We start from the raw sequence: 72,089 nt of genomic DNA on the forward strand, positions 1-72,089 counted from the left end.
TACAGCGGTAAGGCATGCAGTTGAAACTGGTACTATCTCTGACAACCCTGAGCATTGCCAGCAATAATCCCTGAGCACAGAGCCAGATGTGGCTACCCTCTACTACCCCCAAATAAATGTTTTGTCATCTTCCTTTACGAATCTCTATCGGATAGGTTTCGCTGGACTAGGATATGTAGGGTTGTGTAATTTATCAAATGAATATGGAGCCCACGGCTCTCTATCGTTGCTGTGTTTGGTTGGCTCATGCCGCTTCCCCACCCAGGTGGTTTGTTCTTTCTACCTTGTCACAGGGAGCTTAGGTTTATTAGGTTACTCCCATCACAGTGCTCCCATTCCTCTGTGTTTATTTGCAACCTCTTTCTTTGTGCTCTGCTTCCTCAGTCACCTTTATCTCCTAATCAGACTCTGTTAACTTGTAAAATTGCTTTACTCTTCTCATTAAGTCCTTTGCATAGTTAATTCAGAGTAATGTCCTTTTTGTATAGACACAGGAAGACAGTTAATGCTATGCTTTTGTAACTTGAGATTTAATTGACTCAGAATGATATTCATTCCTGGGCATCTGTTTTCTCTATTTAAGCCTCAGTTGGCCTTACTTCCTAGCACCCAAAAGCAGAGTCCCAATGAAGGACTGGATGGATCCAGGGCAAGCTGTAAGCTACCCTGGCATCGAAATGGGTCAGGCCAAAGCTCCATACTACTTAACTATAAGTTAAGAGCAAGGTCATGGACAAATTCTGTCATGATCCCAAAAGTGACAACTACATTTTTTTTTCTTCTTTTTGGGTCACACCCGGCGATGCACAGGGGTTACTCCTGGTTCTACACTCAGGAAATACCCTGGCGGTGCTCAGGGGGCCATATGGGATGCTGGGATCCGAACCTGGGTCTGCCGAGTGCAAGGCAAATGCCCTACCCGCTGTGCTATCGCTCCAGCCCCTGAAAAAGTAACAACTAGATTAGGACCCTGCTAGGGTTAGGAAAGATTAATCTTGCCTGAGCACTGTAGTCTGGGATCTATAGTGAGATGTCCCCAGGAGAACCACCCTACAAGCCTACTGTATCCATACAAAATAATTAATATTAAGAAGAATTAAAATGTTAATTAAGATGTTAATTAAGTTATAGGACTAAAGAAAGGAGAAAAAAACCGCCTAGGTGGTATTTCACCCTTGAGACCGAGCTCCTGGCTGCAGGTGATCAGGAAGGGCTTTGATATGTTGATTGTGCTACCCAACCTAGGTTGGTTGCTACTTCCAATGCTGGGGAGTTGTAGAGAGGAGCCAGGGAGATAAGAATGGAATAAATGGCAACTGATCACCAACCAGCCTGGGCCTCATTTCCTCCTTCATCTGCCCATGGCATCAACCTCCCGGGTGGGGAAGCGGTGCACAAAGAAAGAGGTTACCAATAAACACATAGGAATGGGGGTACCTCAGGAGGACTGTGGTAGTATTAACCCAATAAACCTAAGATTCCTGTGGCAAGGTGGAAAGGAAAACCAGTGTTATCCTACATAGGGTGAAAGTTTCAAGTGCAAAGCATACCATAGTTTTTTTCAATGTATAAGTGTGCTGTGTATTGGCATTTGTATATCATGTATATTCTATGGACTGGAGTGATAGCACAGCAGGTAGGGCATTTGCCTTGCATTCAGTTGACCCGGGTTTGATTCCTCTGCTCCACTCAGAGAGCCTGGAAAGCTACCAAGAGTATCCTGCCCGCAACGGCAGAGCCTGGCAAGCTCCCTGTGGCGAGTTCACTATGCCAAAAACAGTAACAACACGTCTCACAATGGAGACGTTACTGGTGTCCACTGGAGCAAATTGATGAACAACGAGACAACAGTATATTCTATAATTAAAACAGCACATTTCTATGTCTATAAGGTAGATTATATAAAATTTGAATACACAGTGCAAACACTCAAATATGACAACTATTGCTAGCTACTACTCTCTCTTGAATTGCTCTCACTCTAACTCTCCTAAGATAAACTAACAATGTTCAATAAGAAAGCTAAGGAGGTAAGTTCAAAGGCATTTTCCTCTGTTTTTTTAACTGAATGTTCTACAATGTTTAATTAATTTATATAAAAGAGGACATATTTATTTTCAGAGAAAGACAATAAAGCAAAAGCATTAAAAAACATTTGATAAAAACTCCCCAGGTTGAAGCTGAGGTGTGGAAGTGGATTAATACCTTCATGGCTCTTGCCTTTTGTTGCCATTCTGCAAAAGGTTCCCTGGATTTATATGCCCCTTCCTTTCATTGATCTCACTACTCTCTAAGTACTGTCTTTTGGCTTTTCCTTTTATTTAATAGCTATCAGATCGGATCTGATAAAGATCAGATATATTATTTTTCTCTTTTCCTTTCCCTCCCTCTTAACAACTCGTATTCTTTCTCTGCTTCTACAGTGGGTTTTATGTTACTTGACATAAAATGTCATCAACTGACTGTCAGTTCTGAAATAATGAGTTTTACACCTAGGTATTTTTAAATTATGACATGAGGTAATTGAACGTTACAATATATCCCTTGAGAAGAATTCAGAATTGAAGTGGGATAGACATTGGTGTTAGTAGAAAGCTGAGACTCTAACATCCATCAGGGAGAAGGATTTGTTCTTAGATTTGACCACGAAAAGAAACAGAGTTAAATCTTGATTACATTTAGACATATGTGTTTATGTGTGTTAATATGTCAAACTCACAGACTTAGACAAGTAAAACTGGCATTTGTAATATTTCTTTTTTTTTTTTTTTTGCTTTTTTGGGTCACACCCAGCGATGCTCAGGGGTTACTCCTGGCTTTGCGCTCAGGAATTACTCCTGGCGGTGCTTGGGGGACCATATGGGATGCCGGGGATCGAACCCGGGTCGGCCGCGTGCAAGGCAAACGCCCTACCCGCTGTGCTATCGCTCCGGCCCCTGCATTTGTAATATTTCTATCAGGTGTTTACCCCTAAGCAGACAAATCTTGATTTTGATAGGTATGATGTTCTACTAAAATATATATTGGGTGTGGGTGGGAAGGGTTTGGGCCATGTACCCTAAAGGGATCAGGGGTTACTCTGGGAATGAGTTTAGGAGTAACAGCTGGCAGTACTCAGGGACCATATGTAGTGCTGGGAATATAACTTGGATCAACTGCTTGCAAGGCAAGTATTTTAGTATTCTCTCTGACTGCATTTAAAAAATCCTTATTAATATCACTTATAAAGCTTCTACTCTAATGAAACACCCTCAGGATTGAACTAGTGATGACTTTAATGTTCATATTTAAGTACAGAAATACAAATTATTTAATCATGTGAAAATTTAAACCAATGCACTCTTTTCCTCCTAGAATCCTATGTGCTTGTTTATTATAGGAACACATTTGGCAAACAATACCCATCATTTTAATACTTTTAGTGAATTTTCTACCTGTCAGATTTCTCACTTTCAAACAATACTGGCTTTACCTAGTGGTTAGAGTAGAGAAGACAGGGAATTTCTTCAAATTCCTAATGATCTTAGTCATTTTTTAAAAAGGCCTCGATTTTATCATGAATTTATAATATTGATATTGTGTCAAGTAAAGTGTTCATTTAAATAATTTCCCTGGATAAACATTTTTGAAAGAGAAGAAAAGGAAAAATCTGAAGTAATGGAGTTTAATGTTTCTGCCACTGTAGTTAAGCAATCTCTTTCTCAAAGCATGTTAAGAAAAGATGACTGGTTAAAGAAACGTTGGTATATCTACACTATGGAATATTGTGCAGCTGTTAGAAAAGATGAAGTCATGAAATTTGCGTATAAGTGGATCAACATGGAAAGTATCATGTTAAGTGAAATGAGTCAGAAAGAGAGGGACAGGCATAGACAGATTGCACTCATCGTGGAATATAAAGTAACAGAATGGGAGACTAACACCCAAGAGTAGTAGAGATAAGAACCAGGAGGTTGGCTCCATGGCTTGGAAACTGGCCTCACATGCTGGAGGAAAAGGCAGCTCAGATAGAGAAGGGAACACCAAGTAAAGGATGTTGGGAGGACCCATTCGGGTTGAAAGATGTGTGACAAAAGTAGACTGTAGACCGAACATCATGGCTGCTCAATACCTCTAGTGCAAACCACAACACCTAAAAGGAGGAGGGAGCAAAAGGGAATGCCCCGCCACAGAGGCAGGGGGAGCATTGGGGTGGAAAATGGGCACTGGTGGAGGGCTGGGCACCTGATCATTGTATGACAAACACAAGCACGAAAGTTTGTAAGCCTGTAACTGTACCTTATGGTGATTCACTAATAAAAAATAAATAAAAATTAAAAAGAAAGTAATATTAAAAGAAAAAGAATTGTTTTTCTTTAAGCAATAGACTCTGTAGCTCATATGTGAATATAAAGAAGCAAAGCAAGGGGCTAGACATTCTTCAATGGCAGCAATGTTGAGATAGAGATAATAAAAGGGATAGAGATAGTAGAAGTTTGTGTGAGAGGGACCTTGGGACAGTGGTGGATGGAGCTTGGCACTCTGGGGGTGGCATGATGCGGCAGTACCATATGATAAAACATTGGTGCTTTTTATAAAAATGAAGATCAAATAAAAGTAAGAAAGCGATGTCTTTTTAAGAAGACCCGGTTGGATCAAAATGGACAGCAAGGAGAAAATAATATACACCTAAGATAAAACAAAAAACAAAAGGGAAAAGTCTCATTCAAGGAAATTTTTAGAACAGTGAGAAGAATGAGGTAGAGGAAATGTATGCTCCTGTTTCTTTCTTTGCTCTCACATACGTCCTTAATATATGTCAGAGAACCCTATGGAAACATTGTTGTTGTTGTTGTTGTTTTGCTTTTTGGGTCACACCTGTCGATGCACAGGGATTACTCCTGGCTCATGCACTCAGGAATTACTCCTGGCCGTGCTCAGGGGACCATATGGGATGCTGGGAATCGAACCCAAGTTGGCCACATGCAAGGCAAACACTCTATCCACTGTGCTACCGCTCCAGCCCTGGAAACATAGTTTTGCCGAAGTTAGGAAGATGGTATGTACTAGCAGTAGAGAACCAGTCAGGGGGATCTACATACTCTTTCTCTCAACAACACAGACACACAAGCACAAAAACACAGAGTTCTGTAAGTTTCACACTATAGCCATTCAATTTGGAGTCCACAGTTTTATCCAAAAATAGGATAAAAACATAATCCTCATTTGATATCATTGCAATACCAAGATAACAAAAAATAAGCTTGAAAATGTTTTAAATGAAATCACTACTTAACATCAAATGAAAAGATGTGCCTTTTTAATAGACACACAATTTTAGTTACTTAGAAAATACCAGCAAATCTAGTGTTAAAGTAGACAAGGGCTCTCAAGAGTTACATGAACTTGATAAAAAACAGAAATTTCATTTTCTTTTAGATATTATGTATTCTTGTTATAATTAGTAAGACTACATTGTAATACAAGATCTATAATAAAACATTCTCCAAGTATTAAAATAATTCTCCCAAAGCCTATACAAAGTTTGGTAAATTTCAGGCAAGTTATTGTGTTTGAAACTTCCCACGATCTACCCACTTGTGAGTAACGTGTTGCTATGAAAGCTTTTTGGATGGGGAAAAAGAGAAAGAAGTTACGGTATTGAAATATTTGATTTGCTGGGCCTGGGCTCCTTTCTCCTGGCTGTTTCCTCTCACTAAACATTCAAAACGAGACTTTACTATGAGGATCAAATCTTACTCCATCCTTGGAAGTGTAGCCTCTGTCAACAGGAGGGAAGGAGACCCTCCTTAATTGTTATGGTAAGTAGTTGGCTCTGAATTCAATGAATGTTGAAAACTCTTGGATTTGCAGTACTGTTGAATTTGGCTGGATACCCTGTGCTTGTAAGATTTGAAACCTTTGAGAGTGCATAGGTTTTTAAACAGTGATATGCTTTTTTTTTTTTCTGAAAAAATTTTCCCCCTTGACTAGCATTTTGTTACTGCCCTCACTGTCGACTTCAAATGTTATGCAGTTTACTCTTCTTGCAGCATATGGTGGCTGCCTCCAAGCACTTTCTGTGCCTTGGCCCACAGCCATGTGCTTACTGCACTGAAGAATGATTTCCTGGATAAGGGGTAGGGAATCTTGCGTTTATCCATTTTTCTATTTGAGTCCAACTTTTAAGGGGAGGGAAAGCTAGATTATTTCTTTCCCTTTCTCTCCTCTTGATTCTTCTTTCCCTCCCACCCCTCCTTTCCTTCCTTCCCATTTCATTTCTGCAGTCTCCTTCTACCTGTGATAAAGACGTTCATGCTGTTAATATTATTAGAGCTTCTTGACAGGCAATGGTAATATCATTCATAATAAGCATGTAGACAGCTCCAGTGGTTTCTAGCTTTGCCTTCTCCCGAATCCTCCCCTGTTTTTCAAATCTTCATGATAGGGGCCCATTTGTCCTTTGCATTGTACTTCTGGCTGAAGAGAATTCCTCAACACAGAAAATGCGTTGGCTTGTAAGCCTCATCATTAATACTGAGACCCTGTATGCATTCCTGCTCAGGGGAAATAATCGCCTTTACTAAGAAAGAATTGAGACACGGTTTCCTTGTGGCAAAACAGGGTGTTGGGAGGAAGGAACAGATGATTTCAGGGACAGTGGCAACAGGGTGGGGGTGGGGGGTAGTAGAGGACTCTGGATAGGATGGTAGATATAGAGAGGGAACCAAGGTAAGAATTCTGTCTTAAAAATCCCTGTGGCCCAGAGGCAGGAGATTGGAGAATAGCTTCTTCTTAGCCTGAGGACTCCCAGCTTTTCCATGGCCTGCTTCTCTTCCCCTTTGCTCCCTCCTTTAACAGTCCCTCCCTTCTAGGCAGCCAGGATGGGCTGTGCCACCACATGAGAACCAATGAACTGTATGGCAACAACTGATGGACATAGGAGAAGCAGCTGGAAGTGACAACAATTTGCAATCGTGACCTCCCTCCCCATTCCCCTCTCCTCCTCTCCCCCAACACACACACTGCTCTGTTGAGGGCAGTTTGTGCCCATCTTTGTGTCTAGATTCTCTGTGTAGACTTTGCAATCTAACTCACAGGCTCTTCTGCTATTTGATCGGTTAGTCTATTGATCTACCACTGCACTACTTATTTTTGCCCAATGCTAAGTGGCTTAAATACTTCTGATCTGGCACTGAGCCTACGCAGTCTCAAGTGTGAATTAGATTAGAGGATCCTGAGCATCTAAATACTTTGATATCAGAAACCCAAAAGGTCTGGAGAAGCAAAATGCACCAGCCCCAAACAGGCTGCTCTGCCTTGTATGATGCGTTGGGTGGAAATCAATTAGGACCTCGAAGATTCAGGGAGGCATTTCTTTACCTCTCTTTTGATAACGGAAAAATTTTTGATCAAGATGTGTGTAGCAGGAAGAGTTTTCAGTAGAGCTAACTACAAAGAATAGGAGCTCAGTATCCTAGACTAGAGGGACAGTAACAAGGCCTGTTTGTTCTAAGTCTTCTCTGTACCCCTTTGTCTCTGTGTGTATGACAAATATTTGCTATGCAAACATTTGCTTTCCCATCATTCTTTAAATTTTCTCCTTCCCTTTCGTAGTTTCAGAACTCTGGAACCTTCTCCTTATCTCCGGAGGGCCCCAAAGCCTTATTTGCTTGACTCTTAAGGAGCCTCATATCTTTCTAGGCTCCCAGACCAGTATAATTCAATGTATTTTCACTCTGTATTTTGACATTTAATTACTCTACTATCCAGAAGAACTTAAAAGAAAAAAATGTTTCTTCCCTTCAAATAGGCAAAATAATGGTGAATTAATATGTTCATGCATGTATATAAAATCACATGTGTACAAACATATAAATATATTGTTATATATAAAGTTACCTGTCCACACACATGTACTTATCTGTACAGTAGTTTTTATTTATCTGTGTGTGTATGGGGGGGTACATTCCAAGACCTCCAGAGGATCCCTAAAACTATAGATTATATTGAATCCTTTCTATACTATAATTTTTCAATACATTTTTTATGATAAAGTTTTAATTTATAAGTTGGGCACAGCAAGAGATTTATAGTGAATAAGGAATTATAACAATATACTATGATCAAGGTAAAATGGATATGATCTTTCAAATATATTGTGTGTGTTATTTTCAGAATGTGGTTGTAAAGAGTTAACGAAAAGTGCAGAAAACTAAGCCATTGATGAGCCAATATGCACACAGCCATGCATATGCATGTATTGCTTGTGCATATAGAGTTTGAATGGAGCCTGGATATCTATTACTTATTCTATAACTTATTTAAACTACACATAAAAATAAATAAATCAGCACATTCGCAGTACTGATATATTAACTGGACATCTTCAAACACCTTATCTTTCTGTTCCTTAAGAAAATTAATTAGGTACTGTCTTAATGGCAAGTTAATATAAATTTGCTATTTGTGTTTTGTTGCCGCTTGAAAAAAATGACGTTATCAACCAGTGTTAAGTAGAAAAGCGCCAAACCGGTTATAAATGGAGAACAAAGAGCACAGGCTGAATGTGCTCTGCATAACATTCAAAAAACGTTGTGAGACCCTAATTCTCTTGGATTAAACAAGTCTAGCTCTAAACACCTCTTCAGAAGACAATTTGTTAATTCCGACCAAGCAGAGCCAGGAAGCACAGCCGTGGCGTTTAGTCTACTCCTTCCAGATTGGTATCTGCCCCTTGGGGTGGTTGGGGCCCTGCGGGAGACCCTGCTGGCACCCCTTTTGCCACTGCCATGGAGGGGGGCTGCGTACTGGGCTCACACCCTGGCACCCCGGCAGGAGCTTGCTCAGCCCCTGGTGGTACTGGAGCAGGAACATTTGCCTCCACGTCCAGTGTGGACGCCTCTGTTGGGGCGTGACCGCAAGTGGAAGCTACAGCCTCTGGCACTGGGGGCTGGGGATAGGCATGTGGTCCAGCAGGAAGACCCTCACCTTGGGCCTCCGCTGGCAACGCCCCAGGAGAATTAGGGACTTTGGGGGGAGGTTCTGCTTTGTTGCCAACTGAGGCCGAAACTGCAGCAGTTGGGGTAGACTGGGGGTTTTCTGAACGGCAGGATGGCATCAGGGGGGGCTGTTCTTCGAGGGCGATGTCTCCGCCCCCTTGAGGACTCCCCAGTTCTGGTTGAAGTTCTTTGGACTGGTCGAGGGTGGACGCTGGACAATGCATTATCAGGAAGGCGGAGGCCAAATTTTTCACAGCGTTGTGAACATCAACAGCTTCCTCTGCACCGATCTCTGCCCCCGGTGACACGGTTGACTCCGGCTCTTCATCGTCGGAGAGGTGCTGGCTTTGGTCATCCTTCTCAGGCATCTTTGCTTCTCTGATTTTTTGGTAGAGTTCATTTCTCTCTTGCTGCAAAGCTCGGCAGAGATTCTCTAGCCTCCCGATTTTCATCACGAAGCACTCGTATTCTTTAGCTCTCAGGGCTTTCTGTGGTTTGAAAATACACACACACACACACACACACACAAACACACACACACACATGCACACAGAGTCATGAGAAGCAGACTTGCTAGGAATACTCTCTCTAGACAAGTGAGAACTTTTTTGTTCAGGAATTTGTCTACTAGGTTCTGGGATCTGGCCACAATTTTATGTATCAGATTGCAGAATAGTTCAGATTTTTCTTTTTTTTTTCTTTTTTTTTGCTTTTTGGGTCACACCTGGCGATGCACAGGGGTTACTCCTGGCTCTGCACTCAGGAATCACCCCTGGCCGTGCTCAGGGGACCATATGGGATGCTGGGATTCGAACCCGGGTCGGCCGCGTGCAAGGCAAACGCCCTACCTGCTGTGCTATCGCTCCAGCCCCAGTTCAGATTTTTCTTAAAGATAATCATTTGTACATTCAGTTTTGGTTCCTAGATAAGGATAAGCATTTTGACTTGACTGGACATGCCTGGTCAGTGACATAGCTTCTTTCTCTGCATTGTAAGCTAACCTCAGTGGAACTGAGAAGAAAGAAAGCAGAATTTCCTCTACTTCAGCCCAGAATCTCTACAGCCTTAAAGTGAATGAATTTTTGCTTCCATGTCTTAGAAGGAATGAGGCAAATCTTGTGGCAAAAAAAAAAAAAAACTAGAAAGGAAAGTGAGATAGATTGAGTATTGGACAAGAGCAGTGCCTTATCTGTTTCATAGAGGAACTGCTCTGTGCGAATCCAGAAATTGTTTGATTTATGCTGATGAATAACAAATAAGTACATCTCTTTGGAATTTGCTACAATGTGGGATGAATTGTTAGTACAGTAATTATAACCAGAAATGCTCATCATACACGAAATTAGGATGTTGGTGGTTCAAATTATTCTTTCTTTCTCTCTCTCGATGTTGGCATGTTTGTGCATGAACACATTCCTAATTATCTAGCCTTTACCACTGTGACCTTTAAGGCACTTTCCAATTTGTTTACATAGAACAAGGCCTGCTCACTTTTTTGCCTGTCAGGTTGCCTGTCAGGTTGGGGGCTATGAATCTTTGCTTCTAGAATCAATCTCAAAACCTAGCGTGAGTTTGACATACTGTTAGTATTTAAATACCCGTTGGCACAATTAAACATCACATCTTCATATCTGCCTCAGATTTACCATGGACTCTGGGTTCCTGGGCTTCTGTCCTCTCAAATGATATATGTTCAGATCAACTTATTTTGTGCCTGTTATAAGTACCCACATGGGAAAGCCTCGCAAACTCCCCATGGCGTATTCATATGCCCAAACTAGTAACAATGATGGGTCTCATTCGCCTGACCCTGAAAGAGCCTCCAATGCAGCACCATTGGGAAGGCCGAGGAAAGAGAGGCTTCTAAAATCTCAGGGCTAGGACGAACACAGACATTACTGAGATCTCTCTAGAAATTCAACGATCAATGGGATGGTGATGATGATGATGATGATGATACCAGGTACCAGGGTATTCAAAGATAAAGTAGACTCACATCTCGCCTTTAAGGCATCTATAGTTGGGCAGATATAATGTACTATTGAGGACAATTTTAGAATCAAAGGCATTTGACTTTGGTCACAAATTCTCAAAATTGGCCACAAATTCAAGTCCAAATTGAGTTTGGACATGATTGTAAATTAATTTTGCTCAAATTATTCTATTTTTGCTTTGGGGTCACATTGGGCTGTGCTCAGGGCTTTTTCCTGGCTCTCTGCTCCGGGATCACTCCTGGTGTGGCTCAGGGGACCGTATCTGGTGATAGAGATCACTATTAGGGGTTAGACACATGCAAAGTAAATGCCTTACTCTTGTACTATGTTTCTGGTCCGCTCTTTGTTAATATCACAATTTTATGTAGCAGATTCCAGAACAGTTCAGATTTTTCTTAAAGATAATCATTTGTATATTCAGTTATGGTTCCTAGATAAGGATGAGCATTTTGACTAGACTGGGGGGGAAATGTGAAGAGAAAAGCTTCGTCACCTCTTCAATCATATCCAGGAGAGCTTTGTTACAGTTCTCAAAGCGGGCTTTCCAGGTGGCCGTGTCCTTTTCCAGCTTCTTCATTTTCTTTGTTGTCTACAGAAATTAGAGTGCTTTCATGTTAATCCCGAAGAGTTAAAAATATCAAAGAAGCTATTAGCTTCCTATATGACATTAAGAAAAGTCCTTTGATTACCAGCTGCTGAAGCGAACACAAATTCCATGTCAAGGAGTGACGACTGAGTGAGGAAAGGAGTCATGATTTATTTCTGGATCACTTAGATCAGTGCTAAACAAACTCACTTGCACTGGAGCCAATTCAGAAAAAAGGAAAGTACTTTAGGACCAGGCTGTTTTGTCTTTGCCTTATCTTTTTTAAAAAATGTTTTTTATATCCCAGGAATAAGCTTGCAATTGAGATTCTATATGTTATTGAATAGAAAGCAAACCAACCTGGCTTTTAAGGCATTAATGTTGGTGATATTTGGGCATATCTGAGAAGGCACCACACAAAGACAGCATGCTATTTTCTTGGCATTTTGGAAAGTAGGATTCATGGAACATGACTGTATACATTATTCATTTAACCCTTGCCACAGTCCTGGAAGTAAAGTTCTCTATTTACCTCTACTTTAAAAATGGGGCTGTTGAGACTCAGAGAGGTGGAGGAATAGCTGAGCTGGGAGTAGGGTTGGACTTACTTGATTCTATTGCAACATGTGCGGAATCTGCTTGCTGCATACATAGTGGGCGAGGTTTGGCTATGTTTCCATTCCAGTATAAATAACTAATTTAAATTGCTAAGGCTTGACTTGTTTTTTCTTTCAAGGATATTCATGTACTAGGAGGGAACCCCCCCCCCCCCACACTCTTATTTAGAGTCAAACGTAGCAAGGTGGGTTTTTATTTTGGACCATTCCAAAGAGTAATTCACCATATACTCACCATTAAAAATGCAGCCACAATCTCCTTTACACCTATAAATGTTTCATTACCTCATGACATGCACTGAAATATCTTAGCGAGAGAAAAATGACCCCCAAAGAGAATTGCCTGTCAAAATAGAAAATGTCACTAATTCGTGAGGGAAAAGCAATACTCACTTTATCCATTTCCTGTTTGAAAGTGGCAAACACCTCATTGCTTTTTGTCAGCGTGTTCTGGAATTCTTCAAACCTTCCAGAGTAAAGAGTAAGCTGTAAACAGGGGAAAGAGTGGATCTATTTTAGGGCTGCTTCCAGAACAAAACAACATGTCATTGTTCATTATTTGAAGAAGAAATGACTTAAGAGAAAGTTCAATACAATGTTAGGAATATATTCAGTTCTTTTATTTACTCTGGGATCACCATAGATCAGGGAATATGATTGAGTCCTTTAAAGAAAAACAAAATAATCTCATTTGTCATCTCCAGTGCATTAGATCATAATGTTTACCCAAACACTATTGAGCCCTGATTGTATGCATGGGTTCTATGTCCAAAGGTATTTAACACATCACTAGGGACCTGTGCTCTAGAGGAAAGGGCAATTCCAAGGACAGCTTGATACAATACAGTGAATACAGAGTGCCGAGTCAGTGCTGAACAGAATAAAAGGTGAGTATGGCAGATGAAAATGAGAATCGTGTTATGGAAGGAAGGGTAACTTTGACTTGGACTTGAAGGAAGCAATAATGTTACACAAATGAAACAATAAAGAAAATGTGGGCCAGATAAAGACTAGGGCCACTGTGTTTCTATAGTTTGTGTTGTTGTAAGCAATTGACACCTTCAGTTTAGACCTTGTGCTTTTATATATTTATGACTACAGTGTTCTAGCCTATAGCAGTTAAATGCCTTTATAAAATCAAAGTCAGGGGGCTGGAGCAATAGTAAGTACAGTGGGCAGGATGCTTGCCTTGCATGAAGCTAACCCAGGTTCAATTCTTGGGATCCCTTATGGTCCCCTGAGTCTGCCAGAAGTGATTCCTGAGTTGTAGAGCCAGGAGGTCTGACCCCTGAGCATTGCTGGGTCCATACCCCAAACCAAACCAAAAATAAATGAAAAACTATTTAAAAAACCCAGTTTATTAAACCAATATGTTCTGCAGATTAAAATAACAGGCCTAAGGAATAAATTTTAAATAATTTCACCCTGTACCTCCCCCAAACAAAAAGTATGGATCAACATTGATAAATGCATGACTCACCATGGGAATAGAGAGAAATGATTTATTATTTTAGCATCCTAATTTATAATGGCTTGTATTTGATGGAGGAGAAGGGTGGGGCAAGAAATGAAAATGGGTGGAACCCGGGGCCTTTCACATGCTAAGTATGTGCACTAACTCTTTGAGCTCTCTCCACACTCCCCCCTGAAAGCAGAGAATGATGAGCACACCAGCTACAAGCCAGTGGAGTGGAGTTTCTGGCATTGCTGTGAGAATTACAGGGAGTTTGTGTATCAAACAACTCTGGAACCTGGAACACTTGCTTATTTAGCTTATTATCTGGCTTATTCTCAAATGACCCTGAACAGCAGAGGTATTACTGCAATAAATAAGAATGACAAACTGATATCAGGAACGACCACTGACCATGCTTTTAAAAACACTCATTAGCGTTGGATGCCCATGGTTGAGAGTGGGCTAACTCTGGAGCCTAGAGCATCCTTACTGTGACTCTTAGGAATACAAATGAAGGAAGATCAGATAAAAGGACATCAAGGAATTCATGGCCAGGAAATTACCCAGGGTTTTACACACACACTCTCTCTCTCTCTCTCTCTCTCTCTCTCTCTCTCTCTCTCTCTCTCTAATACTTCATGAGCAATGTAAGCACCAGCATTTACAATTCTGTTTATTTTTTCAAAGTACTGGCTGGCATGCATTGAACTGATTTCAAGATCCTGATTCAAGGGATCTCAAGGACTGACTCAAAGGATTTGAATAAGTCGAACTTTTGATTTGAGAAGCTTGACTGCTCAAATTTACGGTGAGCTCTAAACAACACATGATTTAGTCTCCTAGTGTCATAAGAACTACCCTCAGTAAGTCCCTTTTCTTCGAGCATCACTTCTATTCTTTTTGGTTTTTGCAACTACTCTTATTAGCTTTATCTTCATACGCTTTCTCCTACTTTTTAGTGATCCTAGTGTATACACAGGGATGGATGATCATTAGTATAGCTCCCAGGGTTGGTCACTCCGGATTGTCTCTAGCAGTCCTGTAGTGGCTACAGCAGGAGGAGACAGAACTGAGTATCATGAGTATGTGGCTCCCAGCCCCCAGCAGTATCAGTGGGAGAAACCACACCCACCCCATGAGGCCTCTCCATCTTATTTGGGCAAAATGTTGTTTATGGTGCATCGGTCAGGCAGACTAAGTTTCCTCTCTGCATGTTTTCTTGTGGCACAAAGAGGATAGACACAACAATTGTGGCCTTTCCCCCCTGATGATTGTTCTGTTTGTTTTCTCAAATTAAAGTCTTAAATAGTGGTGAAATTTTCCATAAATTTTATCATTACCATTAGCCATCTCTATGTGTGTGGTTCAATATTAAATTATATTCATATGTCATTCAACTTATCTCTAGAACTTTCCATCTTACAAAAACAAAACTCTCTACCCTTTAAACAACTCCTTGTTTCCCTATTCTGATCATCTTTTTTTGTTTTGCTTTTGGGGACACCCAGTTCTTGGGGCTTACTCTTGGCTCTGCACTCAGGGATCACTCCTGATAGTGCCTGGGAAATCATATGTAGCGCAAGGTATAAAACTGGTGTTGGCAAGTAGGGCAAGAACCTTAATCTCTATACTATCTCTCTGGCCCTGGTGATCATTTTTGTTTTTTTTTTATTTTATTTTTTAGTGATCATTTTTAATACTTGGATTTTATCTCTTTTCAACTCATGGTCATAGGTGGTAAAACCTGGGTAAGTTAAAATTTTCTTGGGTAACTGATTCTAGTAGTTTCTATCATACTACTGAAAAGTTGATGCTCATACTTATGGATTTTTTTCTACTATGTTCCCCTCTCTCTTATCCTGATATGATACATGCTTGGTTGGGTGAGTCATCACCCTACTCTCATTCTGGAGGGAGAAGAAATAGCCAGGGGTAATCCATGGTGCTCATTTTGCCAGAGGCTGAAAGAAAATGAAGCTGTTCTAAGTAATACCCAATATTTGCCTCAACATTTCCCTTTTTGGGGCCTCACCTCATGATGCTCAGGGGTTACTCGTCAGTCTGTACTCAGGAATCATTGTTAGTGGTGCTTCGGGGACCATCTGAGATGTTTGAGATCAAACCTGGGTTGGCTGTGTACAAGGAAAGCACCCTACCTGCTGTGCTATCTCTCCCCCCAATATTTTATTTTTAATCATTTTTTAAGAATAATTATTTTATTTTATATTGTCATTTTGGGGCCATACCTGGTCCTGCAAAGGGGGTACTTCTGACTCTGCCTTCAGAAACCACCCCAGGTGGGGTCTGGAGAACCATATGGGATGCCAGGAATCAAACCTGGGTCAGTTGCATGCAAGGCAAGCACTCTACCCACTTTACTATTTCTCTGGCCCCTAATAAAAATTTTTTAAAAACTGACCTGTCTATTATTTTAACTAAGAACCAAGTTTTAATTAAAAACATTCATAGTGTTTAGGAAACAACCCTGTCCAGCTTAGCAAACTTGTAAGATTTAGTTTGAGAGTGATTCTGATTACAATGGTCATTGCAAAAAGCTCTCATCTCCTCCTATATGAATATGGTGATAACCTCTGATTTAAAGATGATAAATGCCCATCTTTAACAATTTATTCCCTATATTTCCTTTTGGGCCATGTTTTATGTCTACATTGTCAGATACTGCTGACTTTTCATGTCTATTACCATCTTCATCCTTATTGATCCAATGAACACTCTATTTGTAATGACAATTGTATCCCATTGATCATCTCTGACATTTACTCCATTGCCTTGTTTTGTATAATTGAAAATCAGACATCTCTTCCCTAGGTGAGAATCACGCTCTCGTGTTCCAAACAAGCAAGCTGTTGTCGGATGACTAAAAAATGACCTGAATCTAGAGGAAAAAAAGAATCTGTTTTTGATCTTTTCCTTGCTCAGACCACAGAAATGGGGACTAAGACCTCCTCCCCTTCCACCATTTCACCCTTTTAAAGACATTGAAAACCAAAGGAAGTGTTTGTGTGATGTGCAAAAGAACCTGTGATAGACTTTATCTTTCAACGTTTAAGAGTTTAAAAAATATGCTTTTTGTTTATTTGTTTTTGGTGGTGGTATTGGGAGTGTTGGGCTACACAGGGAAAGCTCAGGGCTTACTCCTAGCTATACACCCACAAATTACCCCTGCAGGTGCTCAGGGAGCCATATGGGATGCCTGGGATTGATCTGGGCTCAGCTACGTGCAAGGCAAATACCCTGCCTGTTGTGGTATTGCTCCGGTCCCCAAAATCTGATGCTTTTAAAAAGAGAACTTATTTAAATATTATCACAGAGGAATTCAGGGACCTTATTTTCCTTTTTCTTTTTCTACTTTGGTTTGGGCCACATCCAGCTGTGCTCATGGGCTTACTATTGCTATCTTTGGTCCTGGACCCTTTTATTTTTTAAATTTTTTATTAGTGAACCACATGAGATACAGTTACAGACTTACAAACTTTCGTGCTTGCACTTCAGTCATACAATGGTCAAGTACCCATCCCTCCACCAGTGCCCATTTCCCACCACCAATGGTCCCAACATCCCTCCCACCACCCTCACCCTATCCCCCCACCCTACCCTGCCCCTGTGGCAGGGAATTTCCTTTTTTTCTCTCTTTCCTTTTGGGTGTTGTGGTTTGAAGTAGAGGTATTAAGTGGCCATCATGTTCGGTCTATAGTCTACATGCAGCCTGCCTCTCCCATCCCGAACAGGCCTTCCTAGCACCCTTTACTTGGTCCTGAACCATTTTTTGATTATGATTTAATAATTATATGAGTTTTTGGGAACAACATAAAGACAAAAGAGATAGACAAAGGAGGGTCCTTGCGGAAAGGTTCATGTGCTAAGGAAACCGGGACAATGGATAATGCAGCGGTCACCCAATTTACAGCCCTGTTTCCTCAGCTCTGGAAGTGTCTCCCACAGGAAGAGCTGCACGGGATCTTTTTAAAATGATGCTTAAACTCCTTTGCAACTCTAGATTCCTTTGTTTCCTAGTTCCCTGTAGTGCTGTGCACCCGCTAAAGTAATGATCTTTCTTGACTGACACTGAATTATGTCTTTATAAACCCATCATAGACAGAAAATACATTCAGTTAAATGCACCTACCTTACTGAACATCAGAACTTAATTGTACTAACCAAAAATACACTCACAATTCTTATGGCAGCCTATAGTTGGGTGAACTCATCTAACACAAAGTCCATTTTACAGCAAAGCAATGAATATCTCAGGTAATTTATTGACTCTACTGCAAGTGAGGAACAGGTTGATTGGACTGCAAGTGAGAAACAGGTTGACCATATGGGACCATATCAATCCACTTTATTATTAGACCTATAGAATGTTTGAAGCTTTGAACTAAAATCAATTGCTGAATGATGGGAAAGTTACTGTGGCAGGGTCACCAGTGTCTCTCCTGATTAGGCTCGAGAGTAACTGATAGAAGGTTATTTAATCATCATTTCAGGGCCAACTTGAAGCCATGGCTCACTGCAGCTTTCCAGCATCCCAAGGCACTCCCATGCTCCTTACTGCACATTATTAGTCCAGAAAAATATGGAAATTCAAAGGATAGTGTCTACTGTGTGTATCTCAACTTTACACCGTGGTTAAGCTGAAAATTGATTAAGTCAAGGACATCTGTGCCAGTATTAGCTTAAACACTAATTAGCTGTTAGCCTTTTTGTTAACATTGTTGTCACTACACTAGAAGTTCAATTAAACAGGGATTTTGTCTTTTATTAATTATAAGGCCTGCAACTCCCAGAACTATGCCTAGCACTTAGTAGGTACTCAATAAATAATGGCTCTATTAATTGTGCTTATTATGGGCCAGGCACTGTTTGCATAGTTCGAAAAAAGTAAATGATGTATATGATGTATATTACACATACATTTTCTTTTAAAAACTTAAAGAGGAATAATTGAAATAACAGGTGCTGAGTGCAAGAGCAGTTGTCATATCAAAAGTAAACTACTAGGGCTGGAGCTATAGTACAGCGGGTAGGGCGTTTGCCTTGCATGCGGCCGACCTGGGTTTGATCCCCGGCATCCCATATGGTCCCCCAAGCACCCTCAGGAGTAATTCCTGAGTGCAGAGCCAGAAGTAACCTCTGAGCATGGCAGGGTGTGACCCACAAAGAAAAGAAAAATAAAGTGAGCTACTATGTAGTGAGTAGTTGTTGCCTTAAGTGTGCTCCTGTTTTGGCAAGTGGTGGACTTCCTCCATGTGGAGGACTTCAGTTTGGGGTCGTTAGTTGATGCATTCCAGCACCCCTGTCTTACAGACTGGAAATTTAGGTCTAAAGGTTAAGATAGGGTCTGGCAGCTTCTTAACAGAGGACCAGGATTCAGCCCCTGGTATCTAGACTCAGTCCAGAGTTGCGGGATAAAGGACAAACTTCAGTGAGTGTAGAACTCCCGATAGATGCTTTACTCAGGTGTGTGGAGAGTAAAGGGGGGAACTTATATCGAACTTGAATGGCTTTTGTTTTCTGAGGTGACCATACAATGGGTCTACTCCTGGCGATTCTCAACCAACTGAGCTGCTCCATGAAGAGCAGGGCTGAGAGTGCAGTATTACCAGGACTCTGTGGTTGGAATCACTGTAGTTTGCAACGCTTGTGGGCTTCCAGACTATTCCTGGTGATGCTGAGAGACCATATGGTACCAGGGAGCAAACCTGGGTGGGAACTTCTCTGTTCCATCCCCCCAGCCCACTTTTATTTAATTACCGTGATCTATAAAGTGGTTGATAACTGTTTTCCCGCACTCAGGTCTAGGTTCTGCTACTAATGGAATAAATTACTTATTATTGGACTCTAAGGTCTAGAGTCTTAATGATTCTTATCTAATCTTCCCAAGCTCATTATCTCCATTTATCTCGGAGGAGTAGAGATTAGTTAAGGATGTGAACAACAATGAGTTTCAGGTATTGGCTACTGTACCTCTCAAGGCTCTGTAGATGCAGAACTGGGAAGTTCTGGCTTGATTTTCTGAACTTCCCAATCCAGAAGTCAAGTCACATAGTCTCTTCCTGGTGGCACAGGGTATGTCACTGTCCCAGGGTGACAGGGCGAAGTTGAGGGTTTTTTTTTCCTTTTGCTCAGCTATTTTTTTTTCTTTTTTGGCCTTTTACTTAGCATTGCTCAGGGGTTACTCCTGGCTCTGTACTCAGGAATTACTCCTGGAGATGTTTAGGGGACCATATGGGATGCCAGGGATTGAATCTGAGTTGGCCATGTGCAAGGCAAACACTCTACCCGCTGTTCTATTGCTCTGGCCCCATATTGTGTTTTTATTTTATTTATTTATTTTGCTTTTTGGGTCACACCCGGCGATGCACAGGGGTTACTCCTGGTTTTACACTCAGGAATTACTCCTGGTGGTGCTCAGGGGACCATATGGGATGCTGGGATTCGAACCCGGGTCGACCGTGTGCAAGGCAAACGCCCTACCCGCTGTGCTATCACTCCAGCCCCCCATATTGTGTTTTTAACTCTGCAGTTCAGCCTTTTAATGCTGGGCCCTTTGATTCCACTCATAGTCCAAACTATTATGGTTCAAATTTCTACATAACTGGTGTTTTAAAACATCTTAGTATATTACTGGAGCTCGGGGGTGGAGAGAGAAACAATTCAACATTACCTTTAGTATAGACATCAAAAAATATACTTTAAGAGCATTTGGTTTTGAAATACTGTATGTGTTTTCATGTCTGCTGAAGTCTGATTTGTGATTTTAATTTTTCCATTTTTCTTATTTACTTTCCTTTAACGAAAGAACAAGTACCTAGCAGTTTGCACATATGCTCTTCGAAGTGAACTTCCTGCGTTCAGAATTTGGAGTGAAGACTGCCCAACTTGGCACGCTTCTGCTGCCCTGGCCTGTGTGAATTTGCTCCATGTGATTTCACACCTGTGTTCAAGAGCAGGCATTTCTCTCAGCAGGGGAGCTGGAGACCCTCTGCGGTCCATGGCAAGATGGCTGTCCGAGAACCCGATAGATCATCTGCCAGGAGGAACAGAGTCCTAGAGGCACAAGAAAGATGCCCAGCTCTGATTTTCCTCCAGAATCAGTCATGGCTTGAGTCTGAAATATGAATTCCTGCAGGCCAATCCAAACACATGACAAGATGAGGCCAAGTCAAAATGGTTCCTGACTCGTCTGCTGTTCCTGGCCATGTACCACAGACCAGGCCAACATCTCTGAAGGTTTGATGGCACAAAACTTGAGTACCGGTTCTATCTTTGGAATTTCATTTTGTTGTAAATAATGTCAAGCAAGAGAGGAAATTTTCACTATAAATGAAGAGCATTTTGTGCTTAATAAATTTTTTTTTCAGAGGAGAAGGGCCTCTCAAGTGGTGCCCTGGAGGTCCAGGGGTGCCCACAGTGATACGTGGCCAACCCAGCTGGAGGTCAGTGCAAGGACTTGCTCAGGCTTTGTGGTACCAGGGATTACCCTGGGGTGCTCACCTCCAGGGCTGCAACCAGAGATGCTCAGGGGACCATGTGGTACTAGTTAAAGAAACTTCATTGGACACATGCTAGGCATGTTCCCTAATCGCTGTGCTGTCTCCTGGTATATGCCTTTTACTCTTAGTAGGGTATAAGCTGAGAAGAGAGCACAGCCTTAGGAACAAAGAGGCAGAGATTGGACACAGGATTACTCAAACGAAAGCATTTTGTGTATGTCAACAAACCTTTTGACTAGATGTTATCAATGTTGAGCACTTTTTTTTGTGACTATAAATTGGGCTTCAATTCTTAAGAGGAATAAATATGAAATTATAATTGTGAGTCCTCTTGTGTAGCTCCTGTCCTCTCTTCCTTTGCTATGTGGAAGGCCCTTGGCTGATGATTTTGACTCACAGCCTCTTACTTGGGGACAGCAAAGAGAGCACCCCATGTCCATTGTGTTCCCCTCCCAACTTCACCTGAGTCTGCAGGACTGTCTCCTGTTCCTTCAGCACCTGGGCCTGGAGCTTCCATTCTGCCGCCTGGTTCATCAGCTGAGAAAAGAAAGAACACATGGAAAGTCTATCATCTTGTGCGTCATTATTCGGTAGTATTTTCCATACACAATTTCATCACTTGCTATTAACTTTCTTGAGTCATATTTTGAACTTGGTAAAGAAACTAAGAGAGCTAAGAAAACTAGTCTAAAAAGTTGGACTCCCAGATTGAAGAGATAGTACAGTGAGTAAGGTGCTTGCTTGCGTTGCATGCAGCTGACCTGGGTTCCATTCCTGGCACCTTAAGTGGTCCCCTGAGCACTGCTAGGAGTGATTCCTGAGTACAGAGCCAGGAGTAAGTCCAGCACACAGCCAAATATGGTCCCAAAACAGGCAAGTTGGGTTTAAGTATACTTTTCTCCTGGGGGACAGTTTTCATCGGCTCACTTAATATAAGTCCCTTCCTGTCCCGTTTCAGCTCCTTCTGTGCCTCATCACCCTTCTTAAGATCTGAAATGACTTTTATTTTGATCGTTGAGAGCCTGATGCTCCCCAGTCACACTCTGGTCTCCAGGCTGGCCTGTTTTCTTGGTGTTGTCACTGCTAAGTCCCACAGCCCATCTTGAGTGGCATTTTGATAGGCACTTGTTAAATGAATGAACAACTGGGTTTTTTTAAAAAGAGATATAGTATGGGGGGGGGCATAGAGAATAGTACAGCAGGTAGGGTGTTTGCCTTGCATACTGTCAACCCTGATTTAATTCCTGGCACATCATGTGGTCTTCCAAGCTCCTAGAGAACCATTGGGTATGACCCCCAAACAAACAAATACAAACAACACAAAACAGGTAATAGCTCCTCCTCCCCCTCTTCTCATCCCCCACCTCCTCCTCCTCCTCTCCCTCACCCTCTCCTCCATTTCTGTTTCATAGCATGGGGAAGATTTCTTGGAATGGTCTTAGATATTTCATTTTAATTTTTTTTAATTGGATCACTGTGAGATAGACCCCCACAAAGCTGTTCATGATCAGGTTTCAGTCATACAGTGTTCCAACACTCATTCTCCACCAGTGTACACTTCCCAGCACCAGTGTCCCCAGAAAATAGCACCTCCTTCTGAGCCGGCTGATTCTGGTCTCCAGGAGAGAGAAGGCTCTTTCTAAGCTAGTGCTAATGATCAAAACAACTTTCCCAGGGGCTCTGTGTTCCCAGGCAGACAGACGAGACACAGACTCAAGTGATAAATACATATTCCTTTTCGCGGGCGTGTCGCTCCTCTGATTCTTTCATCAGTTCTTGTGCCTGCTCTAGTTTGGCGTCTACCAGCTTCTGCTGCAGTTCTCTGTGCTTAAATATTTTGTCCAGATGCTAGGAAGAGAGGAAAGCACACACATCAAGTTTGACTTATATTGGTGCTTAAAAGAGGAAAATAAAGCATAATAGACACAGACACACACAGCCAGTGGGCCTTAGGGTTTAAAAGAAACAAAGAAACAAATGCATTGGCGCCACACAGAACATAAGTAAGGGATGTCTGATATATGCACTTTTTATAGACAATAAATACTTAGAAGGATTTTAAAATCTGTGAATTGGTGATGTCTCTGCATTTTGTATGACACAAGATGGTGGAAGTGCCTGAGATCAGTAACTAGTTTTCTCAGCTGCAGGATATTCAGTAGGATGCTGATTATTATGTGGGCACCATGAAGTAAACTGTAAGGGCTAGAACACTAACTTGATATTTTTGGTCTTTCTATCATCCAATGATCCACTTCCCCCTTTCCCTTTGTAGTTGTGATGTCTGGGTCACACTCATAGTTTGGGTTACGTAAAGCTTTTTTTTCTTTTGGAGGGGTTTGGTTCACTCAGGTACTTAGGTGCTCAGGGCTTACTCCTGTCTTTGTGCTCAGGTACCATTCTTGGTGCTGTTTGAGGGGCCATATAGAGTGCTGGGTATTGGACTGGGTCAGTTGCAAGCCCCGAAAGCCCTGTGCAATCTCTCTGACTCTATTAAGTCACATTTAACTATGACACAGACACAATATGTCATGGTCAGTTCTCTGCATTGTTGCCTCAAGGGTTGAGTGTCAGCATGTGGGCTGGGCTCAGGATTAGGTAGAAGCTATGTCTCTGATCTCTTAGTATCTCAGATGGTCAAGACAAAGCCCAAGATCACAGATCAGTTGATGCACAAGTCTGCTACTGCTTTCACCACATTTTCTTCTTTAATTGTTGTAAGGGCCACTGCTAAGTATTTGGGGGCCACCTGAGCCATAACAAGCATTATTGGGGGCCACGTATTGTCAGAGATGGAAACTAAGACCTCACAAATGCTTGGTATTCTACCACCTGAACCACATCCTAGGCTCCATTTTTATATTTTTGACCCCTCAACTATTGGTGAACAGAAGCAGCCAATTCTGCCTCAGTTTGTTGATCATTTGGAGATGAGATTCCTTCCCAAGATCAACTGTGGAATTCTGTTTTGGAATTCAGAAATACACAAATGAGTATTCTAGATCATTCCCATCTGAAGTACCTGAATGATAATGATTCTCTTTTTTTTTTTTTGTTTTGAATGATTGTCCCATATTGAAGTTTATTGTTTTGTTTTTCTTTGCTTACCATTATGAAAAATGTTGTAACTGGCATACTTGTACATGTATCATTATTTTATTACTTATTGTTTTATTTCTTTGGGAAAGTGAGCCAGGAGTAGTAATATAAGAGAGAAAAATACTCTTAAAATCTTAATATATATTCCAAGATTGCTTTCCAAAAGGCAATAACAATTAACAAGTACAGCAGTAATGAATAAAAAGCACACTTTTTCTTGCATTTTTATGCTGAAGCATAGTTTCATTTATATTTAAATTTTTGACAAGCCAATAGGTATAGAGTGATATCTCACTGTAATTTTAATTTTATTTCTATATTAATTTGAGCATTTAAGAAGTCTAACAATAACTTTGAGTTTGGATGAATTATCTATTCTTCTAGATTATTTTGCCTCTTATGCATTATTTACCTTTTCTTTCAATTTGCAACTGTTCTTTGTATATTTTGTTTCCAATCCAGTGTCATTAGTATTAGTAACTTGATATAAATATTATTTGGCTCTCGAATTCGGTTTGGTAGCATTTTTCTTTTATTTTGATTCATTTCTTTTTACATTGTGTTTAGTTACTGTGGAGGATTGTAAATGTTTCTATTTATGAAAGAAATGACATTCTCTTTTAATGTATTCTCTTTCATTTTCACCTGAACCTCTACTGTCAATGACATTAACCTCTAACAAGACAAAATAGTAGCTGGCATTTGAGGTTTCTTCATGTATCCAACAGCCGCTACCATGTACTCTTGCTCAGATTTTTCTTGATAAAAAATCTTGCCATATCACCAGCAGAGCCATTCAGACTGTGCTATGTTACATTTTTAGGCAAATACTTAAAATTTGGGCATTGGAGAATAGAATATGATGTGTTAAAATCCTAAGTAAGCATCTGGAGTCTTAAAAACACTAAATATTAAAATATGATCTTGAAATAATAAAAGATCCTTTAGAATATTTAATGTAAACTATTGAAAGCAAACCTCTTCTTTTTCCAAATGACAGTGGGTAGGTGATTTAACCTCAGTGTCTATGCTTTCCATCTATACAATGTGGACAATGTTATTTTCAAGTGTGCTATATTGCTGAGACAATTCCCCCATTCCCCAAATAAAATTAGACTTAGAAATATTTTTGAGGATTGAATGCACCTAGCGTCTACTATTCACTGCCTTCGCTCTGTCATGGACCCAGTTTTGAAGAAATCCCCTGTGACTATCAGCCAGATATTTTTGGTTTGCAATAGTGTTTGTTTTTATTTTGCTCAAAGAAACCTAAACCCAACTCATAGTCAATGGAGCAGCAGGCCATACATAACTCTTCATAACCGAGCTCCTGGCTCACAGCTCCGATCACCATCTGTGGACAGCCAGGCCTGTAAGTTGTTAGGTGTGACTCTTACCTCCTCCCTAAGCTCGTACTGATCAATGATGCTCTTGAGTTTCTCGGCGAGCTCTGTGTTCTCCTGACACAGCCTCATGTTCCGCTCACTCTGCTGCTCGATCTGAGCCTGGATGTCAGTCAGCGTACTCTGGAAATGATTTGTGATATCCTTTCTTTTCTCTTCTTCCTCTCGAGCTCGCTGAAGGGTTTCCTCCTGTGGGCGAAAAGAGAACTATCATTGTTATGCTGGCTTCCAGGCACCCGGGGCGTCCAGGACTCAGAGTTAGGCCAAGGAAATAAGGTGGGCGCGTGGGGTGAGTAAGATTTTTTAGCCCCCTCAGTTCTCCTGAGATAATGCTGCAAAGCACCCCTCAAGAAATGTATGAACAAAAGTTCTTTTTAAACTATAAAATAGAACATCTAATTTCCTTCTTTTGCGGAAATTTCCCCCTTTGTTGGTATCATTAACTGGAAATTAATTTGTATACCATTTCAGTTCTCTTTTCTTCTAAATCAAAACTTCCCTGTCATTACTAACATGGTGCCAAAGTTTCCTCCATATCTATATTGAGAATTGTTTTCTTTGTAGCTATTTCTCTCATTCTTTTAGGATAAAATGTTTTCATATTCTTACATCATCCCATGGATAGAGACACTCCTGACAGTGAAACAGACATTTTAGGATTCTCTTCAGTTCTGATTGCTATTATGAAAGCTTGTTCACTGTTGACATGTGAAATACTGCATTTAGTTGTCTGCGATAATAGTAGTGAGATTTTATTTTTAATAAGATTTTATAAAAGAGTGAGTTATAAAGTAATTGTGAAAGTCTGTATTATGATTAAAAATATGATCAAAATAGAAACTGGTTCTGAAAATATATGCTCTAGGAATATGTGAATCATCAGCAATACTCATTTTTAATAATATTTATAATATTAACATATTTCCTAACGGTAGTATAATTCCTGATATCAGAATCATTACTTGTGGTATAAAATTTAGTAAGCAACAACTTCTTAGAGATATTATAATGATATTTACACTTCCTAATCTGAATAAATTAGTTATTGGAAGCTTTAGTCCTGGATTTTGTAGGCTAAACACTTACTGTATGTAATTCACTGACAAATGCTTAAGGCTATTTGTAGAGTAACGGACCATTCCCATGGTTGTTGGTAATCTTCCTTGGTGTTTCAGATCTCTTAGAAAGAACATGTTCCTAGTTACAGTACTACACTTCATGATCTGAATGATATTTGCCTTTTATAACTATCCCATACATCAATGAAAGATGAAAGAACCATCCTATGCCACTTGTCAAAACAAACAGAATGGTGAGTTTTTCACTGGCAATTGGTTACAGATTTAGATGTTAGGATGGCATTAGACACATGTCAAAACAGCAGGTTGTATTTTTTTTCTTGTATTGTTGAGGTGGGGACCCACACCTGGTAGGATTTATTTCTGGCTCTGCACTCAAGTGTCATTGCTGATTGGCTTGGGGAACCATATGTGATGTTGAGGATTGAACCTGCATTGACTGTGTGCAAGGCAAGTACCTTACATGCTGTACTGTCTCTCTAACCCCTTGTTTCGCATTAAAAAACCCCATTCAGTGGTAGTTGGGGCATGGCCCCAGCTCTGTGCTCAGAATCTCCCCGCAATGCTGAGAGTGGAACCTGGACCACCTGCATGTATGTGCTGAACCCTTTGAGCTCTCTCCATCTTTCCAGCCCTACATCACCTTTCAATGAGAAAAGAACTTGATCAAAATCTCAGTAGGTTTGAGTTCACTGTTAGAAAATGTAGAATCATTTGAACAGTGATGAAATTAAAATTCTCTTTATTAAGCACATTATTCGTGATTAATCATGCTCATGTTATTCAGGAACCATGTCTGATTTATCTATAAAAACAAATTTTAGAGGTCAAAGTGATAGCACAGTGGGTCAGGTTCTTGCCTTATATGAAATCAACCTGAGTTTGATCCCTGGCATCCTATACGGTCCCTCAATCCTCAGCAGTGATTCCTGAGAGCAGAACCAGGAGTTAGCCATAGTGCACCACCTGGTACTACTTCCCCAACAGAACTCCCCCAAAAACAAAAATAATTTATAAGCATCAATGTTCACCTTAGAAATGTGGCTAGAAGGCTGCAGATAGGGATTAAGGCTCTTGCACATGGCTGACCTATAGGATAACATGGGGTTTGTCCTTTTAGCCTTGCCTTAGGGAACATAGTTTACCTTAAAGCAATGTCCTTTCTGTATGGACACAGGAAGACAATATTGTGCTTGTAACTTGGGAGTTGATTGACTCCAATAATATTTACTCCTGAGCATCTGCTTTCTCAACTCAGTTGCCCTTAATTCCTAACACCCCCCAAACAGGGTCCTGACAAGGGACAGGATGGATCCAGGGCAAGCGGTGAGTTATGTGCTACCCTGGCATCGAAATGGGCCAGGCCAAAGCACCATAATATTCAACTATAAGTTGAGGGCATGATCATGGACAATGCTGTCATGATCCAAAAGTAACGATCAGATTAGGATCCTGTTGGGATTAGGAAGATTAACCTGGCCTGAGGACTGTGGTCTGGAGATGTCCTTAGAAAAAACCAAACTTTATATCTCTTACTGTGCTCATACAGAATAACATTGTTAGAAATATTAGAAGTAGATTTACTATAACTATTTAAGTAGATTACTAGCTCACACCCTGACACACCCTTGTTTGGACTCCCACCCTTGAGCGGATCTTCTTAGATGAGATTTCCTTAGATGAGATTTTGTTAATCTCCTCAAGAAATGGTCTTACCCTTCCTTGTTGATTTGTTGATGTTAAACCCACCTTTGTGATACTGCCTTATGTAATTTGCTATATAAACTGAGACTGTGCGGCAGAGGAGGGACAGAAGAAGACGACAGGGGGGAGAGAAGAAGGAGATAGAAGAAGATCCAGAGAGAGTGCCCAGACTCAGAAGAAGCAGAGAGAGAGAATGAAATAAACTGATCGAGCAACCAGTTTGGCCTTCTTCCTTTCGTCGCCTGCCTTTGAGCGACAGCACACGCAGTGGTTCTGGGGCACCGAACGTGGGCGGTGAGACAGAGCCGCCTGGAGTGCACGCGCCCCTCAGGCGTGTGCTTTAGTTTTTTACACTGACCCTTGTTCCATCCCTGGCACTGCATACCATCCCCTGAGCACTGCTAAGAATGATCCCCAAGTGCAAAAGCACAGAGCCAGGAGTCCTGCTGGGTGTAGCCTATAAAAGTTATCCATACACAAAAATACATGCAATTTAGTATAAAATTCCAGGAAATGATGATCCTTAATTTTACCGCCATCACTATAGACCTGGCTGAGGTGTGCGGGTCAATCTTCTGGCTTTCCTGCTGCTTCCATTATTATCCCTGAATGCTCTCCAGAGAGAGAAATCCACAGCATTTCACTCTTTAAACCTCCTTGTTGATAAAGAGACCTACTTTATTTTATTTATTTTTATCTACTTGCTGTACAACACCTCTGAAAGTCAGGAGATTTCTGTAAGCAGAGCAGTATTACTTGGACACATACCTTGTATTGAGGATGATTTAACCTGGGATTCTGATGATCCCAAGTGCAATGGTGAGAGCTATCCCAGAGGCTCAGATCACCCCAGATCATCCCAGTCATCCCAGATGTCCTACAGCCCATATTTGAGAGTTCTAGTTCACTGGATCCCCATTTTTTTCAGATATGGAAATACAAACAAAACAAGATGTAATATGAAGAGCCATTATTCTCATCAACACCCCTGCACCTTAACTCCATGGACGAGCTCAGCAATGATGCTAATCTGTTGCTTTAAGTATTTTTCACCGTAAAGGGGATCATAGATAAAAGCAATATTACCTTGGAAAGGTCAGTATCTTGCTTTATTGAATGCAGCTAGTGTCTATGTGTAATTAAATCAACCACATTACTAGCAGCTTATGCGGTAATGAATAAAACTCTTGCAGTCTGAATGAAGTGATCGGTCTATGATTTTTAGATTGAATAATTAAGTCAGAAGAGCTTAAGTGTTGCTTAGAGTAGCTTCTTTTTTTCCAGGTGATTATTGACATTTTAACCCTCAGTCTTGCTTTGTCATGTTGATTACTTGTGTGTCAATTTATCTTCTGTTTTGCAGCTTATATTTTAATACACCAAATGACTGAATATTTGCAAGTCTCTTTTTAAAAAGTGGAAGTAAGGCTTGTCTTGAAGAAATATACCTCACATAGTAAACAGGAAGGGGAAGTGATAGGCAGTTTATGAAAGCTCTGCTCTCTCAGGTCACTCTATACACACGATCTCATTTCATTTCTGCCACCGCACAGGGAGGGGTGGTATAAACCCGGAATCTTGGCCGCAGAGATGCCCCCAGGTCCCACACCAGGCTGGTTCATTTAGGGCAACCCAGGGTGGGGGATGAGTCTCACCACACGTCCCAAAAGAGCCCTGGCAGGTGAAAACTTCCAGAACTCAATTGCCACTATGCTCACAGCCAACTTCCGTAGGCTTGGGCAAGCCTCATCCATGAGTGAATCTGCTGAAAAACTCAGGTATGTGAGACTTGTAACTGAAATCTCCAGGCTCTCATGGAGTTGGGAATGAGTGATCTCCCTCCATCTCCCTGTGTTTCTGGTAGCCTGGCAGTCACACCTTTGAACTGCCTCTGGGTACCATATAAGCCCATTTATGACCATGATCCAGAGAGTCACAAATAAACCTCGGAAGAGGAAGAGAGCAACACGCCACACAGATGCCTCCGGTCCCCAAAGTCACCCTTCAGTTAAAAATGTAATTCTAGCTATATCACTCTATTTAAAATCTTAGAATTCCTGAAGAAACATCTATACTCTATACAAGGGTTTAATAGCTCCACAGTGATACAACAATCTCCACACACTTTCCTCTAAGAAAACTTTTTTGGACCATCTTTAGTGGATGATTCATAACAAGCAATACAAAATTAACTATTTAGGTCCTGCTTTGGGGTCAGATTTTGGGGATTGGGGTGGAATAATTCAAAATATGGTGGCGGGAAGGTGTAACGGTAGTGGGATTGTTGTTGCAATATGGAATGTAATCAATTATTCTGAACAATATTACAAAAATAATATAAAATTTAAACCATGAATCTCTCTGGTTCAGAGAGTCACAGTCTTCCCACAAACAGCAGACGGGCTTGACTGTGCACTGTGTGTGTGAGAATGTCCTGCTTGGAGCCTGGGCGAGACGCGTACGTACCTTCAGTGTCTTGTTGTGTCGCTGCAGCTCTCGGCACAGACTCTCCAGTTTGCTTCGGGCCAGGATGGCTCTGCTGTGTTCACTTTGTAACTGGTCCTTCTCTTTTTGGATATGTACCTGTTTCTTTTGGAGAAGCTTCAACTTCTTTTGCTCGGTACGATGTTCATCCAGCTGGCCACAGGGTTGTGTGCAAACATAAAAAAAAAATGGCAGGAAATTCTTTTGAGGGGGTAGAAAAGGCGCAAACAAAGAAGGCCCTAAAGATCTCTCAATGCTGTACACACACACACACACACACACACACACACACACACACAGAGTATATACTGTTAGCATTGTCCTCCTGTCCTCCTGGGCTGGAGTGACGATAGCATGGCGGGTAGGGCGTTTACCTTGCGTGAGGCTGACCCGGGTTCGATTCCTCCGCCCCTCTCTGAGAGCTCAGCAAGCTACCGAGAGTATCCCACCCACACGGCAGAGCCTGGCAAGCTCTCCATGACGTAGTCGATACGCAAAAACAGTAACAACAAGTCTCACAATGGAGACGTTGCTGGTGCCCGCTCGAGCAAATCAAGGAACACTGGGATGACAGTGATACAGTGAGAGTGATTGTCCTCCTGGAATAAAATGAACTTCTCAACTGTTGCCTTGGCAATATTTGTAAAATAGGATTTTTAGAGCAGGGTCTTGAAGAGATGGCTTTTCGATATAACATTTAGAGATTTTCCCCTGTCATAATTTTTCTGATCTTTATTTTATTTTGTTTTTCACTCTGGTTTTGTTTTGGGGCCAAACCTAGCAGTGCTCAGGACTTGCTCGTGGCTCTACATTCAGGCATCACTCTGGATGGCGTGGGGGATCTTACAAGGTGACAGGGATTGAACTTGGGTCAGCTGCATGCAAAGTAAACCTCTTCCCCACAGTATTATCTCTCTGGTTTCTCTCTTTTTTTTTTTTGCTGGCCTAGAAATTATTTCATTTTTTCCCCAAGTCAACACAGAAAGACAATTCTAGGTTGCTGTATATTGCCAGAAGTCATGATCATGACTTCAGTGAAACACTGGCCAATAGTTTGTGTGGTTTCTACTTTAATCCTCAGAATTATTTCCTAAAAACAATCTTGGAGCCATGATTTTTATAAGGGGAAAGACAAGAGAAATAGCTCAAAGAGCTGAGCGCATGCTGTATATGTGGGAGCCCTGGGTTTCCTCAGCACTGCATGGTTCTCCCATGTACCACCAGATGTGTTCCCAGAGCACACACAAGGTGTGGTCCCCAAACAATAATGATGCTACTACTACTACTGTAGCACTGTAGCACTGTTGTCCCGTTGTTCACCGATTTGCTCGAGCAGGCACCAATAGCGTCTCCATTGTGAGACTTGTTACAGTTTTTGGTATATTGAATATACCACAGGGAGCTTGCCAGGCTATGTTGTGTGGTCAGGATACTTTCGGTAGCTTGCTGGGCTCTCTGAGAGGGACAGAGGAATCAAACCCGGGTCAGACACACGCAAGGCAAACGCTCTACCCGCTGTGCTATTGCTCCAGCCCACTACAACTACTACTACTACTACCACTACTATTAATGATGATGATGATGATGATGATGTAAATAAAATAGGAAAATGGCTATTTGGGAAAGAGAACATCCTTCTTAACTACCTAAGCATGGATGAACTTTTGCTCACATTTCAGTGATAGTTATGGCATAGCTCAGCATTATGAGTGGCAATTGTCAGTAACAGGTCTTGCTTTCTGCATTTGCACCAAATGTTCCCTTGGGTACATGCAGGACCACATCTCATGTGGATCCAGGCATTATAAGCAAAGCATCAGGCGCAACATGGGAAATGAAACCAATGGACACTCCATCTCGAATACCAAGGTCTGGGGTAGTATGGCCATGTAAATGTAGAATACCCAGTTAAATCTGATTTTCAAAGAAGCACTGCACTGTAGCACTGTCGTCCCATTGTTCATTGATTTCCTCGAGCAGGCACCAGTAACATCTCCATTGTGAGACTTGTTGTTACTGTTTTTGGCATATTGAATATGCCACAGGGAGCTTGCCAGGCTCTGCTGTGCAGGCGGGATACTCTCAGTAGCTCGCCAGGCTCTTCGAGAGGGACAGAGGAATCAAACTTGGGACAGCTGCGTACAAGGCAAATGCCCTACCGCTGTGCTATCGTGTCAGTCCAATGAGGACTGATATAGTCAGTGATTGCATGGAGCATGATTTACTAAAAGGAAGGGGTGAAAAGCACACCTGTTTGTTTATTCAAAAAGCAAATGTAATTGTGTAGTCTGTATCTTTTCTTTTTAAATTTTATTTTAGGCATCCTGGTCACGGGACCGTTAATGCTAGGGTTTCATACATATGACATTCCAGCGCCACACCCTCATGGGAGAGTCCTCTTCCCTCCACCATAATCCCAGTATCCATTCCCCTGCCTCATCGCCACGTTGAAGATTTGAAGACCAGGTCTCAGTTTCTGGTCCCTCTGAGCATTTGTTGCCATGTTTCTTTGTATCCTGCATAGGAAAAGATCTTTATGTGTCTGTCCCTTGGTGTCTGAATGTTTATTTGCCATGCTTAGTAACTTTTCCATAGAATTTAATCCCGGTAGGGGATGAACTTCCAGAAACTACCAGAGACGAGCACACCTTGCTTTACTGGTCAGTGACACAGGTGACAATAGGCAGGTGACAGCCCGCGTCAGTTCCCTTGCCTGTGTTGAACTCCATTCCTCAGTGCCTGAATGTCATTGTAGGCGTTATCTGTCCTAACAATGACCTCGTGGTTCCTGAAGAGGAACAGCTTTGCACAGCAAGTGGAGGCTCTGGTCCCCAGATATTTATGGCTTTGCAGTGCCTGATGCAAGTGGAAATACACATGACATGAAGCAAACCCTGAACAGGCCTCAGTTTCCCTGTCTGGAAGAAGCGTCCACTCTTTTTGAACTGTATGGACAGGACTGGCATGCTCTGTCCAGCTCACCTCTCATTTTACTCCTTTCTTCCCTCCCACTTGCTACACGGAAATTGCTGTAGTAAACCCATGGCAGATTAAGTTAGGGGTATTCCTACAGGATGTTTTATCCTCGTACTTATGGGTAACATTTATTTACTTGTAAAACTTGCATCAGAAAAATCTAGACCCACACTGTGGTAGGTATTCAATAAAATACATAACCTTTATGAGGTTTAGTTTTTTTCAACTAAACCTACGAAATGTTTAAATCAATGCCATTTAATATTTAAATCAATGCTATTTAATTATACATTTTGTGCACAATCCCCTTGTTCCCAGGATAGACGGGGTCCTTTCAGTTTTGAATCATAGTTATTAGATAGGGGTGAAAATTATTCTTTATGGGAGTGGGAGTTGGACCACACCCGGGATTGCTCATGAACTCCTTCCTCACTTGGTCTCTGTGCTCTGGGGTGACCCCTGGCCTTGCTGGGGGAAACATCTGTGATTCCTGGTATCAAACTAGGGTTATCTGCATGCAAGATAAGTACCTTATCTCCTCTTTCTCCAGTGTTTTGTTTGTTCCTTTGGCCTCCCAAGCAGTGCTTAGGAAGCTCAAGTAAGTCCCAGGGATTCTCAGCCAACCTGGCTGGCTGGTTGAGTGCTAGGGCCCAGATTATCCTGTGGAACTGGAGATTACCAAGACCACACTTGGCAGTGCTCAGAAACAACTATGGTGACTCAATAATGGTTGGAAAGGTGCAGGTCAAGGATGCACCCAGTAAAGCTTGAAGGGCCATGAGGTGCCGAAGATTGAACTGGCGTCAGGTGCAGACCACATGTCCTAACCCCTGTCCTATCTCCCAGCTCAGACTCTGTTTCCTTTTGAAGACTCAACCCTCCGTCAAGGTGTCTCCACTTTAGCATTATTGACACATCGGATCAGATCAGTCTTCGCTGAGGGAGTTGCTAAGCTGTGGCCCGGGGCCTTACCCACTAGAAGCTAGTGGCAGCCTCTACTGGTGACATCTGAACTATTCACTGACATGTTATGTCATCTTATTGTGGCAAAACTGGACATACAGGGAACAGGGCACTGGTTAGACAGGTATCTCTGAAGGTCAGAAAGATGATTCGCTACTGGTGTTTTATAAGAGAGAGAGAGAGAGATGTCTTCTGATTTCCAGTGACCCTTTAATTGTATTGGTTTCACCGTAAGAAAGATCACACAAGCTGGAAATATAGCGAGGTCTGTCTTGGTTTTCTCAAAAGAAAGACCCTCAGTGCTCTGGCAAATTTTGTAGAGCATGGCAAATTTTGCTCAAATACTTTAAACCTGTGTGACTGCACCTGGGATGTCTTAACAAATATAAGTTAACATGCTGGAACTGAGTATCTTCTTTTAACTAATAAATCTACAAATTAAAATGAATTTCAAGAACTAAATTAGACAGCATTGGAGAAGGCTCTCAAGTGGTGCTGATGAAGTCTAGGGGCCCCACTGGTGATTCTCGCTGAGCTACATTGCTGGCTCAACACAATGACCCAAGGATGCGATGCTGCTCAGGTTCTCCAGTACTGGGGATCCCTGGACGACAGCAGTGGTACCGGGAGCTTCCAGGCCTGCACCTGAAGATGCTCAGGGGACCACGTGGTACCCAGACTCAAACTGCTGTTCTATCTCCAGTTTCTTTCATGGAACATACTAAGTGATATTAAACTACACTGAAAAGGAGAAATCTGCAAAAAAAAAAAATTTCTCCCAAGTCATTTATTAATTTAGTCACAAAGTATCCTTAATCATGAATGCAGCTAACCTTAACTATTAATGACCACTCTGGGAGATAATATCACAGCATCCAGAATTTTTAAAGATGAGTGAACTACAGTAGACATTTGATTCATAGCTTGGAATTTGATGATTTATTCTGTTAGCACATATTTCAGACACTTTCTATATTAATTTACAAATCAGTGAGCAAGGGAATAGGTTTTAGTCTCCAAGCAAAAGATTGAAAGTTTTCCCTAATTTTTCTTTTCTGCAAAGTAAATAATGGGGTAGGGGATCAATTTTCTTCTACTCAACTTTTCTAGAACGATATTTGGGGCTTTCCTGTTTCATAGAGGACAGGATACAAGTGCCTAGGAATAGGAAGCCTCGAATTGAGTAGCAATTCATTGAGGGGAACATAACCTTTGTGGGGTGACTGCTTGGCTAGGAGAGTGAGTGGGAGCAGGAATTTCCCTGAGTCTAGGGCAACATACTGCCTGAGATGTGAGGAAAACCTTGAGCATCCTGAAGAAGTAAGTAATCCTTGGGCATAAAGCAGCAGAATGGCGGACCACATGCAACTGTTTCCTGATCAAACCTAGAATGCCTCCCATCTAGTCAAGTAGAGAATATGGCACTAGAAATTCATCATGAGTGACCTTGATAGGAACAGGCAAATTGGAGGAAAAAAAGGTAAAATAATGTGCAAAATATTGAAAATAGCAAGGATAAATAGGTGAGAATGGAGGCCAGTTGCAGGGGGAGGGCGAGGAATATTTTTCTCAATACGTACGGCATTGAAATTGTTCATAGACAGTTAAAAGTCAATGCTAAAGTAATTGTAATGAAATCAATACATCAGCTTGAATTTCAACATTTTTCATTTTGGGAAATGGAAAATTTCCCAAAATGCACATTATGTTACTTTTTTTAAATCCAATTTACCTATTCCTATCAAAGTCACTCGTGATTAATTTCTAGTGCCACATCGTATACTTGACTAGACTGGGAGGCATTCTAGGTTTGATCAGGAAAGAGTTGCATATGGTCTTTCCTTACCCTCTCTCGAGAGGGTAAGGCACTTACCTTGCACACAGCTAACCCAGGTTAGGCCCCCAGCCCCTTAGCCCTGCCAAGGGTGATCCCTGATCTCAGGATCAGGAGTAAGCCCTGAGCCCAGCTAGCTGTGGCAAAAATAATATTTTTTTTATCTTTTAAAAGAAAAAAAAAGAAACAATACGGAATTTTTTCATTTTTATTTGGTGGGGTGTGCATATCAACTGTGCTCATAACTTATTCCTGGCTCTGTGCCAAAAGATCACTCCTAGAATATGTGGCCAAGAAATCAAGTCCTGATTGGCCACATGCAGTGCAAGCACCCTGCCATTTCGAATATCTCTGTGCCTGTATATCTACATATTTATGTATATATATGTAGGTGTATGTATATAAATATATATGCATATATATTTCATTTTTAAAAGCATTCCTATTCAATTTTTAAATTCTATTTCTGAAACCATTTGCTAAGATTACTGAAAAAATAAAAAAGAATAAATTTGATGTTCACTGTAACAATATTTGGTAAAACAAGCAAAGGAATGAATCTAAATGTCCCTAAATCTGAGAACTGACAGGGCCACTTAATGGAAAATGAAATAACTTTTACAAATATAATTAGCACTATCTGTAGCACTGTCATTCATCGATTTGCTCGTGTGGGCACCAGTAACTTCTCCATTGTGAGACTATTTACTGTTTTTGGCATATTGTGTGACTTTTTTTGTGTTACTGTTTTTGGCATATTAAATATGCCATGGGTAGCTTGCCAGGCTCTGCTGTGCGGGCTGGATACTCTTGGTAGCTTGCTAGGCTCTCCAAGAGGGACGGAGGAATTAAACCTGGCTCAGCTGCATGCAAGGCAAACCCCCTAAACACTGTGCTATCGCTCCAGTCTTACAAATATGACATGGGAAGATGTCTGTTACATGAGGAAAAAAAACAGTTAACTAATTATCTGTAACTTAAAATGGCTCTATTATAATAAGTGACATCTCTGTATTTATAGGAGAACTTGAAAGGGAGAGCTGAGATAAAATTTGAGTTTGAGATTATGGAATTAGAACAGTATGCATTTCTTTGGTATTCAGAATTCATATTTCATTATGATATTGTTCATATGATTGGAATATAATTTAAATGGTTTTCTTTGGCTGAGCTAAGCAATTAGCTAGTGACTGAAGACTTCTGAGCTTCTCTGGATCTACTGTTCAGTATAACAATATTCAAAGTTAAAGCAAGGAAGGAAAGACCAAACTGGGTTGACAGAACTAAGGTGAGAGTGAAAATTCAAGAAAACAAGATGCTTGTTCATTCATTCAACCCTGCTCCATCCATGGGATAAAGATGCAACCAGGTCTCAAAGGGCTCATGGGACTGAAGCAGATTTGAATTTTGAAGTCTCTTTTGTTTCATAATTAAGAAAAAAGTTAAAGGTCTAGAATGTTAGTTACAGGAAGTAAGGCCCTATAGTGGCCATGAACCTAGTTCAAATATTTGCACATATGGTCCCCTGTATCCTTCCATGAGTCACTCCTGAGCACAGAGCCCCTCAGTATTGCCAGATGTGGCCCACCCTTACCTCCTAAAGTGACTCACTTTCACAGTTCACTCGGCATCTTAGAGTGACCCATGCAATTGAGATGTCTTGACGTTTTAGCGTTAGCTGCATGGTAAATCTCTCATCAGAAGCTGTTCATCCTACTTGCAGGAGAAATTTTTTTGCTATATGTGTGGACTTAAGTTTCATACCTCTACTGATGCTCTTCCAAAAGAAAGTCATTTAGAAAACAACTTTTTAAAAGAAAAAGTGAAGAGCAAGTAGATAATGGACCAAACATGGTGGTGTCTCATTGTCTGTATTGCAAACCATAATGACCATAAGTAGGGAGAGAAAGAGGGAAACTGTCTGCCATAGAGGCAGAGAGAGTGGGCAGAGGGATAATGGGGACATTGGTGGTGGAAAATGTACACTGGTGGAAGGATGGGCGTTCGATCATTGTATGACTGAAACTCAAACAAGAAAGCTTTGTAAGTATTGCTCACGGTGATTCAATAAAAAGAGAAAAAGAGAGAGAGAGAAGAGCAGGAGTATTTTCAGTAGCCCAGATCTGGAAACAACCCAATGCCTCACAAAAAATGAGTGGTTAAAGAAATTGTGGTCTAGGTACACAGTGGAAAACCACTCAGCCAAGTAGAAAATGTGAAATCTTGCATTGGAACAATAGCGTGTATGGGTCATGCTAAGCAAAAATAAGTTATGCTAATCAAAACAAGGAAGGAGAATGTTAAATACTGAACAGTATCACTCATAATGAGATACACACACATACACACATGAAAATAGATGAATAGATAATGGCCAAAAAAATAAAAATAAAACCCTTAGACTCTGATGATAGAACTGAAGTTCTTAAGCATGGGAAGTGGTTGTGGTGGTCCCTGGTAGCAGCTGGTTATAGAGGATACTTTGGAAGTGGGAACAGTGTGGTAGCATTGTCCCCTGAGAGCAAAATATAAACATTTGCACTGTTATATAAACCAGTGTTAATAATGAAGTTTAAAAGAGCGAAAAGCAGAAATGGAAAAAAGCGAAGTGATGAATTTCGTTAATAGAAGGTTGCTTCTGAGCTGCGGACCTCCCACCAAGACCTCAGCTGCCACTGTCGTAGCCAGTGTTTGTGAGGGTCACTGAAACCAGAGACTTGGGCTCACTGGGCCTGCTCGTTTCCAACTGGCTACTTTGAGCACTTCTGTCAAGGAAGGAGATTGTTTAGCTTCACACATTCTTGGACGTCTGGGAAAGGTTTCCTTTTCTTCCTAGATGCCCTAATGTATTGAGAGGAGACTACATAGGGACACTCAGAAAGGGGCCCTGAAACAATCAGCATCAAACACTTTGCCATTATGGAAGAGAGGAAAATGTAGAGCAAAGGGAATGAATGCATAAATGAATAGATGAGTGGGCCAGCCCAAAGAACAAAGGGCTATAAACTGAGGCATGGGATTAACTCAGTCTTCTTGAGGGTACCTTCCTCAAAATGCCTGGAACCGGGACCGACATAAAATTTTGCTTTATGTTAAGTAATCATCCATGTGGGCAAGCTCCTCTTGGTGTGTTCAATATGCCAAATACAGTAACAATAACAGGTGTCATTCCCTTTACCCTGAAAGAGCCTCCAAAGGTTGGGAAAGACGAGTAAGGAGAGGCTGCTGAAATCTCAGGGCTGGGACGAATGGAGATGTTACTGGCATCTGCTCGAGTAAATCGATGAACAATGGGATAACAGTGATACAGTGATAATAGTTAAGTAATCTATGTTTATCACAAACCCACAAACAACTTTAACATGTCCGTAATTTCCAATGATCCATAATCCCCTTTCGCACCCTCAAATCAGACACATAATGAAGGCAGAGTGGATTCCAACTCTACCCTCTTTCTTCCTCAAAAAAATCCTACTTTTGGCCTGTTTCTTTTTGTCTTCTGTTAAAAATGCTTCTCTCACGAATTCTAGCTCTCCCTTGTCTGAGGAGACCAGTCTCAGTCTGTGACGTTAGGCCTAAAATAACCTAGGCAGCCCCCTTCCCTCAACTCTCGCCTGAACCCTGCTGAAGCTAAGAGCGAATCAAAGAACTCACCAATTCAGCATACTTCTTGAGTAAGAAATCAAGCTTTTCTTCAGAGTTTGGCAACTTGTTTAGACTTTGCATAAGCAGGTTGGCTTCTTTTCCTGAAAGGGACACAAAAAAACAAAGATATTTTTAAAAAGTGTCAAACTTGAAATCTGATGTTTTGGGCTTAGACTGACTGTCACTATCACTGTCACTGTCATCCCATTGTTCATCGATTTGCTTGAGCAGGCACCAGTAACGTCTCCATTGTGAGACTTGTTACTGTTTTTGGCATATCGAATATGCCATGGGTAGCTTGCTAAGCTCTGCCGTGCGGGCGAGATACTCTCAGTAGCTTGTCAGTCTCTCTGAGAGGGATGGAGGAATCGAACCCAGGTCGGTCCCATGCAAATGCCCTACCTGCTGTGTTATTGCTCCAATTATCACTTATACACATACATATATTATAATACATAGATATATAATACATAGATATATAATACATACATATATTAATTCATGTGTATCTGTCGTCCCATTGTTCATCAATTTGCTCAAGTGGGCACCAGTCACATCTCCATTGTGAGACCGTCTGTTACTGTTTTTGGTATATCGAATACACCACGGGTAGCTTGCCAGGCTCTCCGAGAGGGATGAAGAAATCGAACCTGGCTTGGCTGCGTGCAAGGCAAATGCCCTACTCACTGTGCTATGGCTCCAGTCTACATGTATATGAATACAATAATATAACTATATATTCTATTAATATATACTACTTAGATGGACTACTTGCTAGTTATTCTTCAACCAAGCTATGAGGCCTACACAAACCTCAGCTATAACTTCTTTTCCTCTGAGAAGCTCAGACACCTGCTTTACAGAGACAGCAAGGATCACCTGTTTCTGAAAATGTGTGGCAAGGCATTAGGCCTGTGGCAGATTCTCAGTTCATCTCCACTGCAAGACTCACCCCTCAGTTTCCCAGTGAAGAATCCATTCTGATTCCTCTCTACCCACAGTTCAAGTATTCCAAAAAATTTTGAATTCAAAATAGTCGAAACTGACTCTAATGAAGAATAAGTCACCCATTTTTCCATGTTGAAAAAGGAAGTGAAACTAAATTCAAAATGCATATTATAATGAAAGAGAATTACTACGTATTGAGATGTGCCTGATGTAGCTAGAACTCCTCTCCAAAGTGAAAAAGTTGACCAACAAGCTGTTCAATTTTGAGGTTGTTGTTGCTCTTCTAGTTCCTCTTTTCTTGTCTTTTTCAATTCTTTCATTTTGGTACGTAAGCCCCATCCATGAAGTTTGGGTGGAGTTAACTCTGGACACATTTCTTTCCAAGAAGAAAATAAAATATTTTGTACCTTTCTGGTTACAGATTCAGCCTTCTGGAGCCTTTTGTCTCACCCGTGCCTCAATCTCTGTTGCCACGATGATTTTCTGTTCCCAGTTGGAATTAGTCTTAAACTTCTATTTTCCAAATGGTTTTCAAATGAGGCTCCCCCAATGCTGTTAATATGTGTTTTTCAGGAATACAACATGGCTATTCCATGCGGACTACCAGACATGTACATTTAAAAGCTCATTGGCTCATTTCACAGTGAACTTCAGATTTCTTTTCCTTTCCCCACTGTTCTTGCTTTTGTGTTTTTCAGCTTCACCTGACTGGTTTGCCAGTGGTGCCTGTAAGTCTTGTCTTGGAGCAGCCCCTGGGCTGAGAGTTGGGAATAGGAGTTGCTACCCCAAAATTTGTGTGAGCCACTAATTGTAGCTTTCCCACCAGTCTGATCAAGGTGGAACCATTTCCTATTCTCACCTCTCTAATGACCTCTTTTGAATCAGAGACTAGGGAAGTTAGACCACAAAGAACCTATTTTCTGATAAAAATCTGCCTAAGACTTTCCCCCAACAACACATACTTTCCCTTTGCTGCTCTTCAGCCGTGACAGGCAGCAATATCATGGAATAAAAGTTGCCAGGTTAAAAAATAAAAATGGAACTTGGGCATGCTGGTGCTATGTTTGTTTATCCAAAATTCAAATTTCCTGGGGAAGCCTATGTTTTTATTTGCCAAATTAGCTAAGTTTAATGGCATCAAATGCTTTCAAGTCCAGGAGGAACTTCAAAGTCCCTCCTTGCACCTGGTTAATTTCATAGATTAGAATCTATAGCCCAGAGAAGTCCAAAGTTACATAATTAACACTGGCATTGCTAAGGCTTGAATCCAAGGTTTGACTACTTGCTCTAAATCATTCTACTCCCATGTGGAATTTCTATGTCAGAAAAACCTAGATCAATAAAAGGCTTATTTTTTGGGGGGTGCGGTGGAGATGGGGGGAGATGACCTCATTCTAAGCAGTTGGTTTGTCCTTCTCTGCCCAGTGAGTCATTTTAGATTAGTGGCCTGGCCTCAGACATGGGGAGCAGGCGTGCATGAGAGGTGCCCTCACCCGCTTGCCAGTTACAGCCTCCAGCACAACCTGCTGCCTTGAATCTGATCATCACTGCACATATGCTCCGAGTTGTCTTTTTCGCAGTAGGGATGCATCCATCAGAGCATCCCTTCATCTCTGTCTTCCTTCTGTCTGTGAAGGCGCCCACATGAAGATTGCTCTTCTGCTACTGGTAAAAGGCAAGGGACTGGACTGCTGACCAGGACTGGACTCGGGACCAGCAGAGTGCTTGACCCTGGGCAAGTGCTGCATTAGGATTCTTTGTAATGGAACCAAGCCAAGCCGGCCAGTGCTCTTGTACAAATCGAATGAACACTGTTCTGAAAAGAATTTTGCTTGACCAGAGGATGGAAGACCAGGAGACAGGTCTACTTTTCCCTTGTGAATGTTTAGGTGCTTCTTAATGTATCGACACACAAAACAATTTCCTGACTCTTTTGGGGGCAATGCAAACACTGGGGTGAGTGCAATGAATGGCTTCTTCTTCCACATTAAGGACCTTCTTTCTCTTTTGTTTTGTTCTCACTGAGAGAGGGGTTTGTCAATCCTCACTCATTACCGTTTCTTTCTGCTCTCATTCTATTATTTTTGTGTGCAAATCCAACATTCAGAGACATACGCCTGCCCTTCAAAAAATGACTGTCCCCTTCACAATAGCAACATTCCCTCAAATTGGAGATATGCCTGTGCAGAATTCATACACTTGTGACATCAGAGGGCATGGGTTTTAAACTCCCCTGGGTTGGTGTATGTGGGTGCATGTGGGATTATGGTGCAGGAGGAGAATAGACAGAAGTTCTTGTTTTCTAAGGGCTGTTATTGCGGTTCTGTGGAAATAGGGTCACTGGGTGACAGTGTCGGACATGAGAGAATAAATGGACTTCGTTTTTGTGACATTTTATTGGGAGGAGATGACCTGCCTTCTCTCTAACGTGTCATTCCAGAGCGGTGAGCTTGAGATTAGTCCTTAAATCAGCAAGAGGCAGAACCCACGTTCCCATTAACTCTGAGGAAGACATATGGTGGGCATATGGCCTCTGCTCTGAAAATGCTCAGGTTGATATTAAGTCCACTTGAAAGTTGAAACCACCTGTGCAGCAATAACCAACAGTCACATATGGCCAGACCACAGGTACACTGCACACTCAAGGTGTACTGGAATGGGAAGGAATTATTTTCCCATCAGAAAAATAAGAAAACCTTACATTAAGGCAGTGGGAACAGCTAAAGTAATATAGATTGGGATTTTCCTTAAACGGTTAGCCTACTGATGATCTTATCTTTAGTCTGGTAACGAAATCATACAACTTTCATGAGTGCGTATAACTAGGATTCTTCTCTTTTAAAACATTATTTTGCAATCTTTTAGAACACTGGGGTGAAAATTTGGCATTATATACATTCATGCATGTTTCTTTGCTCCTTTCCAATTTCCATGTGTTGCAGCAGGAGCTATAAACAAGAAAGGTTTCAAATATTCTGTTTCAAATTTTGGGGGCAATGGCAGGGGGCAAGAGTGAGGCCAAACATCAAAGTGCTCAAGACTTAGAACTGCCCTTGCACTTAGGGATCGTTCCTGGCAGACTCAGGGGGAGTATATGGAATTCTGGAGATGAAACCTGGGCTGGCAGCCTGTAAGACAAGTGCTTTATCCACTGCACTGCCTCTCTGATCCCATTATATCTTATTGTTAATTCTGTTTTGTATTTTAACATAATTTTTAAAAAGTGTGAACTTCTATATTTATTCTCTGAATCTCCTTACATTTTTCTAAATAAAACTATTAAAAATATGAGTGTGATACAAATAATCCTTAAGCACCCACCTATTGACTGGCATGATTTAAGGGAAGTCTGATTAATGTATGAATCAAGATGAAGAACAAGTAATTAAAATTTACAGCTAGACTAAGGAGAGGAGATATGCATTCTAGAACTGACTGCAAACAACCACAGTAGTTCCTCAAATAGCACTTTTTTGTTATAATGTTGGTGACCAGAGAGAGGGAAAGTGAGGGAGAGAGAGAAGCAGAGGGAGAGGGAGAGGGAGAGGGGGAGAGAGAGATAAGAGAGGAGAGAAAGAGAGGAGAGAGAGAAAGAAAGAAAATAAGGAAGGAAAGAAGGAAGGAAGGAAGGAAGGAAGGAAGGAAGGAAGGAAGGAAGGAAAGAAGGGAGGGAGGAAGGAAGGAAGGAAGGAAGAAAGGAAGGAAGGAAGAAGGAAGGGAGGGAGGGAGGAAGGAAGAAAGAAGGAAGGAAGTGAGGGAGGTAGGAGGGAGGGAGGAAGGGAAGGGAAGGAAGGGAGGGGAAGAAGGAAGGAAGGAAGGAAGGAAGGAAGGAAGGAAGAAAGGAAGGAAGGAAGGAAGGAAGGAAGAAAGGAAGGAAGGAAGGGAGGGAGGGAGGAAGGAAGGAAAGAAGGAAGGAAGTGAGGGAGGTAGGAGGGAGGGAGGAAGGGAAGGGAAGGAAGGGAGGGGAAGAAAGGGGGGAAGAAAGGGAGGAAATGAGGGAGGGGAAGGAAGGAAGGAAGAGAGGGAAAGAAGGAAGGAAGGAAGGAAGAGAGGGAAAGAAGGAAGGAAGGAAGGAAGGAAGAGAGGGAAAGAAGGAAGGAAGGAAGGAAGGAAGGAAGGAAGGAAGGAAGGAAGGAAGGAAGGAAGGAAGGAAGGAAGGAAGGAAGGAAGGAAGGAAAGAGAACCCTGGTCAATGTAAATCTTAGTTAAGGACCTATTAAGTTTTCCTTGTGTGACATTTTACTTAAAGCCACAGTTGCCAAAAGCCTATTAATGACAATAATATCAAGTGACAGTTTACTCTTGAGTGTTTGACATACGCTGACACTCTGCACCAACATTTCAACATCCACACAGTCGGCAGGTTGACTCCAGGATTCGGAGTTGCTTGAAGATCCCATGATTTCATGACTGAAATAGCTTCAACTGTTTCTGCCTGACTTAGATGACACTGAAAATAACATTGTTGGGGAGATATATTTGTCTTCCTAAAGTGCCTTGAGTCACTTTTTAAATATAAAAAGATTTTCTAACTTCCTTTAACCTCTCTTTGCAATGATTTTTGCTTGTCTTGCTCAGTTTTACCTATAAGGTTTTTTGAAAAAAAAAAAAAAAACCAAAAACCAAAAAACAAAAACAACAACAACAAAAAACCCAACAAAAAACAAACAAAAAAAACACCTATCTTCTTTGTATTTCTAGTTACATTGTTTCACATTTGGCTGACTTCTTATTTATCTTAAATTTTAGTTTAACTATATATATATATATGTATATATATATTGCTTTTGGGTAACACCTGCTGATGCACAGGGGTTACTCCTGGCTCTGCACTCAGGAATTACTCCTGGCGGTGCTCAGGGGATCATATGGGATGCTGAGAATCGAACCTGGGTCGGCTGCGTGCAAGGCAAACAAACGCGCTACCCGCTGTGCTATCACTCCAGCCCCCAGTTTAACTGTATATTAAACACGGACGTGGGGTGGCTACCCTCAGCAATTTTCAGGGTCTTTTTTCTGGCTCTGTGCTCTGGGGTCACTCCTGGAAGTGCACTCCTGGAAGTGCTCAGAGCACTATATTAGGTGCTGAGGATAGAATGGGGTAAGCTGCATTCAAGACATGCACCTCATTCCCTTCCCTATACTATCTTTTTAGCCCCCAAATATAAATTTAATTTAAACATAATTCAAACTAGAAATATCTTATATTTTTTACATTTTCTTGCTCAATTACAGAGTGTACCAAAACTTATTGGATCAACTGATGGATGTGTTGAAACTGTCAGAAATTTTGGACTATGCCTCTAAAAGAAACTTTATTTTAGTGTGAAAAAAACAGGAAAAGTCTAATAATGAGATATGAGATAATTCCAAGGGAAATAAATCAAAGTCTAATAATGAAGGGAAAATATCATAAACAACTACAAAATTGTAAAACATCCATTAATACTAAGATATACTATTTCCTAGGCTCAGAAGAAATCACTGACAATTTTGCTCAAAAAATGTTTTTCTCTCCAATTCCATCCCCTATCTTTTCAAAATCTGGTCAAAGTTCTAGTCTTCCTTTGAACCTGCTCATGAAGTTTCTAGTTTCTGCTAATTTCCTCTTTCCTCTAAATTCCTCTAGTCTCTTAGCATTTCTTTAAAAAAAAAAAAACTTAGCATCAGTATCAAAACAACATATTTGATCCTTTCTCAGGGTAAAACCAGAAATCCAGTGAATGAGTTAAATTATCAAAAACTAAAGACATTTTGAAATTTTGAAATACTGATGTCTTGGTCAAGTTTCCCTTTAGAGGTAGAATTGAAACTCACCTGTAACCAGGAAGGCAAAACTCATTAATGGAACTATTGTAAATGCTTCTCAACCAAAATACTGTTTGTTTTCAATATGAGTGATTTTGGGTTGATCCTTTGCTGTCTTTATGACAAATCTTACATCTCATCAGTTGCTTTGGGTGGGGTGGGGACAATCAAAATCCATGGGATTTATTTTGCCTCTCAATAAAAAAAAAGTGGGTTGTCTCAATGAATTTAAGCTTGGAATGGTCCAAGGACCAGTTTTATGTTTTCCCTAGACTTATGCTTCAAAAATATGATTTCTATTCAGTCACCTACTAATATAACTATTCAAAGGCATATAATATTGTTACTGTCACTGTCATCCCCTTGCTCATCTATTTGCTCGAGTGGGCACCAGTAATGTCTCCATTGTGAGACTTGTTGTTACTGTTTTTGGCATATTGAGTACGCCACAGGGAGCTTGCCAGGCTCTGTATCATCTTTAAAATGCTTGCTACTCTCTGTTATTTGTGAAGCTCACATAGTATTATTGCAGACATGATTAGTAAGTCTCCAGTAAGGCTGGCAGTGCTTGGGTAATGGCAAGTAACAAGAATTATTTAGAAGTTAATGACATGTCATAGGACGTTCTAATAGGAAATCTATTTTTGTTTATTTCAGTTCTGATGCCAAGGAAAAGAAAGTTATTCTACCAACTAAATTCCCTTTTAAAATGTCCCCCTAACTATTTCAGTGATCAGTCTGCTGATCACAAGAATATAACTGCCCTGTAGATCACAAGTACTGGATACTGAGTTATGGAAACATTTTCCCAAATACTCAGAGGCATTCTATAAAAGGAAGGTATAATATCTGGTTCAATAAATTTAGAAAACATACAATATGCCCATCACGATTGGAGGATTTTCATTGTTGCATGCATTAAAGACCAGAGAATTAAAGACAGTGGCACTGTAGCACTGTTGTCCCGTTGTTCTTCTATTTGCTTGAGCGGGGACCAGTAACGTCTCCATTGTGAGACTTGCTGTTACTGTTTTTGGCATATTGAATGCGCTACGGGTAGCTTTCCAGGCTCTGCCGTGCGGGCGGGATACTCTCAGTAGCTTGCTGGGCTCTCCGAGAGTGACGGAGGAATCGAACCCGGGTCGGCCGTGTGCCAGGCAAGTGCCCTACCTGCTGTGCTGTCGCTTCAGCCCTAACTTGTTTTGAAATATCAAAACAAATCTGCTTTTTTGAAGAGAATACACTTTGATAAATTTCAGGTTAGAGAGTTAGAACATTTCTCACCTGGAGAAGCAACAGGGGCCAGGTCAGGGGAGTCAGGTACAAAGGTGTACAAAGGTGTTAAGGAAAGTTAGAGCCAAATACCCAAACCACAGAATCAACAACACTGAAGTCAACAGATCCAAACTTTAGTAACTGAATTCAGGAAGGTGCCTGTCAAGAGGGCAGGCTGGAGGGGTAGGAGGTGTTGGGGATATGGGAGGGAACTTGGGGACATTGGTGGAGGCAAGTTGACACTGGTGGCAGGATTGGTGCCATAACATAGTATGTCTAAAACTCAGCTAGAAATAACTTTGTAGGGGCTGGCGCAATAGCACAGTGGGTAGGGCATTTGTCTTGCACACGGCTGACCCGGGTTTGATTCCCAGCATCGAATGTGGTCCCCTGAGCACCACCAGGAGTAATTTCTCAGTGCAAAGCCAGGAGTAACCCCTGTGCATCACCAGGTGTGACCCAAAAAGAAAAAAAAAAAGAAAGAACTTTGTAAATCCCACTGCTTTACTTTTAAAAAATAAACATTTTATATAGGAAAATACCAACAAAGCAAATATCATCTGATACATATAAAGACTTATCGTTGATCAGGTACATAAACAAAACCTAAGGATCTATCTCTAGGTACAAATTGAACCACTTACTATAAATCCACAAAAGGTTTAAATAGATTCTTAAAGAAGCACACAGCTGGCACTTTATATTTTTTCCAAAAGAGTGGAAGAAGCATTTTCTGAAGCAGCAGCCCATTGCTTCCACAATCTGTTAGTGTCAAAATTTCCCAGAGTGCATTGGCCTCCGTCCAGATCTACCAAGCCTGAATCGCTGTACTCAGGACCAGCATTTTTGACGATTTTTTATTTGATTCTAATGCACAGTTAGGTTTGAACACTAAGCTATTGATCTAGTGCGATGCCATTTAATTGATAAATAGCTAAGAAGTCTGCTAAAGACATTTACAGTCAAATGAAATAATGTTTTAAATAGAAGCTGCACCATTTAAATTAGCTTAAAAATGTTTTCATTTATAATTTAGCTGAAAAGGCATAGGATTCAGATGAATATGTTGATGGTTTTTAAAGCAATGCCATGGAAGAACCATACACCTGAAAATAAAGGAGTACCTGGGTACTTATTCTGGTTCACAATGATCACAAACTGGTCAAAATATTCTACTGTAATTTGGTGTCATGTAGAAAGTGGCAGAATTAGAGACATAATTTTTTCTGTCTATAATTTTGATGATTTTTAGTAATCAGGTTAATGCACATTCTAAATAACCTGTGGAAGGCCAAGTAGAAATCAAAACTGGTCATCCTGTATGAGGGAAGCAGGAGGTGTGCTGTGCTAACTCCTGGCTCTGTGCTCAAGTGATCATGACTGTCTGTGGTGCTGGGAACCACCCTCAGAGTGAGCCACACGCAGAGAAAGTGCCTCACCTCCTGTACCATCTCATCAGTCCAAATCTGGCCGTCTTTAACTTCAGCCCTACTTGATTCATATCCTCTCCCTCAGTACAACACATAGCAGTTCCTTCACAGATATAATTTTAGAGTGAAAAGAAAAAAAATTTTCTAGGAGGGAACACTTGAAAGCATTCGCCTTTGAGACGTCAGTTTGTGTTTTCTTTTTGAACATTTCACATGTAATGCAAAGGGGCAGTTCTAAGATACATTAAACAGAGAAGGAAAATAGCTCTGTTACAAAAGAGCAACTTTATTGTCTTAAAGTTCCCCAAATGGGGCTGGAGCAGTAGTGTAGCCGGTAGGGCGTTTGCCTTGCACGCAGCTGACCCGGGTTCGATTCCCAGCATCCCATATATTCCCCCAAGCATCACCAGGAGAGATTCCTGAGTGCAGAGCCTGAAGTAACCCTTGTGCATTGCTGGGTGCGACCCAAAAAGCAAATAAATAAATATGAATTAAAAAAATAAAGTTTCCAAATGCTACAGTGATTCTTGTTCTTTGGCACTTGGTAGATGTTTAAAAGTTATTATATGCTGCATGGGCCAGGAAAGCAATTTATCCTATCTTTTAGTCCTTCTTAAAAGGATTGCCAGCAATGTGTTTAATTTTCCTAGTACTAGCCAATTCCAGCATAGATCAAGTTGGGATTTACAGATAACTATTACTAGAGTCTAAATCTAGTTTACATACCAATGACCACAATCTTTCACTCTTCCACTCTATCTTGCATAAAGAACATGTGATAATGGCCCCTGATAGATTTTCCATCTAGCTTGGGAGGTGGGCATTTAAATAAATGCTTGCATAAAATTAAATATGATATAAGGAAGACAATTCTAACTCTACCTGGACATGTTAGGAAAGTATTCCATAAGTGATGGTCTTTGAAGTGTTTTCATGAAATTCACCAAAAGAAACAGGCAGAGACTCTCATTTTGACAGTCCATGCTTTCATTCATAGCTAATATTAGCTGCTCTTCTTTTATAGCAATTTTTGGAGTTACTATTGCCCAAGGTCTCCTAATGTTTCCGTGTGACTGTTCCAGCCCTTAGTTAGTTAGTTAGTTTACATGTCCATTTTTCTCTCTGTACCCAGAACTCCTTGACCAAAGGGCTATGGTAACTTATTTATCTTTGTGCACCAGGCATTGAGAGCCTCATAGAGACTGGGTTTTAATAAATATTTGCTTAATCAATTAAAAAGAATAAAATTATCTTCCAAAATTATTGGTTTATGAAAGTGATCATTTCTGAAGAGCTGTATTAAATAAAAAATTTGTATATTAATGGAACATGCTGCTGAGTAAGCAATATCCCTACATTTTTGTTTGCTTAAACATAGATTCTACTGTCTTCAATAATTTTCCTTGCATTCATTACTACCAAAAATACTTAGAGTGCACCTAGCATGTTGTCATCTACTCTCCTAGACATTTGGCATTCCCTGGAGTCCAAATATTCATATCATCCCTACAAATGAATATCTAGAGGGTCGAAGAGATAACAAGGAATTGAGGCTCTTGCCTTGCACACAGTCAATCCAAGTTCTGTCCCTGGCATTCTATATGGTACCCCTGGAGCACTACCAGGAATAATCCCTGAGCATAAAGACATTATTAAGCCCTGAGAACAGCATGGCCCAAAACAAAACAGAAGAAACAGAAAAACTATGGGGGAGACACGAATTAAGCAGATAATCATAGAAGTAGAAAGTAGATGTACTCTTTAATGCTGGTAAGTGCCAGGAAGAAAAGATACATGGTATAATAGAAACACAAGACAGAAAGAAATACTATTTGGATTGTATTTTAAGGGATAAGTTCCCAAATGTGTAAACTGGGGAATGGATGATATTTGTAGGTAGATGTAAGAGAACATCTGCAGACCCTGTGGCAGATAGCGTGAGGTCTGGTCAAAGAATTGAAAAGAAACATGATGACTGCTACCAGGCAGAAGTGATCATGGTGGTGACTGTGATCGAGCACTCAGGAAACAGATGTTGTGGGGTAGAGCAATGGTAGGTAAGACAGGAGATACTGGCTTAGGTTTGACCATTGGGCTTGAAAGACCATGTTAAGAATTTAAGTCCTCATCCCAGAACAAAGAAGCCTTTGAGGTCAGAGGGTAGGTGGGTGAATATGGACAAATGTACGTTAGCTGTCTGGAGGGGGAGTGACCAGTGACAAATACAGGAAGAGAAAAATGCAGTGAAGTGTAGTGAATGTAGTGAAAACCTGACAGAAGGCATTGTAGTCACCCAAATGTGAGGTGTGGCTTTTTGTAGCTTGGAGAAAGTGCATCTCTCTAGGACCATTCAAGAAAAGGCAATCATTAGAAATACTTACCTAATCCTTTCAGCATTTTCTTTTCTAGCTTTTGTTCTTTTGAGCCAACAGGGTCTTTGGCCGTGAGTGCGTCTCCAGAAGCCGTGGGTTCTTTCTCTGTCTCCTCAGGGGCCTCCTCACAGTCCCCGTCCTCATTGTCAGCTGCATCTGCAGTCTCGGGTTGGTCTTGGGCCTTGAGGGGACCCTCTTGCCCACTGGGGCTGGCAGCAGACCCATACGTGTTGATGATGTCCTCCAGTTGGCGATTCAGCTCTTCAGAGAGGTCCTCCGCTCCCTTGCTGGGCTGGGCACTCAATCCTTCCTCTGGGGGCGGGGGCGGTGTGGACGGAGCCTGCTCACCTGGCTTTTCCTGGCCACTCTGGCTGGGTAAGGGGGAACTGTTGTCTGAAGGTGTTGACTGGGGATCCCCTGGGGTCTGTCCCGAGTGATTGGCCTCCATACTGAGGGTAGTATCTGCTGATCAAGCACAACCAGGTTTGACATGATTAACTCAGCGATTGTAAATGCCAGGGATATTCCTCGACGGGCCCAAATCATGAGAGTTTCTGACAGAGAATGAAAATCGTTTCACAAGGCATTGCTTCTGCAATTGGTAGGTTGGCGGGGTGAGAGGCATTTTTCCAAACTGAGTTACAAAGTTCACATATTTTTGGTTTCAGTCTACAATTTGTAGCAGTCTTAGTCTGTCCTAGTTTTGACATTAACAAATAACTCAAGATATTTTTTTTTTGAGGCCATAATTTTCATCTTTCTTAGAAAGCTGAATTTGGGTCACTGTTTTACAGAACTCCATATAGAAACAATCTTTGCAAGTGCATGGACGTATGCACTGAAAAGGTTTAAATTAACAACGGTATTTAAAAAAAAATATTGAATATGAGAAAAATACAAAGCTATTGAGCTTGCTAAAATCACTCATAACTTATTAAAAAATCAACTTTTTTGGTTACTAGGAGTGTGATTATGTTTATAAATTATTATATTGGATACAGAAGGCAGTTTCTTTTTTTTTTTCTTTTTGGATCACACCTGGCGATGCACAGGGGTTATTCCCGGCTCTGCACTCAGGAATTACTCCTGGCGGTGCTCAGGGGACCATATGGGATGCTGGGAATCTAACCCGGGTCGGCCGCATGCAAGGCAAATGCCCTATCGCTCTAGCCCCCAGAAGGCGGTTTCTGGCTTGTCTGGTATTTTGTTTTCCCCAGAGAAGTAACATATAATTACCAATCTGCAAAGCATTTTTTTCCTGAGGTTCAAACTAGCATCACTTCAGGAACAAGACAGAGGATGAGGGAAGGTATAAATGAACAAATAAGAAGTTAGAAAGATAGGACAGTGGTTAAGGCACTGCCTTACATAGCACCAACCAGGGTTCAATTCCTAGCACCCCATATGGTTCCCACAGCCACCAGTGACCCCTGAGTGCAGAACCAAGAGTAAGCCCCGAGCACAAGTGCCCTGCCAAAGAGGCGGGGCAGGGTGGGGATGGAGGATGGGATGGGGGTTGTGGGAGGACTCCTGGGATCATTGGTGGTGGAGAATGGGCACTGGTGGAGGGATGGGTATTCAATCATTGCATGACTGAAATGCAAACACGAAATTTTGTAAGTATGTAACTGTACCTCACAGTGATTCACTAATAAAAATAAATAAATATATGTATATAAAAAAAAAGAGTAATCCCTGAGCACAGCCAGTTGTGGCCTCCAAAGCATAAATAAATAAATATTTGAAAAAACTTAACAACCGAACTGTATGAACTGTATGGCAATAATATGCTCATAACCATAATCCTGAAATTCCTATAATCCTTTGTGTTCTGATTTTTTAAAATGGCCTTGATTAAAAAAAAAAACAAAGCATAACAGAATTCAGCTTTCTTTTAGCAGTCAAGAAACTCCAGGATAAGTTTCTATTTGAAAAAAAAGAGGCACATTTAAAGAGCAGGGAAGGAATGCATTAGATAATAACCGGATATCATATGGGCTCTCAGGAAAAAGGGACTGAGGGGATGAGCTACGTCAAGGATTCCAGGAATGCTGGATATGGCTATTTTTAGATTCATCATAGACTTGTCCTAAGTCTTTATGGTGTATTTTATTTAGGAAGGCCATTTCAGGGCTTTGCCAACTAATTTGTTGCCTAGAAATATGCCAGGGTGAGGGATTCAAAATGTCTAGGATTTTGCGTGAAAGCAAAACTAAGACCACATGGCTTCATTCTTGGCTGTCTATCCTCATCTTCCCCTTCCAGGAGCAATGGAAGTCCAACGTGTAAATGCCAGCAGGGGCACAACAGACCTCGCCACCCCCTTGTGGTCCTCCTCAGTACCCTTTAACTAGGGAAGAAGAACTTTGTTCTCTTGTCCATTTGAGTTCATTGGTTTCTAATCAGAGAATGCAGGGCACAGTTTCAATGTCCTCATCACTGGGATCTCTTTATCCTGACCTCCCCTCGTTGGGTGCACTCATCTATATATAGCTGATGTGCCCCCTGAACTTGGACAAAGACACATGGCACCTGCTGTCCAGCCAGAGTTATTTTAAGATCTTCTAAAATGAGCCACGACATTTAGCTCTTCATCCTTGAAAACCGACAGAGTGAATGCTTCTTAGACAAAAATGAAAACCATAAGAATTTACTCCTTCAAGCCTCGGTGGGGTTTTTAAAGTGTTAGGAAGACCGCTAGGGATGAAATCAAGTCACACGTGAACCGAACTTCAAAAGCAATGCATTTAAGACGTTTCACCAGGAGTTTTAGCATTGTTAGAATTTTGTTGGTACTTGAGTTATTCTTCAGTCATATGTGGCCCTAATCACTGATTTTTTTTAAAGAAATAATAAGTCCAAGGCTCTCTAAACCCAGGTTCCACATTCTTCCTTTCAAGCAGAGTAACTGAATCATTGTAAACCACAGGCCCAATGCCGCAGAGAGCTCAAGACAGATCAACAAGGAGCAAAACAAGGTCAAAGAGCTCTGCTTCTAAATTGTCCTTTTCCATATTAATTTTACAGCAAAAAAATGATTTTTAAGTTCTATCTTCTGGAAACTATTCCTTGCTTGTTGTTTTTTCCTCTTCTGAAAAGAGAATTTTTTTTTCTGTTGAACTGGCAGCTCCAATGGATTCTCTCTCTCTCTCTCTCTCTCTCTCTCTCTCTCTCTCTCTCACACACACACACACACACACACACACACACACACACACACACACACACACACTCCTTCCTGAGCCACTCATTTTAAATACAAATACCACAACGGAAAAAAAAGGAGTTCTTCCACAACCCTGGCAATCTCAAAGCTGCAAAGTTCAAAGACCACAAACCACACCCCACAACTCCTCACAGAACTTGGGAGAGTGTTTGTCACACTTACCAGAAGGCAAGGCGCTAAGCAGAAAGGAGAGGAAAGAGGCAGAGGAGGGTAAAAAGCTAGCCAGAGCAGCAGCCACGGCAGGAGACCAACAGGAGGCTGTGTTCTTGCAAGGGAGAAAGAAATCACACACACACACACTCTCTCTCTCTCTCTCACACACACACACACACACAGATGCACACCCCCCTGCCACCCGCACCCAGGCAGGGGCAGAGGAGGGAGGTATGGGAAGGGAACAGGAGGTGAATGACACAAGTAGGGAGAGATACACCCTAGCGTCAGGGGCCGGCTCCTGGGCCAAAGTCAAACAGGGCAGCAGCAGCTGCTTCATCTTATCAGGCCCTGCAGGGCTTTGCCCTTTGAAACATTCAAACTGCAGCCCCTGGGCTGGCGCAGCTTCTCACTATTGTTGTTCTTTGGGGCAGCGACCAATTTTTTCTTATTTCTTGGTGTCTTGCCAGGGTGGTTTATGATTCATCTTCTCCCTCCTCCCCGCCCCCTTTCTTAGACTAGCCCAATTAGTGTCAGGTTTCTCCGAGGGAAAGGAGAAACAACGGCCTGGCAAAAAGAAGGTGGTGGAAGTACTTTCATTCCGAAGCCCTCCTCCGGTCTGTTCCTAGCATTTGCAATCCCACTGTAGATGCCTCTTTTGGCGCTGGGCTTAGTGAAGTCACGTCCCTGGGCTTACTCAGATAAACACGTTCACAGCTCCAGCCAGCCTAGGGGAAGGCTCCCTGCTTCTCTCACTTCGTACTTTGCAGATGTTTCCACCCCTCTCCCTAATCCTCTCTGAGAAGGAACCTCTTCCTCACCCACCATACGACTCTCTCGCTGAACCACCAGTCATTCCCCTCTTCTTTCCGTTTCTGAAGAACATGTCTGCACGCTTTTCCAAAGCAGACTCGTCCGTGAGAATGTCTGCTCTTGAGATGGGCCGGGCATTAGTTATAACACCTGAACGTCCCACCAGCACAGGTGGAATGGTACCGGATCCTAATCCCAGAAAATAAAGCATCTTGTGCTTTCCATGGTAGAAGGGACTTTGCAGAAGTGATATAATCCAGGACCTTGATGCCAGAAGCTACAGAGCATTTTCTGCTTGGGTCCTATAGATGCTTCATAAATAAAACGGGAAGCTTACGTTTGAGTCATAGGAGGAAATCTGATAAACCACATTCATTTTTGAATGATGTAAGGTCCCGGGTCAAGGAATGTGATGCTAGGGATGGATGTCTCTCGATCCTCCCGAAGAAGTGTACTCCTGCTGCCTTCTGGACTCGTTGGCTTTTTTGTTCTGATTTGGAGACCGTATCCCATGGAGCTCGGGGTGCTCATGTGGGGGACTCAAAGCCTGAACTCCCACATGCAAAGCCCCCACACCAGTCCTTGGACTAACTTTCCAGCACGTGACGCCTTTCTTTTGGCCCAGTGAAACTCATTTTGGATTTCTGAGCTTCAGAACTGCAATGTTATAAATTTGTATTGTTTTTAGGCCACTGATTGGTGTCATATGTGGTAGTAAGAAGGGGAAGCTAAAATATCCCTCTCTCAAACTCTTTGCCATGCCTTTCTCTGAATTCGGGGAGATGTCCATTAAAGGTACACCGTGTGCCTAATAAGTAGAACTCAGGGTAAATATGTTCAGTGACAGAGGCAATGGCTTACTAGACCCACTAATAGCAAAGTTGGTGGATTAAAATGTGCAAAGAAAGAAAGAGCTTGATGAGGACCCTAGTGGTGGTATTCCATAAGGGGTTACTGAAACCTACTGAACTAGTGCTCTTGGTCATAAAGAGTAGGAAGGCAGTTCTTTCTGAATTTAAGCAATGTGGATTCTTTCAGCAGAGTAAGTTAATGTGGAAATTAAAAAAACAACAACTTACCATGATTGAATTCAACCATATTTGTACAAAAAAATCATAAGCATCACAAACCATTTCTGATCCTTATGATTATCCTGGTCAATTTCTTTGTGGAACTGTCCACCGGGAGACTCCCATGTCCAGCGTTTAGATTCGGCCTTCTGGAACTGTGAGTTACCGTGGATGGTCTTGGTCAACATGATGAATTCAGACAGTCTCTCACCCTAATCATTCCATTCTAGGCCATGGGTCCCAATGTGGAGTTCTTCGGGCAACTTTCTTGGACCTCTCTTGGCATTAAATCACCAGCAATGATCTTGTAGAAGGTGTGGTCTTCTTTATAGAACTTCTCCAGTTCTATGTAGAACCTCTCAATTTCTTCTTCATCGTAGTTGGATGTTGGTGCGTAGATGACGAAGATAGAAACTGCAGGCAGTGAGCCACATCTATTCAAGCGTAATCGTCTGATTCGGGTTATTAGGCATTCAAATAAATCAATGCTCATGGCCAAGTTTGTGTTGACAAGGACACTGACACCCCCGACGCCTCTGTTGTCGCATGTTCTGAGGAACAATTCTCCAGTGTCAAAAATGGCGTGATGTGATTGATGTCTTCTTGTTTTGGTCAGACCAATGATGTCGTACTGGATCTTCTGCACTTGCACCATCAGGTCCTCAATGGATGCTTCTGATGCCAGCATACGTGCCTTGAAAGTACAATCAATTTAGCCTTTCTTCGTTTTGGCAGTCTAGTTCGTCCCTGAGATTTTTTTCAGCCTCTCCTTGCTCATCTTTCTTAATGCTGCTGTATTGGGGGCTCTTTCCATGTCAGGTGAATGAGGCCGATTGTTGTTACTGTTGTTGGCATATCAAATACGCCATGGGTAGCTTGCTAGGCTCTGCCTTGTGGGCAGGATACTCTCGATAGCTTGCCGGGCTCTCCAAGAGGAATGGAGGCTTTTAAGGTGGCCTCTAATTGCCCTTAGAGGTGTTACCATGGTGAACACCATATTTGAACCTCATCAAATATGGTGCGGGAGTAATGGGTATTAAATGTTTTATGGTGTGTTGCATGGCTGCTTTGCAGCCGCACAGTCCGGAGAGCTGCCTGGAGCATGGCGATGGCTGAGTAGTGGATGTAGTGGGGTATTTATCTGGCTTGGGTAGGGTGGAGCGTCTGGGCTTAACCTCCTCCCTAAAATGCCAGAGATTGGAGGAGGCAGACAGAGGATCTTGTTTCCGGGTTTCGTTGAACCTAGAGTTCAAGGTTGTTGAACATAGAGTTCAAGGTCGAAAAATTCTGCTTACCTGGTTTGGTGGGGCTTCACTTGTGCGTGACCACATCATATTCAATTGAAGGTTTTGCCTGACCGATGTTGCTGTTGCCCCAAAATTCCAAATGGGATCGAACCACTGTCTCCTTCATGCAAAATTCTACTTCATAGAGCAGGGAGAAAGGTCTGCAAAATTTAAGTCTAAGAAGGCAACTCCCAGAATGACCACTAACTGGGAACTCTTTAGCACTATTGTAGCAATGTGGGAAGATGCTGTCCTTGACAACATCGACGAGGAATATGATCGACTGATTCAACACCTCCATGACTGTGCAAAGAATGCTGAGAGTGAGAAAGCCACAAACAGACGCCTGTCTTCAGAAACTCTCGAGCTCATTCATCAATGTGTTTGGCGCGAGCCACAGGCAACCACAAGCTAAAGTCCTAGTTCACAAAGCTGTGCAGAGATGCGATAAAGGAAGACCTCAAAGAGAGAAGAGCAGCAGTGTTGGCCAGTGCAGCAGAAGCCGGGAAAAGTATTCGCAACGCTCGCTTGTCCTTTGCCAACTACAAGACCAAGATGACTGCCCTCCGACGTCCCGATGGATCTATCACATCTTCCAGAAAGGCAATGAAGAGCATTATTCACTTCTACTCATCTCTTTAATATCCATGTCCACCTGCCCACATACCAAATTCCGCAGGATGGATATGTCATTCCCAATGTCCTCCCTTCCAAAATCTGACATGCCATTTCATTGGTAAAGATTCGTACAGCATCTGGTCCAGACAAGGTCAGACCTGAACACCTGAAGAATCTGCCACCAGTACTCGTCAATACACTGGCTAGACTCTTTACATGCTACCTGTCTGAATGCAAGGTTCTGTCCCAGTGGAAAACCAGTAGGACCATTCTGTTGTACAAGAAGGGAGACATCCACAACATTGGCGACTATCACCCAATCTGCCTGCTGTCTGTCATCTACAAATTGTTCACTTGTGTCATCCTGAATAGAATAGGCAGAACACCAGATGAAGGACAATCGTGCGAGCAAGCCGGGTTCCGAAGGGGATTCATCACGAGAGACCATATCCACACAGTGATGAAACTCACTGAACTTTCGCGAGAGTTCAAGATGCCTCTCTGTCTGACTTGCATCGACTTAAAGAAGGCATTCTGTTGAGACTGAGGCGGTCATCGAAGCCCTAGCCAAGCAGGGTGTTCAAACTCAGTATATCAAAATCCTCCGTGAGCTGTATTGTGGATTCACCACCAGGATCTCACCATTCTACAAGGAAGTGATCATTGATGTAAAGAGAGGGCTGCAGCAGGGTGATACCATTTCACCGAAACTCTTCAATGCCACCCTCGAGAACATCATGTGATGACTGGAATGGGAAGGAATGGGAGTGAAGATAGACGGTTGGCAATTACACCACCTCCGCTTCGCTGATGACATCGTTCTCATAATGCCAAACATTAGCGAAGCGGCACAAATGCTGGCGACTTCGACCATGAGTGTGGAAAGGTCGGATTGCAGCTGAATCTCAACAAGACAATGCTCATGAAAAACGAACTAGTCCCTGAGGCTCCATTTCCTCTCAATGGAACGAATATCTCCGAATGCAGCAGCTATGTGTATCTGGGTTAAGAAATCAATATGAAGAACGACTTGGCACCGGAACTGCAAAGGAGGAAGAGAGCAGCGTGGAATGCCTTCAATAGCGTCGAAGAAGTGGTTAAGAGAATGAAGAATCTCTGACTCCGGGCACATCTTTTTGATTCCACCATTCTTCCTGCACTACCATATGCCTCAGAGACCTGGGCCCTATGCAAGCAGGATGAGAACACTATTCAAGTATCCCAAAGAGGAATCGAAAGAGCTCTGCTAGGAGTATCACGTCTCACTCAAGTGAGAGAAGGAATCCAGAGTTCTGACCTCTGTCAACGGTCAAGAATCAGGGACGCTGTCGTGTTTGCCAAGGCATCAAAAATCAGATGGGCCGGTCATGTAATGCGATTCAGAGACAACCGCTGGACTAGAGCTGTTACAGACTGGATTCCATGGGATGTCAGAAGACCGCGGGGCCACCCACCAACTAGATGGTCAGATTTCTTCATCAAATCCCTGAATGAACGATTTGAGGCTCTTCCTGTTCCTGGATAGAGCAGTTATCATTGGGCTGCACTAGCTCGTGACAGGGACAAATGGCGATGTTGCTGGCACCCGTTTGAGCAAATTGAAGATCAACGGGATGACAAGTGATACAAGTGATGATTATTGTAGGATACAAATTAGTAACTATCTTTTTTTCTTTGTTTTTTTTTTCTTTTTGGGTAGCACAGGGGTTACTCCTGGCTCATGAACTCAGGAATTACTCCTGATGGTGCTTTGGGAACCATATGGGATGCTGGGAATTGAACCTGGGTCAGCCGCGTGCAAGGCAAACACCCTCCCCGCTGTGCAATTGCTCCAGCCCAGGAACTATCTTATTTTAAAAACCAAAAGACAGTAGATGTGATTCGAATGAACAACCATACTTTCCTGTGACAAATTGTTCTGAACCTAAATTGCTACTTGCAACATGAGTACAGTGCTGTGTGGCGAGGTCCTGCCCAGTTCATGGCATTGTCCACAAGGCGCTTTGATCTGCTCAGATCCTGACCTGTTTCACTCAGGTGACCTCTCATAACTTAAGATGACATCTTTGGAAACCAACACATCATGTCCCGCTCTTTCTCCCTGCAGTTTTTAAAGTGGTGCTATTGGGACCTCATTTGACTAGATACACATGATAGAGGCACTAAAATGATACCTGTGTGGGAACACCAAAATGACAGCTGTTCAGATAATGCAGAATAGGATTATATATCTATATATTTTGCCACATCTAGTGGCTTTGTGACCTGTGGGGCTTGTGAGACCAGGCTGCGCTGGCCATTGAACCTGAGGCTCCTATACGCTGAGCATGTGCTTTAGCCCTTTGAGCCATCTCTTCAGCCCCTACATTTCCAAGAGTAATTGAAATGAGCACAAAAACATATAATTTTTGCCCCCAAGGATCCATTTGTGGCTTGGTAAAGGCCTAAAGTACAGGAATTATATAAGAGAACAAATTAAAAGTGCCCAGTGTTATGACAAAATCAATTTTTGTGCTGTTATAAGGATTAATTTTCCTATTGCAAATAACACTTTAATTTTATGCAAATGAAAGAAAATAGTTTAAAGAGTCAAACAATGCTAAAAAAGGTTTATTAAAAGAAACCAGAGTCCTTTACCTTCTCCCTTTCCATTTTCAAACTTTGTCATGCTCCTTATCGAACTGTTGCAATATTTCTTCTGTGAAATTTTGTAAATTAAATATCAATATTGCTGTCTGTCAACTCATCAGCTTTTGACATAATCTATTATCTTCCTTAATGATGTATAAAATTTTTAAGTATTCATACCCCTTTTCTTCTCAATTTTTCAATAAAACACTATCTTAGGGCTTTTTTGTTGTTGTTATTTGTTTTGGGGCCACACCCAGCAGTGCTCAGGGCTTGCTCCCCTTCTGTGCTCAGGAATCACTCCTCAAGGGCTCAGGAGACCATATAGGTTACCAGGGATCAAATTTGCCGGGATGGCCACATGCCAGGCAAATTCCCTATATGCTCTACTATCACTTTGTGCCCTTCCCCATCTTAATTTTTAACCAACACTCTGTGTTTTCATATTGAGATAATACTACAGAATCAAGTAGAGCACTATCAAGATGACTCATTCTTTTGCAAATTTCTGCTTGTCCTAGAGTTAATAGTCGCCTCTTCTTTTTATTTGCTTATGTTGATTTCCTCAGTTACATGTGCATTCTATAAAATTCCTCTATCTGCAATTTCCCCAGAGCAAGTCTGTCACACAGTGTATATATTCTAGAATTTTCTTAGAGCTATCACCTCACATAAGAACTCTCTGAGAGCCTTGACTTCCTGCTGCTGTCTGTTTTGGTGACTTAGTTGGTGTGCTGGGCCCTGGCTCTTCCCAGGCTGCCATCCTGGGAAATCCCTCCACCTCATTTCCATTTCCTGTTTGCCATTCTTCCTCTTTTGCAGTTTAGTTCCTCATTTAGTGAATCATTCTTCCCACTGGCTTCCTCACAAAGCATTCATGGCAGGCACTGCATGTCTGAAATACTTCCTTGACTAACGGCTTGACTAGATATAAACTTTTATGTGCCTACTAAGGCTTTTAATACTCTAAGCCCAACGTGACCCCCTACCATCTTCACTACCCTAGCTATATGCTAAGGCACGGGGCTGAGATCTATGATAAATAAATGAAGTACTTTTTTTCTTTTCTTTTCTTTTCTTTTCTTTTCTTTTCTTTTCTTTTCTTTTCTTTTCTTTTCTTTTCTTTTCTTTTCTTTTCTTTTCTTTTCTTTTCTTTTCTTTTCTTTTCTTTCCTGTCCTGTCCTTTCCTTTTCTTTTCTCTTTTTTTCTCTTCTTTTCTCTCCTCTCCTCTCCTCTCCTCTCCTCTCCTCTCCTCTCCTCTCCTCTCCTCTCCTCTCCTCTCCTCTCCTCTCCTCTCCTCTCCTCTCCTCTCCTCTCCTCTCCTCTCCTCTCCTCTCCTCTCCTCTCCTCTCCTCTCCTCTCCTCTCCTCTCCTCTCCTCTCCTCTCCTCTCCTCTCCTCTCCTCTCCTCTCCTCTCCTCTCCTCTCCTCTCCTCTCCTCTCCTCTCCTCTCCTCTCCTCTCCTCTCCTCTCCTCTCCTCTCCTCTCCTCTCCTCTCCTCTCCTCTCCTTTCCTTTCCTTTTCTTTTCTTTTCTTTTCTTTCTTTTCTTTGTCACACCCAGCAATGCTTAGGAGTTACTCCTAGCTCTGCACTCAGGAATTACTCCTGGCGGTGCCGGGAGGACCATATAGGATGCCAGGGATAGAACCCAGGTCAACCGCATGCAAGGCAAAGGCCCTACGTGCTGTATTATCACTCTGGTCCCCAAATGAAGTACTTTTATTGAAGAGTAAAATGAAGTACTTTTAATGAAGTACTTATATTTATTTTATTGACATAAAATGAAGAGTTGAAACAGGTGGTAATTGAGGGTTTACTTCCTACTATTTTGCTTTTCTAGTTCTTGTTTCTGAATTGGACTGGGTGGACTGCTCTCAGAAGAGAAGTTATGATTTTCTCTTTATTCTCAATTTTCTGAAATTTCACAGTGAAAGAATTGATACACATCTTGTTTTGCTTATGGAGTAGGATGCCAGAGAGACAATACATGGGTTGAGGTACATGCTTTGCATGTGGCTGACACTGGTTCAGTTCTCCACACCACAGGATTTCCTGAGCAGAGTATCACTGGAAGATTCCCCCACCCCTACTCCCTGCCCCATCCCCCCCCCCGTCTCCTAGGCTCTGCTTGGGAGATCTCCATACCCAAAATATAATTATTGCATAGAATGTTCAATGAGTCTTTGAAGACTTATGTCTTTCTTATTTTTATTTGAAATGGGCTGGAGCAATAGCACAGTGGTTAGGGAGTTTGTCTTGCACGGGGCCGACCCGGGTTCGATTCCTCCATCCCTCTTGGAAAGCCTGGCAAGCTACCAAAAGTATCCCGTCCACATGGCAGAGCCTGGCAAGCTACCTGTGGCATATTCGATATCCGAAAAAACAGTAACAACAAGTCTCACAATGGAGATGTTACTGGTGCCCGCTTGAGCAAATCGATGAACAACAGGACAGCAGTGCAGTGCAGTGCATTTGAGATGTGGGGATTAAATGAAAGGCCTCAAACATGTGAAGCATGCGAGAAGATTCTTGTACTTAAACTCCATCCTCTTTTATCATCCTTCCTCATTTCTGTCCTTTGGTGACTTCATGTCTCTGATTCCAGAGACTTTGGTTAAGCTTCATCAGAGAACAATCCTCAGTTATCCTGAAAGAACCGAAAGCAGTTACTTGACTTTATCAAGTGGGATTAGAGATTTTTGAGTTTAGCAGTTCTTTCTCCAAGTTAAAACCAACAAACAATCAGCAAAAGACCAGCCATCAAATGATTGTTTATAGTTTCCAGATTTATATAACTTCTGGGGCTGGATCAATAGCACAGCGGGTAGGGTGTTTGCCTTGCATGTGGCTGACCCAGGTTCGATTCCCAGCATCCCATATGGTCCTCTGAGCACCGCCAGGGGTGATTCCTGAGTGCAGAGCCAGGAGTAACCCCTGTGCATCGCTAGATGTGACCCCCCCCAAAAAAACAAAACAAAACAAAAAACCAGATTTATATAACCTCTGATAACGTGATCACTTGCTAAATACTAATTGAATTTCTCAGTCCTTTCAGAGTTGACCAGGCGAATTAGCTTGATTTTCACTTTTTCACTACCCTTCCAGCTGCTACCCAACCCAACCCCCTTTTTTTTTCTAAGTATAGTTTTCTGTTGGGTTATTTGCATCAGAACTTCTGTTCTAGTTCTCATTCACTGTGGTTTAGGGTTTGCAGATTCAATTCTGTTTTCCTTAATCTTAGAGTTTCTATTTCTTATTCTTCTGGCCATTTGCTAAAGAATTTTAGAGAAGAAGGTGGTCACAGATAACATTACAGTCCTGTGTTGGAGTCAGGAAGAAAACAATGGTCCAGTTGTGAAATTAACTGTCCTTCAAGATAAGAAGTTCCAATATTGGTAATAGCCAATAGTTCTTAGCCTTTCTCTTTTTCTTTTATCAATATCAAGAGAAAAAAATTTGCATTGGGAAATAGAGAAAATGATTCACTTAAGAGCTCTTTCAAATGTAAGAGTTTATGCATTCTATAGTTTTCTACCATTGTTTTAAGGAGAGTAGAGATTCTATAACAAGATGAAATACACAAAAATCAGGCAACTGCCATCAGAATTCAGATCTGTCTTTTGTTGGGTTTACATGTAAATTTCTCTAATTTCCTACTCTGTAAATAGAATTCTGTTTTATATGGTTGTTATGAGACTTACACATTAAATATAATTTTTATAAAAGTATATCATCTGTTAACTAATTTCACTAATGATATGGTCAGATAAATCTGTGAAATGGTGATTTATATTTTCTGTACTGACTGCACCTTGAAATTATTGTGGTCTAAAACCTAGTTTAAATCTGGTTATCTATTGTATGATCACGGTTATACAAATTTGGCAGGTTTAACTTGAGGAAGGGACAAATCTTTGTACACTCTGTTCCTAGTTTGAGAATATCACCTGTTTCTATAATGAGAAGTGTGGGCTTGTGGTCAAGTAATTTTCAATTATTCTAAATATAACATCAGGCAGCAAATTACAATTTTCAGCTCCTGTGATGAACCTCTTTGTTCTGAACTAGTTGGGTGTTATTGGTTTTAGGAGAGAAAACATGATTCCCATTCTATGAAAATGATTTGGTTTTGTTACTTTTTGGCAATAATTTGGTAAACGAAGATCATCTCTAGTAAAGGCCAAAATGAACTTGCCTTTGTGGATAAAATAAATCATTGAAATTTGCATAAATATTGAATGAGTGGAAAGAACACTTCTTAAGTGGACTTATTTGATTATATTTAAATATTTTATGATAACAGTTTAATCATACATTTCTTCTTTAAATAATAAAGATTAATTTTAGGCTAAGCTTCTTTACATGAGTTCTCTGTCAAATCTGAATTAACAAGATTTTGCTGCATGCATTCGACAGGGGAGACTTGCCTTGGTCAAAGCAAAGAAAAGGAAGATCAGAATAAAGTCTGTCATATTTTAGTGACATCGAACCCTCCCTCCTCTGAAGAGCCGTTTTCATTTTCCATGATCTCACTGAGTCTTGCTAAAGATCCATGAACATGGATTTCTGTGTTGTTCATTTTTTCAAGAACGTGTCCACTGATCAGAGAATTGAGTTTTAATGACCCCAAGGGTAGCAGGGAACAACTTTCACCTGAGCTATGTTTTATTGCTCCAACCTCTGAGTTCTAGCGAGTGATTAGTTTAACGGCCATGTGGTTAAAGCTTGGAAACATTTCTTCTCTCTGTTCTGTCTATGACATGTCATCAGCAGTTTGCCAAGCAGAGTTCAAGACTGCCCTATTAGGTAGAGGATTTGCTTTCTGCTTAAATCCGTGGCATTTGAGTAGCACCTTAGCACTGTTGTCTCATTGTTCATAGATTTGCTGGAGCAGGCACCAGTAAAGTCTCCATTGTGAGACTTGTTGCTACTGTTTTTGGCATATCGAATACGCCACGGGTAGCTTGCCAGGCTCTGCCATGTGGACAGGATACTCTTGGTAGTTTGCTGGGCTCTCCGAGAGGGAATCAAACCCGGGTCAGCCTTGTGCAGGGAAAACACCCTACCCGTTGTGCTATAGCTCCACTCCAGGCTTTTGAGTAGTCAAAATATAACTCTGGGGGCAGGGCCTCCTAAACTCACAGTCACTTTTGTGTGATATCCCATTTCCTTTGGTGTAGGATAACATAGCCTCAGGTAGTTTAGGTTTATCGAGTTGTTCCCATCACAGTGCTCCCTTTCCTCTGTGCTTATTTGTGACTTCTTTCTTTGTGCTCTGTTGACTTGTGAATATTGTTTTTCTCTTCTCCTTGAGTCCTTTGTATAGCTTATTCAGAGCCATTTCCTTTTGTATGGGCACAGGAAGACTGTAGCAAATGCTATGCTTTTTGTAACCTGGGAGTCATTTGACGGATGGAACCAGGGCAAGCGGTGAGTTATGTGCTACCCTGGCATCGAGATGGGCCTGGCCAAAGTGCCTATGCTTAACTGTAAGTTAAGAGCTTGGTCATGGACAAATGCTGTCATGATTCCAAATGTAATAACTAGATTCAGACCCTGCTAGGGTTAGGAATGATTAATCTGGCCTGAGTACTGTAGTCTGAGTCTGTGGCAAGGTGTTCCCAGGAGAGCTGCCCTACAAGCCTCAATGTATCTCTTATTGTGTCCATACAAAAATAACTCGTATTAAGATGTTGATGAAGTTTTTGGACTGAGGAAAGGAGAAAAACACCTTAAGAGATATTTTGCTTGCTGGCAGTCTGGAAGGGCTTTGGAATGCTCCTAGGTGGTGTTTCTTTTGAACTTGGTGGGCCCTCAAGAAGGGCTTTCTTATGTTGATTTTACTACCAGACTGTGTGTGTAGCCCAGAGGGGAAGGTAGAGAGAGAGACAGGTAGTGGGGAGAGAGGAGTGGTGAAGAGGAGAATCCAGAGAGCTGGGATGGAGGAATGAGGGGATAGGAGAGACAGAAGGAGACGGGAATGGGGGGCAGTGTGAGACGAGAACGGGGAACTCAGAGAGATTGGAATGGATGGCATTCTGAAGTCTGAAGGCACCATAAAGCTGCTGATGCACTCACCCCACACCATGTTCTGGAATTTGATGGCTATTGTGGGGTGAAGGAAGGGGTCTCACAGGCTGACTTCCTACCTGCTTTGAACCCTGTGTGGGGTTATTCTGACTTGTTCTCAGATGGATTGCTTTTTTTTTGTTTGTTTTCAACAAAAAAATTATTAACCTCCCCAATTAAACAGTTCTACTTGTCAAGAGTCAATAATGGAATAAACTTTCTTAAAATAATGGTGCCTTGGGGCTGGATAGAGAGTACAGCAGTTAAGGTGCTTCCTTTAAGCACAGCCAACTCTGATTCAATTCCCAGACTCCCCTAGGATCTTCTGATACCTGCCAGGAGTGAGGCCTGAGCACAGAGCTAGGAGTAAGTCATGCACATGGCCAGGTCTGGCCTAAAAGCAAACAGCAATACCAGAACTCAGAGGTCCTATGTGGTGCTAAAAGACATGGTGGTGTTTTACCACACAGACTCAGTGCTTCCTTTCAGAGGTTTGATAAAAGAATCTCTATGAAATAGCTTTCCTGAAGCTTGCTAATCACTAAGAGGATCTATTTTCTGTTCTTGGTTCCATATTATTTCTTAGGGCTTCTTTCTTAAGGCTCTGGAATCCTTCTTCCACCCAGCTCCCCACCCTCTGCTTCTCCTGCCCATCCGAGAACAATCCTTAGAAGAGGCCCAAGGTTTAATGTGTGTTTAGCTGGTCGTTTTGATATGTTAAAACAAGGGTGACTACTTCAAGCTAGTAGGTGCTCCTTCCTTTTTTGCTCTGCAGTTCTTATCAGAGCATGGAACAGGTTTTTTGTTTGTTTGGTTTTGTTTTTAATTTCAGGTGTGTGATCTTTTTCTCCACAATCATTGATTGCAGTTTTGATAGGATTTGGAACACAGATCTTGAGAATGGTAGAGGTGGTTGGCAGGATGGAACATATAACCCTTGATACTTTATTTGGCAGGGAAGAAAGTTTCGACCAGTGGTATGGGGGCCACTCCTGCCGGTACTTGGGGGAACGCAAGCTCCTTAATCTCTGTTCTACCTTTCCAAGTCCTGCTCCCTTCCCTTTATATTCTCTGCCACACATCTCCTCTTTCGCTCCCATTCTGAGAGAAGAGCTGCCAGGCTTTGTTTTATGCCATCAGACATAAGTATTAATGAACTATGTACCTGACTTATTTTTTAGAGTGTTTTCTTGCTCCAAATATCTGTTATCTGATTTGTCGTCTTTAGACTAGATGAAGTGATCACATGTGTACCTTAACTCAAGTTTAAGAATGGGGGAGGAAGTACCTTATCTCTTCTGTGTAGCTTTAAATGAATTTATGGAGCAATTCTGCATCAATGATACATTACGGTGGCAACTTTTAGTGGGATCCTGGCTGAGTTGCCTGGTTGGCTTAACCTGAAGGGTTATTATTCCAAGAGCAAAAGTATGGGGTGGGGGTGGAGTGATAGTACAGCAGGAAGGGCGTTTGCCTTGCATGCGGCCTACCCAGGTTCGATTCTCAGCATCCCATACGGTCCCTTGAGCACCACCAGGAATAACCCAAAAAGAAAAAAAAAGTACGGGGCTGGAGCAATAATACAGTGGGTAGGGCATTTGCCATGCATGGCCAACCTGGATTTGATCCCCCTCCCCCCTGAGCACTGCCAGGAGTAATTCCTGAATGCAGGGCCAAGAGTAACCTCTGGGTATCTCTGGGTGTGACCCCCCCAAAAAAATAAAAAACAAAAAAAAACCAAACAAACAAAAAACAAACGTATGGGCCCTGGGTTTGTGAAGATGATGGTCCTAGAGTCAGGATTAAACTATAGTCAGATGTAATCAGGATCTGTAAGGAAGAGAAAATTCCTGACCATCTTCCCTAATGATTCCCAAGCAAGGATGAGAAAGTGTTAGAAGCATAAAAATATGATCCACAAAGCTGAGGAATCATCTCAGGTATTGGTGACATGAAGTCCCTAAGAGAACATCTTTAGTGAGATGTGCTGAGGGAAAAGAGAATTAAGAAGGAAGAGTGATAGAGGGCTGGAGCAATAGCACAATGGGGTAGGGCATTTGCCTTGCACGTGGCTGACCCGGGTTCAATTCCCAGAATCCCATATGGTCCCCTGAGCATCGCTAGGAGTAATTCCTGAGTGCAAAGCCAGGAGGTAACCCCTGTGTGTTGCCGGTGTGACCCAAAAAGAAAAAAAGAAGAAAGAGTGATAGCCTGATTGTTGGGGACATGAGTGTGTAAATTACATCGGTGACTTCTGTGACTGTGCTCACTTTCCTGTGAGCCTGCCTCGGGCAGTCATAGCTCTTGCCTCTAGGGATGCCAGGAAATCTTCCATCAGAGTCTGGAAATAAGACTAATCTTCGAGGTGCAATCATTTTGTTCCCCTGGCTTAACAGAGCACCGCTGTGAGTAGTGGGTTGGATTTTCAACAAAGGAAGTGCTGTCTTGCCTGTAGTGTGCCCCTCGAAGAGGGCAAAGTACTCTCCCCAGAAATCTGTTGGCAGGAATCAGACACTTTTACTGTTTGCAACTGAGTTTCAGAGTCACCATTAAAAGGAACTAATTCCTCAGAGCATGCATATTTAAATAGGTGTGATCACAAATAACTCTGTGAATCAACAAAGGATTGCTCTCTCTCCTAACACAAAACAGAAAAGCAAAGCACAAAACTTCTGATAAACATCTAGGTTTTAAAGTTGAAAATTTAGTGAGTCAGAGAGATAGTAAAGCAGTTAAGGCACTTGCCTTGCATGCGGCTGACCCAGTTTGGGTTTCTGGTACTGCATATGGTTACCTGAGTACCACTAGGACTGAACCCTGAGCATGGAGCCAGGAGCAAACCCTGAGCACCACTGGGTGTGGCCCCCAAACATAACAACAAATAACAGCAACAAAACCCCAAGCCCCTAAGTGTCTAAGAATAGAGAGCCGGATAAAGAAACTGAGGATATATACAAAAACGAAATACTCCGCAGCCACAAGAAAAGACTAAGTCATACATTTTTCTGCTATGTTGCTAAACCTGTGACTATCATGCCGAGTAAAGTTAGCCAGAAGGAGAGGGGAAGATTCAAAATGATCTCTCATAAGTGGTATATAAAGAAATATAGTAGAGGAGTAACAAATGCTCAAACATAAGAACATGAAAACTGGTCTATAGAACTGAGCTTACCAGGATGGAAGGATGGGTGAGGGGACATGAAGGGGGTGGAGGCACTATCCTGGAGGAGTGGTTTGGAAAATTGTATGCATGGAGCCCTATTATTAATAGTATGGTAATTTATGGTGCCCAAAATGACAAGTTAAAAACCCCAATAATAACAACAACAACAATTTGAAATGTTTAAAAAAAATTCTAAAATTTAAAGATCATATGATCCTAAGGAATGCTTCATTAGGGAGGGGAAACAAGTAAATAATTTTAATTTAATTTTTAATTATAGTTTTGAAAATAAGGTTACAATAACGTTCAAGTTTCTGGTATTGGTGTATAAAGTTAATGCCCGCCCCACCACCAAAGTGCCTATGACCTTCCCTTCATGTTCTAGCTTCACCTCTGGCCTGAGAGTCCATCTCTCCTAAAGCTGCCTGAATTATTTGTTGATTAACAGTCATGGTTTTGGTGCATACTCTTACCAACTTTAGCACCGCCCATGTGTGTGAGAACCTCCACATATATTCCTATGTTACTTTATGGCAACCTAATCCTTCTCTTCCCCCACCCCTGGCTTTGTATTCTCAAGACTTTCTTCTGGTATCTGGGGTTTATGATCAATCAATATTGTCCATTTCCTCAATTTGTTTATCACAGATGAGTGAGATCATCCCGTCTTGGACCTTCTGTCTCTGATTTTCTGATTTATATCACTCAGCAGATACCCTCCAATTCCATCCTAATTGCTCAAAATAAATGCATAACTTTATTTTTTCTGGTGACTGCATATTTGTCCATTGTGTGTGTGTGTATATATATACCTCACAACGTATTTTATCCAGTCGTCTATTGTTGGACATTTGGGTTGTTTCCATATCCTGTCTAGTGTACTAAAAACTGC

General features: G+C 41.7%; 1 protein-coding gene across 1 annotated transcript; it reads right to left on the reverse strand.

Annotated features, from left to right (window-relative positions):
• Nucleotides 1-7,921: 7,921 nt before the first annotated feature.
• Nucleotides 7,922-55,676, reverse strand: TXLNB (taxilin beta). Its single transcript, XM_055136363.1, has 10 exons — nt 55,560-55,676; nt 52,181-52,636; nt 40,348-40,439; nt 30,903-31,073; nt 25,648-25,842; nt 22,880-22,999; nt 21,614-21,688; nt 12,572-12,664; nt 11,469-11,564; nt 7,922-9,469 (listed from the first exon to the last, which is right to left on the reverse strand). Exons 2-10 carry the CDS (start codon nt 52,617-52,619, stop codon nt 8,684-8,686), a joined length of 2,067 nt encoding a protein of 688 aa, XP_054992338.1. The 5' UTR covers nt 52,620-52,636; nt 55,560-55,676; the 3' UTR covers nt 7,922-8,683.
• Nucleotides 55,677-72,089: the final 16,413 nt, after the last annotated feature.

Source organism: Sorex araneus, chromosome 4 (assembly GCF_027595985.1).
Source record: "Sorex araneus isolate mSorAra2 chromosome 4, mSorAra2.pri, whole genome shotgun sequence".
NCBI lineage: Eukaryota > Metazoa > Chordata > Mammalia > Eulipotyphla > Soricidae > Sorex > Sorex araneus.

Bases quoted from the DNA above. Each gene is read 5' to 3' on its own strand.
- TXLNB (XM_055136363.1), bottom strand. From the start codon at position 52,619: ATGGAGGCCAATCACTCGGGACAGACCCCAGGGGATCCCCAGTCAACA. The intron at 31,074-40,347 runs GTGAGTTCTTTG...CCCTGTGGCCAG, and splicing joins TCAAGAAGTATGCTGAATTG to CTGGATGAACATCGTACCGA. The intron at 9,470-11,468 runs GTGACGAAGCTT...TTCAAACCACAG, and splicing joins TCCTGGATATGATTGAAGAG to AAAGCCCTGAGAGCTAAAGA.